The sequence below is a fragment of the Sciurus carolinensis genome, chromosome 17 (assembly GCF_902686445.1).
Source record: "Sciurus carolinensis chromosome 17, mSciCar1.2, whole genome shotgun sequence".
NCBI lineage: Eukaryota > Metazoa > Chordata > Mammalia > Rodentia > Sciuridae > Sciurus > Sciurus carolinensis.
This window is the reverse complement of record NC_062229.1, coordinates 46,278,295-46,350,383: the sequence shown is the minus strand read 5'-3', so window position 1 is coordinate 46,350,383 and position 72,089 is coordinate 46,278,295. Positions and strand designations below refer to the sequence as shown.

Genomic DNA, 72,089 nt, shown 5'->3' with positions numbered 1-72,089 from the left:
TGTGAGAGAGAGAGAGAGTGTGTGTGTGTGTGTGTGTGTGTGTGTGTGTTTATGAATCAGGGTTAAGAAAAGGCATCAAGGGGGAAAAAACAAAAACAAAGAATTTCTTTTTTACTTTATATGAATGAATGCATAAAAATTTCTTCAAAAGAACAGCACCATACACATTTTATTGAGTACCCATTATGTAACAGTGTATATACTGTGCTGCCAGAGACATAAACTTGAGTAAAGTATTATATCTACTCTTAAGAAACTTAGTTTTGAGGTTATCAGATCAAAAACCAGTTACACTGCTACATTATTCTCAGTGATATGAAGATTTTAATAAACCAGAATTCTGTGACATGAATTCATTCAATTAGTAGAGTATAACAATGAGGTAGTTAATTTCCTCATTGTTGTCAATTAGCTTAACTGCATCTTGTGACCAAAATGTACTTCTATAATTTAATATATTTTTATCTATGGAACAAGATGGAATATATGGCCCATGTGTGACCAAAATCATATATTCCTGTTTCCATTATGATAAAAGCAACTTAAAGTAAATATCACATAGCTGTGGTGTAATGGATGATGTTAATGGAATAGAAGCCATTTCTATGATTTGAATGCATACTCCAAAGTTCATCCCCAAGGCAAGTGTTGGGAGGTGGCCCCAAAGGATGATTAGGCCATTAGGGCATTAGTGGATTAATGTTGTTATTGCAGGAGTGGATTAATTATTTTAAGAGTGGTCTTGTTATGAGGCAAGTTTAGCTCTCTTGCATGCTCTTTCATCATGTGATGCCTTTTGAAATCTTATGATGCAGCAAAAAATTCCTCACCAGATGTGGCCCATGGATCTTAACTCCCCAACCTCTAGAATGGTAAGAAATACTATTTTTTTTTTATAAATTATCCAATCTATGGTATTCTTTTAGATCAATAGAAATTGTCTAACACAGTCATTCATTTATGGAATACTGTTTTATATGCTTTATGTATATTTCCTCTATTTATATTTCCTCTAATTCTTAAATAGCCTTTATGTAATTCAATGAAATAAGTCATATAATGTTGGGGATGATGTGATGCAGGCTGAATTTAAAACCAGGCAGTTAAGCTCTGGATGATACATTTTTAACCAATATAGTACATTAGCTCTCAAATTCAGAAAAGATAATATGTAATAAAATGTTATTGATAATAAAGAAGCACAGGTGAAGAACAAAAAAATAATGCTTAGAATTTCTTGACTGTCTTATTGAATGTGAAAATTATTCTGTGTGGTGGTGCAATTATTTCTTATTGCTTAGGTGGTCCTTCCAGCTCGGGTGGAAGAGAGTATGGTTGGAGTAAATATGCATGAGCTATTTTACTGTGAAATTCTAGAACTTCATAGATTCTTGTTTCAGTTTTAAGACCTCTTCGGGGACATTCCTGGGAGAAACAGAAGATAGACACTAGAAGGCTACATTTACTCAGAGGTAGACATGGTCTCTGCCAGTAGTTCTCAGACTTTATATGCACTAATAAGCACCTCAAGGGCCTATTAAAACTGCACTGGGCCTCATTCCAGACGTACTGGTCTGAATCTGAAACAGAATTTACATTTGAACTTCCAATTAATTCCCAGGTGATGCTGATGCTTCACCTGGTTCGGGGATCATACTTTAAGAATCAATGGTTTCTGCAATTCATTTGACCTTAGTTATGCTCACAAAAGTGAGCATGCTAGTCATCATCAAAGTTCCCATCTTGCAGCCTAGATCCGTTGACTGTTTGATCTACTGAATTCAAGAACAGGTTGGGTCATCCCAGTCCAAAGTGTTCAAGTAACTACTGCCCAAAGTGTGACTGAGACAGCAGCAGGCACATTGGTCTTCCAAGCAGGGGCAGCATCGCCAAGAGCCCTGCCCCCTCATTTCCTCCACCCCAGTGGAACTAGGAGATTTCTGTCAGATTCTGCTGTCTCACCACCGTGCACCATAGCAACACCTGTCAGCCTGAGGAAATGTTTTCTGCAGTCATTTCTGGCACCAGCAGGGATCAGTCAGGAATTCCAGTAACACCAGGAGAATGAAACAGACCAAAACAGCATTGCAAGGACTCTAAAATCTGAATTCTTGTTGAAACCAAAACCCACAAAAGGAAGTCAGAATCTACCCAGCTAAAATTAAACAAGGCAGCTTCCAGTGAAAACAGATTTAAGTAGGATTAAAAATCTCCTAATATAATAATTAAAATGTCCATAATATACCAAAGACCAGGAGAACCATTATCAAACCAGAAAACACAGTTAAGGGATGTCAATATTAAATTCAAAAGCTGTTGAATTTTCTGACAAGAATTTGAAATAACTGTCACCAAAACACTTCAGAAATCAACTACAGATAACAAAATAGAAAATACCAGCAATGAAACAAAAGTTATGACAAACCTGGAAATTATATAACTACAAAATATAGTAAGCAAGGATAAAAAATACTGCTGAATTTTTTCAGTATAGTAGAGAAAACAGTTAAAATCAGTGAGCTTAAAAAATTTATTCAATTTACTCACTCTGAACAATAATTATAAAATAGACTAAAAAATGAAGAGAGTCTTAGATTATGTGAAACAATAATAAATGATTTAACATTTATATCATCAGAGTCCCAGAAAAGATGAAAGGCTATGAAACTGAAAAAAATATTCAAAAAATTGCTAAATGAAACTTTTCCAAATCTTGCCAGACATAAACATACAGATATATAAAAAAAAAAAATCAAAACAAAAAAACAAACTAAACCAACTCCAGGTAGAATAGATCCAGGGAAATCTACGAAGGCCCATGATAATTAAATTTCTGAAACTAAAGACAAATATCCCTTTATCTTTGTTGCCTTTACAGTAAAATTGTGTTAAGTATTTCCTCAACATACGATGAGCATTGTATTAGATAGTTTTGTATCTTTTGTGTCTATCATAAATTTGATTCAAGAAAATCTGTAGGCTCTTTTTTCATTCTCTTGTTTCCTTTGCTGTGCAGAAGTTTATTAATTTAATGCCATCCTGCTTGTTGATTCTTGGTTTTATTTCTTTAGTGTCTGTCTTTTGAGGAAGTTGATGCCTGTACCAACGTGTTAGAGTGTTGATCCCAAGATTTCTCCTATGTTTTCTCCAAGGAGTTGTAGTATTTTGGGTCTATTTCCCAGGTCTTTGGCCCACATTGAGTAAATATGTGTGCATGGTGAGAGATCTAGACCTAGTTTCATTTTTCTATATATATATATTCAGTTTTCTCTGCACGGTTTAAAAGGTTATCTTTTTCCAGTGTATATATTTGGAATCTTTGTCAAAGATTCAATAACTGTATCTTTCTATGTAGATTTGTCTCTATGTCTTCTATTCCATTCGTCTTCATGTCTGTTTTTATGCCAATATTACACTGTTTTTTTTTTTTTTTTTTTTTTTTTTTTTTTTTAACCATAGCTCTCTAGTAAGTTTGAGATCAGGTATTGTGATGCCTCCAGTCTTGTTTTTCAAGTAGCAGGATACAAGATCAACATACAAAATGAACAGCTTTCCTTTACTCCAATAATGAATCTTCTGAGAAAGTAATCAGGGAAATAATTCATTCACAATAGCCTAAAAAAATATTTGGAATAAATTAAACCAAGGAGGTAAAAGATCTCTATAATGGAAATTATGGAACAATGAAGAAAGAAAGAAAAGATCTTAAAGATAGAAAGACCTACCATGTTCTTGGATAGGCAGAATTAATATTGTCAAACTGGTCATATTACCAAAAACAATCTACAGATTCAATACAATTCCCATCAAAATACCAATGACATTCTTCATAGAACTAGAAAAAGCAGTCCTATAATTCATATGGAAGAATAAAAGACCCAGAATATACAAAGAAATACTGAGCAAAAGTCTTAGGTATCAGGGGTGTTTTCCTTAACCTCATAAAGTGAAACCTACAGTTAACAGCATAATTAATGGCAAGAGACTAAATATTTTCCCTCTAACACAGGAATAAGGCAAGGATGTTTGCTGTCAATTCTCTTATTTGGCATAATACTGAAAGTTCTAACTACAGAAATAAGGCTAGAAAAAGAAATTAAAGGCATTAACATTGGAAAAGAAAAATTATTTTAGATTACATAACTATTTACTTAGAGGGCTGGAGAGATAGCTCAGTTGGTAAAGTGCTTGCCTTACAAGCACAGGGCCCTGGGTTCGATCCCCAAACAGCAAAAAAACAAAACAAAACTACTTAGAAAACTCCAAGAAGTCTACAAATTATATCCTAGAACTAATAAGTAAGTTCATTAAGGTTGCAGGATTCAAGATGAACACAGGAAAATTAATTACATTTATGTATACTGTATTAATTACATTTATATATGCTGATAATAAGTAGGCAGAAACCAAAATAAAAATACAATAATATCATATACAATTGTTCCCCCAAATTAAATCCTTAAGGTATAAAGTTAACAAAATGTGTATAGAATCTATATGATGAAAATTATCAAGTGGTGTTGAAAGAAATCAAACACCTTCCATCTTTGAGAGATATACTATATTTTCAGTTTGGAAGACTCAATATAATAAAAATTTAAAATCTCCTGAAATTGATCTATAGATTTGATACAATTTCTATAAAAAAGTCTCAGCAAGTTCCTTTGTAGACATAGACAAGCTTATTCTAAAATTTATATGAAAAAGAAATGTTCAAGAATAAGCAAAACAAATTTGGAAAAGAAAAAATAAATAATTCTCTTTCCAGTGTTAAGACTCATAATGTAGCTGAAGTAATTATAACAGTGCAGTATTGGAGGAGGGGTAGATACATAGATCAGTGAAAATTAAAGAACACAGAAATAGACCCTCACATAATTCTTTCACAAAGGAGCACAAGTTCATAAAAGGTGTTGGAACAATTGGATACTTTAGAAAAATGGATCTCCAGCTAGACCTCCTCTCATATGAAATGTAACTAAAGATGGATCATGTATGTACATGGAATGCGTAAGTCCAATAAGTACATAGAACAAATTTTAGGGATCTAGAAATAGGCAGAGGTTATAGATTTGAAAGTAACAACACAATCCATAAGAGAAAAAAATTTACTAAATTTGACTTCATCAAAATTTTAAAAATTTACTCTGTGAAAGACACTGTTAAAAGGACCCAAAAAACATGTAGACTGAGAAAAAACATTTGCAAATCATATATCTGACAAAAGGTCTTGTAACTAGACTCTGTAAAGAAATCTCAAAATGCAACAGTAAAAAAACTCAAAACAACAGCCAATCCCCCCCAATTGATATAGTTAGAAAATGCACCCCAAATATAGATATTTTACTGAGTATATACATACAACAAATGAACACATTAGAAGATTTTCAACATAATTAGCCAATAGAGAAATAAAAATTAAAACAACAGTGAGACATTACTATACACCTTTTGGAATAACTAAAATTAAGAAGAGACAACACCAAATATTGGCAAGGCTAGAGAAACTGGGTCACTCATGTATTGCTGGTTCAAATATCAGATTGCATGATCACTTTGGAAAGTAGTTTGTTCCTTTCATAACTAAAAATGAACTTACGGTACAAGCAAGCAATTGCTCACTTGGGATTTATCCAAAAGAAATGAAAACTTATTTTCTTATAAGAACTTTTATGAATGTTTCTAGCAACTTTATTTATAATAGCACAAAACTGGAAACTATCTAGATTGTACTTCTTAAAGTAAGTGGTCAAACACACTGTGGTATGTTCATATCATGAAATATTAATCAGTTATGAAAAAGTAATGAGATATTAATGCACCTTGAAGAAACCTCAAGGAAATGGTGTTAAGTGAAAAGGAGCAATCTTAAAAGGATATATAACTGCATTATTCCATTTATATAACATTTGTGAAATAACATAACTATAATTATGGAGAACAAATTAATGGTTGCCAGGGTTAGGTATGGTGAAGGAGAATAGTGTTGCTCTTCTCGTGGTGATAGTAGAGCTGAGCATCTTTATTGTGATGGTGATCATGCAAAAGTACACTTGTGACAGGGTTGTAGAGCTATTTACACACAGACACAAATGCATGCATATGTAACTGATAAATTTGAATCTGTTCTTTGGATGATGTAAATGTTAATTTCTTGGTTTTGATGTTGTGCTGTTTTGGGATGTTGTCAGAGGGAGTGGCTCAGGAAGGAGAATATGGGATTTGTGCATGCATTTCTTTGCAAACTCTGGTGTATCTATTTTATCTCAAAACAAATGTGTTTTCATTTTATTTGTTGTTCTTACATGTGTGACTGGAACTGATGGGTGATCACAAATTTCATCCTATTAATTTTTAACACAACCGTTGTTTTTTAATCCTGGGTCCTAAAGCACTCTTATAAAACATACAAAATCTTTATAGATCATAGTGAGGAGGTGACCAAAGACTTACATTAAAAAGAAATTCTGGGCTGGGGAGATAGCTCAGTCAGTAAAGTGCTTGCCTTGCAATCATAAGGCCCTGAGTTCGATCCCCAGCACCGCAAAAAAAAAAAAAAAAAAAAAAAAAAAAAAAAAAAATTCTTACCAGAATACTAATATACTATAATGTTTTATTTCCATTTTTCACCAAGACTAATTATAAGGTGGGAGGGGGCAGGCATTGATGTGGAAATGAAAGAGAAAAAAATGTAAAGGACAAGAAAAAAATAAGATGAACCTTTTTGAAATAATGTCCCAAATCTTTGGATGTGGGGAAATATTTCCTTTTTTTCTGAGTGAAGTAAAAGTTTATGTATCCACATGACCATTTTATTTTATTTTATTTTTTTTTATTTATTTATTTTTTTACGTTTACATAGGGTAATGATGTTTATTATATTTTTCCCCTCCCCCCCACCCCTCCCACCCCTCCCACCCCTCCCACCCCTCTTTTCCCTCTACACAGTCCTTCTTTCCTTCATTCTTACTGCTCTCCTTAGCCTAACTCTAAACCTAACCCTAAACCTAATGCTAGCCCGTCCCACCCCCCATTATATGTCCTCATCCGCTTATCAGCGAGATCATTCGTCCTTTAGTTTTTTGAGATTGGCTTATCTCACTTAGCATGATATTCTCCAATTTCGACCATTTGCCTACAAATGCCATAATTTTATCATTCTTCATTGCGGAGTAATATTCCATTGTATAAATATGCCACAGTTTCTTTATCCATTTATCAACTGAAGGGCATCTAGGTTGGTTCCACAATCTGGCTATGGTGAATTGAGCAGCAATGAACATTGATGTGGCTGTATCTCTGTAGTATGCTGATTTTAAGTCCTTTGGGTATAGGCCAAGGAGTGGGATAGCTGGGTCAAATGGTGTTTCCATTCCAAGCTTTCTGAGGAATCTCCACACTGCTTTCCAGAGTGGTTGCACTAATTTGCAACCCCACCAGCAATGTATGAGTGTTCCTTTTTCACCACATCCTCGCCAACACCTATTGTTGCTTGTATTCTTGATAATCGCCATTCTAATTGGGGTGAGATGAAATCTTAGGGTAGTTTTGATTTGCATTTCCCTTATTACTAGGGATGTTGAACATTTTTTCATATATCTGGTGATTACTTGTACATCTTCTTCTGTGAAGTGTCTGTTCATTTCCTTAGCCCATTTGTTGATTGGATTATTTGTATTCTTCGTGTAGAGTTTTTTGAGTTCTTTATAGATTCTGGAAATTAGCGCTCTATCTGAGGTATGGTTGGCAAAGATATTCTCCCACTCTGTAGGCTCTCTCTTCACATTTCTGATAGTTTCCTTTGCTGAGAGAAAGCTTTTTAGTTTGAATCTATCCCAGTTGTTTATTCTTGCTTTTATTTCTTGTGATGGGAGTCCTGTTAAGGAAATCTGATCCTGAGCCAACAAGTTGAAGATTTGTACCTACTTTTTCTTCTATAAGATGCAGGGTCTCTGGTCTGATTCCGAGGTCCTTGATCCATTTTGAGTTGAGTTTTGTGTAGGGTGAGAGATAGGGGTTTAGTTTCATTCTATTGCATATAGTTTTCCAGTTTTCCCAGCACCATTTGTTGAAGAGGCTATCTTTTCTCCATTGCATATTGTTGGAACCTTTGTCTAGTATGAGAAAATTGTATTTATTTGGGTTTGTGTCCATGTCCTCTATTCTGTACCATTGATCTACCTGTCTATTTTGGTACCAATACCATGCCGTTTTTGTTACTATTGCTTTGTAGTAGAGTTGAAGATCTGGTATTGCAATACCCCCTGCTTCGCTCTTGCTACTGAGGATTGCTTTAGCTATTCTAGGTTTTTTATTCTTCCAGATGAATTTCATAATTGCTTGCTCTATTTCTGCGAGGTACATCATTGGGATTTTAATTGGAATTGCATTGAATCTGTATAGAACTTTAGGTAGTATAGCCATTTTGACGATATTAATTCTGCCTATCCAGGAACATGGGAGATCTTTCCATCTTCTAAGGTTTTCTTGAATTTCTTTCTTTAGTGTTCTGTAGTTCTCATTGTAGAGGTCTTTCACCTCTTTTGTGAGATTGATTCCCAAGTATTTTATTTTTTTCGATGCTATTGTGAATGGGGTAGTTTTCCTAATTTCTCTTTCTGAAGATTCATCACTTATGTATAAAAATGCATTGGATTTATGGGCATTGATCTTGTAACCTGCTACTTTACTGAATTCACTTATGAGTTCTAAAAGTTTTCTGGTGGAATTTCCAGGTTCCTCTAAATATATAATCATGTCATCAGCGAACAGGGATAGTTTGAGTTCTTCTTTTCCTATTCGTATCCCTTTAATTTCTTTGGTTTGTCTGATTGCTCTGGCTAGAGTCTCAAGGACGATGTTGAATAGAAGCGGTGAAAGAGGGCATCCCTGCCTTGTTCCAGTTTTTAGGGGGAACGCTTTCAGTTTTTCACCATTTAGAATGATATTAGCCATGGGCTTAGCGTAGATGGCCTTTATAATGTTTAGGAATGTTCCCATTACCCCAATTTTTTCTAGTGTTTTGAGCATGAAGGGATGCTGTATTTATCAAATGCTTTTTCTGCATCTATTGAAATAATCATGTGATTCTTAACTTTAAGTCTGTTGATATGGTGAATGACATTTATTGATTTCCGAATGTTGAACCAACCTTGCATCCCTGGGATAAAACCCACTTGATCGTGGTGCACTATCTTTTTAATATATATTTGTATGCGATTTGCTAAAATTTTGTTGAGAATTTTTGCATCGATGTTCATTAAGGATATTGGTCTGAAATTTTCTTTCCTCGATGTGTCTCTGTCTGGTTTAGGTATCAGGGTGATATTGGCTTCATAGAACGAGTTTGGTAGGGTTCCCTCCTCTTCTATTTCATGGAATAGTTTGAGGAGTATTGGAATGAGCTCTTCTTTAAAGGTTTTGTAGAACTTGGCTGAGAACCCATCTGGTCCTGGACTTTTCTTTGTTGGTAGGCTTTTGATGACCTCTTCTATTTCATTGCTTGAAATTGGTTTATTTAAGTTGTGTATGTCCTCCTCGTTCAGTTTAGGTAGTTCATATGTCTCTAGAAATTTGTTGATGTCTTCAAGGTTTCCTGTTTTGTTGGAGTATAGATTTTCGAAATAGCTTCTAATTATGTTTTGTATTTCACTCGTGTCTGTTGTGATGTTTCCTTGTTCATTCCGAATTTTAGTAATTTGAGTTTTCTCCCTCTTTCTCTTTGTTAGTGTGGCTAAGGGTTTATCAATTTTATTTATTTTTTCAAAGAACCAACTATTTATTTTATTAATTTTTCCGATTGTTTCTTTTGTTTCGATTTCGTTGATTTCGGCTCTGATTTTAACTATTTCCTGTCTTCTACTACTTTTGGTATTGGTCTGCTCTTCTTTTTCTAGTGCTTTGAGCTGTAGTGTTAACTCTTTTATTTGTTGATTTCTACTTCTTTTTTTGAATGCACCCCATGAAATAAATCTTCCTCTAAGTACTGCTTTCATAGTGTCCCAGAGATTTTGATATGATGTGTCTTTGTTCTCGTTTACTTCTAAGAATTTTTTTATTTCCCTCCTGATGTCTTCTGTTATCCATTCATCATATAATAGTGTATTATTTAGTCTCCAGGTATTGGAGAAGTTTCTGTTTTTTATTCTGTCATTTATTTCTAATTTCAATCCATTATGATCTGATAGAGTACAAGGTAGTATCTCTATCTTCTTGTATTTACTAACAGTAGCTTTGTGGCATAAAATATGGTCTATTTTAGAGAAGGATCCATGTGCTGCTGAGAAGAAAGTGTATTCGTTCTTTGTTGGATGGTATATTCTATATATGTCTGTTAAGTCTAAATTGCTGATTGTGTTGTTGAGATCTATAGTTTCTTTATTCAATTTTTGTTTGGACGATCTATCCAGTGGTGAGAGAGGTGTGTTAAAATCGCCTAGTATTATTGTGTTGTGGTCTATTTGATTTCTGGAATTGAGAAGGATTTGTTTGACGTACGTGGATGAGCCAATGTTCGGGGCATAGATATTTATGATTGTTATGTCTTGCTGATTTATGCTTCCCTTAAGCAGCATGTAATGTCCTTCTTTATCCCTTCTGACTAGTTTTGGTTTGAAGTCCACATTATCTGAGATGAGGATGGATACTCCAGCTTTTTTGCTGTGTCCGTGTGCATGGTATGTTTGTCCCCATCCTTTCACCTTTAGTCTATGGGTGTCTCTTTCTATGAGATGAGTCTCTTGCAGGCAGCATATTGTTGGATTTTTCTTTTTAATCCAATCTGCCAGTCTGTGTCTTTTGATTGATGAATTCAGGCCATTAACATTCAGGGTTATTATTGTGATATGATTTGTATTCCCAGTCAATTGACTCATATTTGTTTTTGACATGATTGGTTTCTCCTTTATTTGGCTATTCCTTTAGGCTAGCGCCTCCTGTTGCTGATTTGCATCGTTGTTTTTCATCTCTTCCTCATGGAATATTTTGCTGAGAATGTTCTGTAATGCTGGCTTTCTTTTTGTAAATTCCTTTAGCTTTTGTTTATCATGGAAGGATCTTATTTCATCGTCAAATTTGAAGGTAAGTTTTGCTGGGTATAAGATTCTTGGTTGGCATCCATTTTCTTTCAGGGCTTGGTATATGTTGTTCCAGGCCCTTCTAGCTTTTAGGGTCTGGATTGAAAAATCTGCTGATATTCTTATTGGTTTCCCTCTGAATGTAATTTGATTCTTTTCTCTCACGGCCTTTAAAATTCTGTCTTTATTTTGTATGTTAGGTATTTTCATAATAATGTGCCTTGGTGTGGGTCTGTTGTAATTTTGTATGTTTGGAGTTCTATAAGCCTCTTGTACTTGGTTTTCCATTTCGTTCTTCAGATTTGGGAAATTTTCTGTTATTATTTCATTGAATAGATTGTTCATTCCTTTGGTTTGTTTCTCTAAGCCTTCCTCAATCCCAATAATTCTCAAATTTGGCCTTTTCATGATATCCCATAGTTCTTGGAGATTCTGTTCATGATTTCTTACCATCTTCTCTGTTTGTTCCACTTTGTTTTCAAGGTTAAATATTTTGTCTTCAATGTCTGAGGTTCTGTCTTCCAGGTGTTCTATCCTATTGGTTATGCTTTCTATGGAGTTTTTAACTTGGTTTATTGTTTCCTTCATTTCAAGGATTTCAGTTTGTTTTTTTTTCAGTATCTCTAACTCTTTATTGAAATGATCTCTTGCTTCCCGTATTTGGTCTTTTAACTGTTGATTGGTGCGATCATTTAATGCCTGCATTTGCTCTTTCATCTCCTCCTTCAATGCCTGCATTTGCTCTTTCATCTCCTCATTAGCTTCCCTGATCGTTTTAATTACGTACATTCTGAACTCCCTTTCTGACATTTCTTCTGCTCTGCTGTCATTGGGTTTTATTGATGTAGTATCTAGGTTTGTTTGGGACATTTTCTTCCCTTGTTTTCTCATAATGGTCAGTTGTCAGTGTGACCCTGAGATATTGAAGTTTTCCACTATTGGCTTATAGTGTCCCAGTAGATTTCCAGTGTATCACCTCCCAGCCTTCAGTAGCCTGATGTCTTGGAGGAATCTGATAAAGCAGCTCATTCGAAGAATACTGCCCCTAGCCCCCTACTGGTTCCACGTTTTGGAACTGGCTCTGTGCGGAGATGCTCTCACTGTGGGCCTGCACCGTGCTGCTGGCCGTGTGGGAAGAGCCCACTGCCGGAGTGTGGAAGACTACCTTGGGAAGACTCTAGCTGCCCTGCCCGGCTCCAATAAGCCACCTCTATCTGGGCCTGCCACCCGGGCCAAGCTTTACCCAGTGGGCAGACTCACCCGTGGCTCCACTTCAGTCCGAGTCTCTCAATGCCTCCCCTTCTTAACTCCTGGGTTCTGGAGCGACCGGGGGTGCAGTCTCCCTCTAGGCCGCCATCTTGGATCGCCCCGTGAAGAGAGCCCGCAGCCGGAGTGGGCAGAGCCGCCTGAAGAGGTCTCCGGCTGCCCTGCCCTTATCCCTGAGGCTGATTGCAGATCGAGGCTCTCCGCTGGTTCTTTGCAGGAGTACACTGCACTGCAGCGGCTCCGGGACTCGGAGCCTGCTCTGTTCAGACAGGCTCTCACTAGCGGGCCAGTTCCGTTCTGAGAACCTGGAGAAGCTGGCTGTGTGGGCGGGGCCCACCGCCGGAGTGCGCAGGACTGCCTGTGGATGACTCTAGCTGCCCTGCCCGGCTCCGATAAGCCACCTCTATCTGGGCCTGCCACCCGGGCCGAGCTTTACCCAGTGGGCAGACTCACCCGTGGCTCCACTTCAGTCCGAGTCTCTCAATGCCTCCCCTTCTTAACTCCTGGGTTCTGGAGCGACCGGGGGTGCAGTCTCCCTCTAGGCCGCCATCTTGGATCGCCCCCACCATTTTATTTTAAAATATATTTTAATTATTGTATTTTTATTGCTTATCCAAAAGTCTTTGGATTCTGTATTAATACATAGTAATAGTCAAATTTCTGAATGAAAATAAATGAAAAATTCTAAGAAAAAAATTGGAACCCAGAAAAAAATAAATACATTTTGAAGAGATAGGAGGTAAATATAGGTGGTAGTAATAGACCTGTATTAAACTTCCATAAGCTTTTCTCTGATTCTTAATTGAACATCTGCCTTTTGAATCTTAATATTCATTCTTTTCTCTCTTCTTAGAGGGAAGGGACTTAGACTAGAGGTCAAAAAAAAAAAAAAATACAACTCCAGCTCTGCATAGCTGTGTTATCATTGATTCATTAGCATCAGCTTCTTTATCAGTTTCAATTTGAAAGCAAAGATGGCCCAAGATAGCATTTTGTAACAGTGTAAAAACTTGGGAGCACTTTTAATAACAGAGTCTCTGCTTCTTCCAAATTGAGGAGTGTGAAGGTAAAAAGAAGTGACAACAGTGGACACGGACACATTCAGATGAAGTCAAAGAAAAGGATTTTAATAGGAGATCTCTGGGAACCCAAGGAGGAATCTGTTTGGCAGTGAAATTCTACTTATCTCTCATGGTAGGAATATATAGCAAAGGCATCCCAAAGCCTGCAATGTGACCTCTTCATAAATATTTTCTGAGACTTGCTGAGATAAGATACAAAAAAGGGGCACATTATTGAAAAGCACATTTAGAAAAAATAACATTTAAGATATGACTTTGAAAATATGATTAAGAAATAAAAATATGAAGAACTGAACATGAAATAAATGCACTGTATTGCATGTTCTGAACCTGAATCTTAATTGGTGTTGTGTATAGAGTACTTAAGTTGGACATCAGTTATCTATTCCTCTTGTAGCTCATTGCTTTTATTGGCTTTGAACTCTTTGGGATTTGAAGATTCTCCTTTAAGAAGTTACTAACTGCAGTGGGTAAGAAACCACCACATTTATAGATACACGTTAACCAGAAGTGGCAAAACACTAGACCAGACCTTAATGAATGGTAAATGATGAGCTATAAAATATGCTGTGGTAAACAATTTAGTGCAAGGAGCAGTTTCAGGGTAAGGCATAGAGATAATTTTGTGAGCCAAAGCCACCAACTAACAAAATAGCTCCTGTGTACTGCAGCTCTAGTGAGAGAATCAAGAATCTCCAGCCTCACAGATCAGCAGCACTATAAGGTAGGTGGTATATGGCCTGACAGGGCCAGGACCCAGAATTGGGCCAATGGTGCAGAATGGCTGACACAATTTGCTGGGTAGAAGAGATCACAGCCATCATCTCTGAAAACCCAGATAGTAATTTACTAAAATAGACCATTTAGAGAAATGGAACTAGGATAGGCCATTTCCCAGAAATGGATAGCATGGCCTTTCTCGGTGTGGTTTTGCACATGAATAGCCTGAAAAGTTAGAGGATGATGGAGGAAGAGCTCGAAAAAGCCAGAAGTTCATGGAAATTGAAAGACAGATGATGGGGAAAAGATTTGAGAATCTTAATGTTTAACAGAGGCAGCAAGGGCAGTTGAAGCAATCCCAAGGCTTGCGGGCATGTAGCATGTGGAATTTTTTTGTCTTAATTAGTAAGGAGTTTGAAAAATGAAATGAAATTAGTTACCTTATATAATTTTGCTGCATAGAAAGTCACTTAGAGGTGGTTAAATTATCCTGATGCCACATCCGGGATAGACAGTAGCCTCATCTGTGTCTTTGCGGACATCCTTCCTTGTGCCAGACCCTGCCCCATGGTCCTGTGACAAGTCTGAGGAAAAGAGATGATGCAAAATATTTCATCCACGTAATGTTTTTTCTTTCCTGGTAGATATGAGAGATTTTTGTTGGAAAACACTGTTCAGAGGTCCAAAGATTCAATATAGATTTCTCACTGGAGAATGAGAAAACTTATTGCTGATTTATCATACTTCCACATGGCCATCCCTAATCTTGTCCAATTTGTTCCTTCTGTATGGCATGACATTGTCTTCCTCCCCTTGTTCAAATTCTCCTTAGCCTTCAATGCCTCCTTCAATCATCTCTTTTCTCTTATGAAGCCAGCTTCAATTTTCATCCTTCCTCTATTCAAGAAATAAATTATACTTTCTCACACTCAATTAATACCTTATTAATTCAGGCATATATTTGCTTTTATTATTATATTTTACTTTTGCATGGTTATTTTCCCTTCAACACATAAAAATAAGCTCTGGCATTGAAACAGAGTTTAAAATCATGACATGGCTGTTTCTTAGGTACATCAGCTAAGACAAATCACTTACAAACATTTTTATGCCTCTGTATCTTTAAGTATTGTGCAGTAATAAATATTAAAATAATCATAATAATGAATACTACATATTGATTATTGGAAGTGATATTGCCATTTATCAGTGATGAGTTCTGCTTCCTCAAATGTTGAAATTTGAACATTAGAGAAGCACACCAAGGCAAGCATCTTAAGCAGGTTTTATTTAAAGGTAATACAGACTTCTCCTGGGAGTGAGAAGGGGGCCATGGTTGATGTTCTAGAGTCCCAAGAAGTGACCCTTTTATAGATTAGGGTCTTCTTTGGTCTGTTTTCTCCCTCCTTCTCTCTCCTTCCTGCCTACATGACTAGGCGCAGGAGTTGCCAGTGACATAGCAAAAAAGGTGAGCAGCAAATGGCAGGGGGAGGGCCAAATGGAGATTCAGGTAGGGGCCCAGGGGACATTAATTAGCAATTCCCTGCCTGAAGCATTTTGCGGGTTAGTTAGGCAGGTAACCTTGGTGATCAAAAGGGCTCTGGAGACACTGACATTCCAATCTCCCAGGGGCAGTCACCAATTTCCCAGACTTTGATGGCCTCCATTCCTCAATTTGACCAGATTTCTTATTCTGCGCTAACTGCCTGCCCTCAATTCTGGCTTCAGAAGGACAAAATAAACTAATCTAATTAAAATAGTCTCTAAAAACCTGGTATGTATTAAGTAGTCAATAAATGTCAGATAGTGCTACATTTTTTATTTCTGAATAACCAGAAAATCACTCAAGACGCGGGAACTCAAGCAAGAGATTTTATTAAGCAGACAGGCAGAGTGTCTGCCCGCAGGGTGAGAGAGAGAGAGAAAATGAGAGAGAGAGAAAATGAGTGAGTGAGAGAGAGCGTGCAAGAGCAAGAGGAAGGGAGAGAGAGAGAATGGCGGTGGAGCCATTCTTAAGTAGTCAAATTTCACGGACTAATAACAATGAACCAGTGACTGGCGAGGAGGTTTGCAGGCTAACAATCTGGACCAATTACTGGCTAGGAAGTTTGTGGGCTAACAATCTGGGTTGTAAAGTGGTATGGGGGAGGGAGAATAATGGCGGGCGCAACATAGCAGATCTGATGCCAATATTCCTCCCTTTTTGTTTTTATAGATATGGGGGTGGGACAATGGTCTTTCTTCTGTAGCTTCTTCCTGCTAGTTAGGGGCAAAGAGTCTCATTCCTGTAAAAGAAGAGGATCAGGGAGGTGGGAGCAGAGTTTTTGGAGCCAGAGGTGTCAATGGTGAATCTCCGGTCTCAACTTTGGGTGTCAGGGGCTGGTAGTCTTCAAGGAGAATAGGTTGATTGACCAATTGGTTGGTGAACTTGTGTGTGTCCACCAGCTCCAGAACTTGTGTATCTTGTAGGAACTTCTGTAGGCAATTTAGCAGGCATGGCCCTGTTTATGAAGATCTGCATACCTTAAAACGACCAAAAATTTCTGACTCTGGCAGTTTCTCTTGATGGTTATCAGGCACTCCTGCCTAAGAATCTCTTTAGTAGCCTCCAGTCTTACTTATTCTTGGGTCTAACATAAGTGTACATCTTCAACTTATATTTAACTATTTTTTCTACTTTTAAATGCCCAGGAATGGCTATGTTTTGTTTTTAACTGTTTTGCTAGGCATTCAAGACCAAGCTGTTGTTAAAGGTCAGTTGAATTCCCACAGGGATTACTCATGGAGAACTTGATAGCAACTTCTTAGCTCCTTTAGTGCCATTTGCTAGGTAGGGTCTTCTTGATGAGGTGATTTCCTTTGGAAGCGTCAGGGATGTCTCCCTTATTCAGTGACCCTCCTCTGCAGAAGGTGCACTGATTGACTTCTCATCCTCTAGTCATCTCAACAGTCTCCCTGATCAGGAGGTCCTGTGGCCCAGAGTTGCAAAACTCCTTAGAGAAGCTCTCCCATTTCCTGGGTTCAGGCTGACTCAGAAGGCAAGAGCCAAATACTGGTTTTCTTGACCCTTTTGTGTTAATCCTGATCTTAAACTTGATCTTAAACATCCAACAAGCCAGTCCCACCAGTCATAAAGTAAGAGGACTGGGCTTTAATGCTAATGTTTATGACTTTACAGTCATTTACCCCCTTTTATTTAATTGGAGTCTATATCATCTGTCCTATAGGTGATGGCTTATTATCTCAAATTAATTTAGGTTGTTTGTTCTTGAAGTAGTACTTCTGCAAAATATTAACCAGGCAACAGTTATAGTTTACAAGGAAAATACAAAATGTAATTAACAACAGTAAAACATTTAGTTCATGTAATAGCTATCTTTAATTTTGCTTGACCTATACATTATATCCCCTGTTTGAGGTCACAGTAATTTTATAACAAAAAAAAAAAAATCTTTTGAATATAAATTTAAATGAACTGAAGTCTGGCTTATTTTGGAGTCATTCTGCATGCAGCAGGGTAGGAGGCAGAGTCTTATCTCAGGTAAGGTGGGGCTCTTCACACATCTTAGGTAAAGTACTCTACTTCTGAAGCTGATCTTTGTCTCTTTCTTAAATGTCATTTTAACAAGCTTACATATATTGTTTTCTGAATCTATATGAACATTAGTTAACACAATGTAACATTATATCTAAAACATGAATCAAAGAGGGACTTAGAGAACTTTTAACTTTCCTTTTGTGTGGCAAAGTGGCAAAATGCTTTCATGTTTCAGGATATTAACCTTTAAACAAATCAGACTCTAAGGCTCCTGTTATAGAACATTAAATAATATAAATAAATTCCTAATACTATTCTTATTGTCACAAAGAGGGGTGAGAGGGAAGAGAAGGTTTGAACATAGGGAATCTCTACCCACTTGCTGCTACAGTGACAGAAGTTGTATAAGTCCCATTCTCTGGCCAAGAGGAGTCATTATCTAACTTATATTGGGATCAGACTGTGCTGCAATAGAAAATGAGCCTGCAAGGTTTGAGATATGGAGTCAAATGGAGAGGCTGAATGTTTCTGAGGAGACAGCCAAGGGTGTGCAGGTCACAGAGAATTTTAGATTGGGCAGAGCCCATGGCTAAGAGTTCTCAGGAGCTCAGAGAAGGGAAACATGAGAGGAAGCGGTGTCCCTACAACCTCTCAGATTTCCCATGTAGGAGCAGACCATCAGTGAGGGTCATCACCATCTCTGACAGGTCTGCAGCTGAAGCCAAGGGAGACCCTGACCTAGCACCGGGATTTTAGAGAGAGAGAGAGAGAGTGAGTTCAGGGCCACTATAGAAGAGCTCTTAGGAACTCACCACGAGTAGAGGGAAGACTCTCCAGAGTCGAATTCTGTGGTGAGTGAGGAGGTGGGCAACAGCAAGAGGCAGAAATACCCCATGGTGGATATTGGCCAGGGAGGAGGGGGCACAGTCAAGGAGGCTCAGATCCCCATGAGGGAAGAGCCAGCAGGCAATGACTGTGGATCCCATCCTGGGTTTCATCATGGAAAGACTTTCCTACCCAGAAACATTTTCCTGTCCCTTCTACTAAATATATTTCCATACCTAGACCCTCTTATTTTTCTTTCCTATTCATTGACCTCTTTTTGTTCACATTCTGAAACAACTCTTATGAAATTTCTGAATTTAGATAAATTACTACATTTTAATAAGATGAAATATTTTGTTATGTACAGTACTCTAATTGGAACAGTTGAAATTTTTGGATCCCTTCGTATATAGAATTGTACCTGTTAGGACTTAAGTCTTAGTAACCTTGTTTCTAGTGATGACACAAAGCAATTTTAAACCCTTTTTAGTTACCAATCTATGAAAACACCAATAATGTTTAAGTATGTTACCCCCATGGAATTTAAGGAGTTAGCATTTTAAGTTTGTAAATTAATCAGATGTCTCTAACAAACACATTTGCGTAATCCCACACATGCCAAATCTACTGATTTTACTGTAAAAACCAAGATATCAGATAAGTGAATTGAATAGTATCTGCCATCTCTTGCCTGTGGAAGAAAAGTCCTAGAAACAGTTGATATTAGACATTTTATAGATATCAACATTTTATTAATTTGACCACCTAGAGACTTGTGAGGTAATTTTAAAGACATTTTACCTTCATTTGTTTGCCCAATTTTAAATTGACCCTTTTTAAATCATGTGAATTAAAGGTATCTGGATTCATTTTTTAATTTTAATTCATGAGCACTATATTTGGATGCACATATATAGACAGACAACATGATATCAGACAACAGGCTATACACATAACACAAAAGCAAAGGCCTTGTAGCTTTTTATAGATGAATCTCCATTGCAATATAACAGATATTCAAAAATAACTCTGGAGTTGAATAAAAATAGAACTTATCAAAAAAAAATTAACCTAGGTTTGCAGGATAAATATTGTGAGCTCAAAAAACATAGCATTTAAGAAAAACAAAACAAGAGTCCTAGAAGAAAAATGATAATGGCCATTAATTATTTTAGTAAAATAGCATGAGAGTATGAGAGAAAGAGAGAGGGAGGGAGAAGAAGAGAGAGAGAAAGAGAAAATTTGAGTTTGCAGGAAGAGCAAAGATAATGTAGTGAAATCTCTTTCCATTTCCCTGAATGCTTTCAGAAATTAAAAAGATCCCTAAAAATGTTGGGATCTAAAGTGCTGTTTGGTTTGAGGTCCAGGGTGAGGCAACCCAGGGGAGGGTATGGGGTGGGATTGAGAGTGAGCTGCCCATTGGGAGAGAGGAATTGGTGAATATAGAGGCGAGGCATCTCTCAGCCCCCAGGGAATCACCTGAGCGAAGGATGAGTTATCCAGGAAGTCATCACTACCACTAGGTAAGCATTGAGGCTAAACCTGTAGGGGGTACCTGGGTGCCTGGTGCAGGGGCTTTCATAGAGACAAATGTCCTAGAGAGAACCCAGGACCAGAGTAGGTCTCGCAAGAGGCAGTCCTCTTTGGAAAGAATCCCCATCAGTCTGGAACTTTCCTGCCTCTCAGGAAAGAGTCCCCCATCAGCCCAGAGCTCTCCGCCAGCAGTCAGTATAGGGATTCAGCTGTGGCTTGGGGCTCCCCGACCCGCGGAGAGCCCTGGGGATGCCAGATGCTCAACAGTCACTTCCCAGGTAACCAAAAGCTGGGGGAGAAGTCACTTACCAAATGAGGCCAGTGTCTGGATGTGGAGGAGAGTGTCCAGGGGAATGGAAGGTGAGACTAGCATCTGTGGTGTGTGGGGGCAGGTGTCTGGGGCAACAGATGGGATTCCACTCACCTAAGTGGTGGTAGAAGAGCCCATCTGAGTCACGGCACCAATAAAAGCACCCAGAAAACTACTCCATACCTGGGAACTCAAGTAAGAGATTTTATTAAGCAGACAGGCAAAGTGTCTGCCCGCAGGGGGAGAGAGAGAGAGAGAGAGAGAGAGAGAGAGAGAGAGAGAGAGAAAATGAGTGAGCGAGAGAGCATGAGAAAGAGCAAGAGCAAGGGAGAAAGAGAGAATGGCAGTGGAGCCATTCTTAAGTAGTCAAATTTTGCGGGCTAATAACAAGTGACCAGTGGCTGGCAAGGAGGTTTGTGGGCTAACAATCTGGACCAGTTACTGGCTAGGAAGTTCTCGGGCTAACAATCTGGGTTGTAAAGTGGTGTAGGGGAGGGAGAATAATAGCAGCAGCAAAATAGCAGATCTGATGCCAATAATTTCCTTTACAGAACTGTAGATTTTTACAGTTACCAGCACATGACAGGTCCTCAATCACATTTGCTTTTGACTGAGCCACCTGAGTTTCTCCTACTGTATCCTGGGCACTTGATTGAGGCAGGTTCAGTGAGAACAAAAGGCTTCTCTGATTGGCCAGCACCATGTTGTGAATGTCTTTTGGCCTGACAAATTTGGAACATACATTTGAAAAAAAGTATAAGATGGACAGTGAAGTTTTGTGGGCAGTGAGAAATTACACCTGGTATTATTCTATGATGTGAGCATGCGGCTGCCATTAATCCGAGGAGAGAGCTAGGATCAGAGTTAGAGCATGATGTTAGACCCTCAGATATCACCAAAGTGTGGAACGGACCAATGTATTGACACTTGAATCCTGAAGGACAAGTTAGTATGGACCAAGCATGGGCCAGAGGCTGACATCCAAAAGGTGAAAGAATCAGACAAGTGTGGGTCGAAGCACATCTTGGCTGGAAAGCTCTGGTTGGGCACTGAGATAAAGAATAAGGGAATGAAATTTAGACCAAGCATCTAGGAATAGAGTCACAGTAGGCAGGAAACAGAATCTGGTTTGAATCTTTAAGCTTGGCAATGTTCACTGGCCTTCTCCCCTGGCTTTAAGTAGTCTCCCTGGTGTTTGCAGATAAGGAATGGCAGGTATAAGCTGCTTCCCTAGGTAAGGGAGGGTTTTATGGATGCCAATGCCTGCAGGGAAGGTGCTTCCCACCAGAGAACTAACACCTGATATTAAGTACCTAAAGCTAATAATGACGGATCCCTAAGGACAAAGACACACTGTGCTAAAATGTGTAGTCAAGGATTAAGTTCAAATATTCTAGGTAAATCCACCTTTAAAGACAAGATGTTTATATCAACTTGTTCACTCATGCCTCCATTTTCATGATTCTCTCTTAAGGCAATTTCTGCCAAAATTTATTCTATATTCAATTTATTCACTCAGGTTTCTATTCCTCACTGCCCTCATCTTTTCTACTGTTTCTTTTATATGACTAAGGTTATCTTGTTATAAATCTATTGGTCATGGCCTAATATAAAGAGGTGCCTATTTTCCCCCATCTCTTCACCTCTATTGTGGAAACTTCCCACCTTCTATTCTCAGTATCTTTCCCATGAGCCACACTGCTTAAGATATGGGCCACTTGAACCACCCACCTTGCAGTTCCTGGATCCAAGAAATAAGATGCTGTCTCCTGGGATACTGTGGTGGAGATGAGAGACTCTAATGACTTCTATCAGAACCCCCAAAAGAGGTTGCTGTAGACCTTTTCTGTCATGAGAACAAAGAAATAAATGACTTTTTAAAAGAACTTTTATTTGCAAGATGGAAATTTAACATATTAAAGTAAGTGTAACCAAAATCTCGGTCCTTGTTCCCAACGCCAATTCAATAACAAGGGCATGGTTTTGGGAAAAAGGAAAAAGAAGTTTTATTGCTTTGCTAGCAAAGGAGAAACACAGGGGACTCCTGTCCCAGAGGCTGTGACTCTGCCCATCAGGAGGAACAGGAGGATCTTAAAGGAGCTCTCCAAAGGCTACATTCCAGGTGTGCCCTGACAGGGGGTCCCAGGGTACACAGTGGCGTGTGCACATTCACTTGTTAACTTGGGAGATATTTACTTCCTAGATCCTCTGGCAGATATATCCTTCAGGTGGAGCACAAATAACTCAAGGTAATCTTGTTCCCTGCACCCAGATTAGGGAGGGGGAAGAGGAAAAGGAAAACATGTCCCTTTTAAAAATAAGCCTGAGAGCCATATTCAAAAGGTGAAGCGGACCACTGTTACCTAAGGAAAAGGACTCATCATTTCACTTAACTGAACAATCCAGCAGGCTAAAGGATGTTTGGATCAGGCTGTTCCTGCATAGTTCTAAAGAACTTCTGTCTTCTGCATCAATTTTTCTCAAGTTTGTTTTATTCCATTGTCAGAAAAGGGGCTGCAACTGTGATTGTATGTTATCCTTTAATCTTTTGATCAGAGAAACAAAGTGAGATCCTCTGTATCTAAAATATATAAGGCTTATTTACACCAACCTTCATAACCCAGTTTTCAAAAAGATAAAAATTTGAACATTTCACCAAAGAAAATATTTGGATTGCAAATGAACACATGAAAATATTTTTCAATGTATGTGGTCACTAAAACCCAGTAGTATAGCTATGGTTAAAAAGACTGATCATGCCAACTGCTGGGAAAAACATGGAAGAAGAGAAAATGTGGTACTTTGAAAAGTTAAGTGAAATAGAATAGCCCATTAATAAGATTCAGGAAAAAAAAAAAAAAAAAGAAAATCAGAAAAGAAAATCTGTCATGAATGTAAGAGGGGCAATCACAATGGATTTGACAGAGATTAAAAGTATAAAATGAGAAATACTCCGGAATCATTATTGTAAATAAGTTCACTAATTCTTGAATGAAGTGGTTATGTCTTACACAATTTATCAAAATTGAGTAAAGATGAAAATCTGAGTAACTGTGCATTTAAAAAAATAGGATTAATAATCAAAGTCCCTCTCACAAAAGAAACATCAGACTCAAATGGTTATAAATTATGTCAGAATTTTAAAGAAGAAATAGTACAAGTTTTATAAAACTATTTGAATCTCAGAAAAGTACAAATAGATGAAAGCTTCAGTTTGAAAAATAGGGTGCAATAAAAGCTCCATCTAGCAGCTTCGTTAATGACAAAGTGTTGAACACTTTGTCCCAAGGACTGGAAATAGTGCAAGGACATTATTTGTACTATTTTTACTCAACATCGTGCTAAAAGTCTCAGTTAGTGCAATATGACAAAGAAAAGAAATAAAAAACTTAAGATGAAACTTTTTACATTTCAGATGATAGGTTTTTGTTAATATTTTGAACACTCTAAGGTATGTACAACAAACATACTAGAAAAACGAAGTGACTATCACAGTTGTGTAAGATCAATATGCAATAATTAATTATATTTTCATATGTAGGCAGCAATAGGAAAATAAAGTTTAAAAAAGTTCCATTTATAATTGCATTGAGACTAAAATAAGTACAAATTTAATAAAATATATACAAGCATATAAACTGAAAACTTGCACATTGCCGAGATACATTAATATCCTATATCAATGAGAACACATTTTACGTGTGTTAAATCACTTAAGATTCATATGTCGATTCTCTTCAGATTTGGTGAATATAGTCTATGCAAACCCAATCAGAATTCCAAGGAATTACTACAGAACTTGAAAAACTGATTATAAAATTTTATTTGGAAAAAACAAAAGAAGAAAAACAAAGCAGGAAGGAAAAACAATACCTGATCTGAAAACATTGTGTAAAGCTATAGTAATCAACACAGTACACTATCTGCATAACAAATGATAAATATGTCAATGACCAAAAAGCCCCTACACAGACCTACACATGTATGGTAGTTACATGACAAAGGTAGTAGGGAATTTAAGGGGAAAAGAAAAATGTTTTCAAAAAATCATGCCAGGCCAGCTGTATATCCATATGGGAAAAAAAATGAACCTGTACTCTTTTCTTGTATCATTCATAAAAGTTAATTTGAGGTTCTTTACATACATTACTAGAGAGTAAATAAAATGGAATAGCACTTTGGGAAGTATTTATCAGTTTCTCATAAAACCACAATATAAAAACTAAAATCTCTAAAAGAAAATATTAGAAAATACATTTGCAGTTTGGGGGTATGCAAACCTTTCTTAGAGAAGATACTGAAAGCAATAACCAAAATGAAACAGTAAGTTTGACCTTATCAAATTTAAAAACACCTCTTCACCTTAAGCCGTTACTATAAAAACAAAAAGATATGTCACAACTGGGCACATTTTTCATTATAAATATTTCTGATAAATAATGTCCAGAGCATATAAAGCACTGTTGCCTGCAAATCAAAAAAGAGAAAAACAACTCAATATGAAATCAAGCACCAATGGGGTCCTACAATATGTACAATCAGAAAAATGAGAAATTATGCTCCATTTATGTATGATCTATCAAAATGCATAAATGAATTCTACTGACATGTACAACTAATTAGAGCAAATTTTAAAAAATTTAAAAAAAGAAAATGAACACAAGACTTTTAGAGACAAAAATCACAAAAATATAGAAATGTCCAATAATAACATATGTTTCTAGTTCCTAGTGAAGTATAAAAATGAACCCACAATGCAGTACCACCATGCATATGTTAAAAAGACTGATGCATTAATATTGGCAAGGGCATGGTGTGACTAAAACTATCAAATGCTTTTGGTATGAATGTTAAAGTCACACAACCATTTTGGAAAACTATATTGGCAATTTCCCACAAAACTAAAAATTCTTCTACTTAGGATCAAGCAATTCCCTCCTAGGCACATCTAAGAATATTGAAGACATCCTCGAAAAGACTTGTGCAAGAATATTAGATGTAGTTTTATTCATAATAAAAAATACTATAAACAATCCAGATTTTCATAAACATTTGAATGATAAATTGTGGAGTGGTCATTCAAATGGATGCTACCTAGCAATAAAAAGGGAATTTACTGACAACAGAGACATTGGTGTGTTTCAAAATAATTAAGCAAAAGAAGTCAAACAACAAAGAACTACTTGTCATCCTCCTGTTTACATAAAGTTCTGCAGGAAAAACTAGATTAGAGTTGTAGAAGTGAGAAAACTGTTACCTGTTAGTAAAACTGACAAGAAAGAGGTAGAAGGAAATTTCCTGGGGTGGTAAAAATGTCCCATGTGTTGTTTTAAGTGTGGTTATATATTTGTATGTACAACCAACAAGACTTGGGAAAGTAGACACATTTCATTGGTGGAAAATATCCTAAAAATTAAGAAAAAAGAGAATGAGATATATTTTAACAGCAGAATTAAGAGGAAAAAACAGCCTTTAGTTAAAGACAATTATTTTCCCTTATATTTTCAGTTCAAACTTTTGGCCAACTTGGAATAATTTGCCTCTACTGTAGACTGCTACCCACAAATCTCAATTCCTCTTCTTTTTTTTTTCTGGCTGTGTGATCATGAGCTAGTATCTTAACCTTTTTTTGGCTTAACCTGTTCAGTGAAGAAATTGAATTAAAAGTTCTTTAAATTTCCTTCAAATACACTTTAAGCATATATTGAATATTCAATCTTTTCCAGTAATATCAAGTTACAACAAAACAGAAATAATTCCTTAATTTTTATCAAGAAACATTTTATTTTGTTTTAGTTTTTTTAAAATCTTCGGTTCTTTCTTCTTTTGTTTTCTCTTGTTTTGATTGCTTATGTGCTGATTGGTTCATGGACACTTGAGCATATACATATGTATCTCACTTTTCTCATTTCAAGAATTTTGTGAGGGTACTTATTTTTTATCACTCTGTTTTGGAGGGCTAGGGTTATTGATTAGTATATCCTGGTGTTGTATTGTTTTTCATATATCTATTTTCTATTGATTCTCTTTCTCTCTTGCCTTTGGCTAACAACCAAATTCTGTTATTTGCTTTTTTACTTTTTCTTTAATTTTTTCTTCTACTTTCACTCCTACTCCCTCATAATTATCACATCATACATGTTCTCTGCATTCTCTGTTCATCTTTTGAAATAGCATACCTTTTTGCAAACATGCTGTTGGCAATCTTGGATCATACCATTCCCTCTTTATTGGACCAGTTAACAGTATAGATATCATAATAGAAATGAAGTATTTAGTTAAATGCTGTTAAATATTTTTTTACTGGGACATCACTTGTCACCCAGATATTTGTTATTTGAGCCCAGCACTGTATCTGTCCCAAACAAACACATGAAAATTGCAAACTGTTGACCCTTGTCATTGTCCTTGTCTTGAGAGAGATACAGGCGAACCAGCATATATCAACATAGGTGCTCTCATTCACATTTCTTCTCTGTGACAGGCCAGTCAAGAAACAGAAATAATAATGTGTTTCTAGGTGCAGAGTTGAGCACTTTGAACTCTGTGCCTAGAGACTCTTTCCAGGGGGGATATTTGGTCATAGGGAAAGGAAATTGTGTATGTAACTTGTTTTGATTTTTAAGCAGAAACCAGAGGTAGCTGTTTAGAGTTCCAGTCTAGTTCTGTAAGTTTGGATGAGCCACTTAAAAATAAGCCATGGGGCCTTTTTTTTAAAATAACTTTCAAAATAAAGAGGTTTCTTGGAAGATACACAAACTTTATTGCATCAATAACAAGTCCTCTCTCATTTAGAGTCTCTGCACAACCAATCTGTCTTTAACACTCTGGGATTATTTTTTTCCTAAAATGTCAAACTAATTTTCTTACTCCTCAGGTTAAATCTTTTACTGACTCCCCATCATACCAATGTATCATGCAGAGTTTTGCACCTGCACATATTGCCCATCTTATCTCCAATTACATACCCACCTGCAGTCTTTTTGAATCATTGAGCATTAGGAGCAGTTCCTCAAATGCACCAGAAGGTCAAAGTCCTGCCTAAATTTGCTCATCTGTTTCTCTACCTGAGAAACCCATCAATAACTTATTGAATTTGCCAATTTCCATCTTTAGGCTTCAGATCAAATTTTTCTTTTTGAAAAATAACTTGCTTCCCTTCTGCCTAGCCATCCTCTTACCCACCCTATAGTAAGTTAGAATTCTCTCCTCTTTCAGTGCTCTGTTTTCCACATTCACATAACTTTGCATGCCTTTTTTTGGAGAAAAAAACAAGTAGAATTTATTATCCTTTATGTAAGGGAGAACTGAACCCCTAAGATGTACCCTTTTAGACTTTAATTTCCTGCCTAAATCATAATACTTAATATTTTTACATTAATGAGTGATTCTTTTTCTATCTTCCCATTAGACTTAAACTTCTTGAAGGTAGAAATGCTGCAAAGTTCATCTTTATATCTAATAGGTGTTACAAAATAAATAAATAAATATTTAATAGTATGTTCTCTGAGAAATACAAAGTCTGGTGGTCCATTTTCAGAATACAGTATTTAACTTTAAATGTAAAATTACTGGGATGTAAGAAAAGCAGCCAGGCAGTGGGGAGCAAAATGGTTACCAGCAGTTAACACCTGAGTGTGGCAGATTTAAAGTCTACACAAATAAGAAGTCATGGAAGGAGCTGGCCTGACCAGTGGAGATAAGCTGTGTACATGCCAAATTGCACTCACCCCCGAAAGACCTTTCTGCCATAATATAATAAAGGAAGGTTAAGACAACTAAAGGTACATTTTTTTTTTAAATTACTCAATTGGAGACAGTAAAATCCAGTTGACATTCAGGAAAATTGTGTACCCCATAGTACTTAGTCAATGAGGAAGCTAACCTTGTGCACTAGGGGATAAATTGCTGATTATAACTGCCCTGGATGTGCCTGCTCACTCAGACACCAGATCGTGCAAGATCATTAATGAAAGCCTTGCTTTTGCAGTTGTACCTTGCGTCTCTTAGACCATTCTTTGGGTTTGGGCAGGTGAGCATGTTTCTCACATTTTATAATAAAAATAAAAATTTAAAAATTGTATGGTATATCCATATCTACCAAAGGAAACACATAAATCTGGTCCCTATCTGATTGTCTTAATTCAGCATATCCAAGTATTTGTGGTAGAGCTTTATCTATCAAAATGTATAAATACATTCTATTGTCATATACAACTAATTAAAGCAAATAAAATTTTAAAAATTAAAAAAAAATGATATGAAGAAGAACCCTAAAAATACAGCACTAGTTATAAATTTCTGATACTATTTGGAAGACTTTTCCTAATGCCTTCCTTGTTTAAAAAAACAAACAAACCATGTTGCTAAACTACACTGATCCTTGGTTGGTCGTTTATCTACTATCTGTTTCTTCCCTATTATTCATGCTGAGAATGTAACTGATGGAGAAACTGGTAAAAAATCCATAACTGAGACCTGGAATCCTGAGGATCAAAGTGTTGTTTCTTGCCTTTGTGTTTGGGAGTCTGGAATCAAGGGAGAGTAGTAAACCACCTGGAAGGGTATGCAAGTCACTTTGTGATCAGATAGTTTTCACATGTGAAGATATGGGAAAATGAAATTATTCTATTCTTGTCAGGGCCACAGGCTGCTTCTTGACACATCTTATTTGCACAGTCCAGTATTTTCTAGAACCACCTTCATAGGTGTTTTGAGGACTGCCTTTGGAAGGCAATTCACCTGCTGTCTCACATGTATAGAGCTCTAAGAATTGAGATTTTTCTGGAGAAAAAATTTTGCTTAGCAATGTATCAACCTATCAGCACAAAATCACTTAGAGAGTAAGTGCTATAACATTTTTTCCAACAAGAAAGACTATTTTTAAATATCAAATAATGACACTGGAGTGTAGAAAACTGGACAGCTCACATTAACATTCAACTTTACACTAGATTCTTTATTCTACTAACTTTTCTAAAGATATCACACTTATTCTCTCTCAATTTTATTCTACTTACCAAAATGGTAAATTTATACTTGGAATTTTGAAATTCTATGAAAGAGCTAGTTAGGAAATCAGCCATATTACTATGGCCAAATGGTTTTCTCAATTACATTATGAGACATGTGGCTGTGCCCCAAGCTACAAAGGAAATATTCCCTTAAGAGTTTTTGCTTTTCTTTTAAAGAACTTTGGAAAATATTTTAGTATAATGACATTGTCCCATTTTTTCCTCAGAATTTGTGAGTCTACCAAATGGTGCCAATAGGTGTTTTCTGATGTTAAGAGAGACCTGGATTCTGGTCATCATTTTTTGTACTAATGCATTTCCAGCAGACATGATCCTTGTTTTAGAATTCAAAATAGACTTGAACATAGATCTGGCTGTGTTATGGGGAACATTTGTGTGGCTGTTTTCAGCTTCAGAATAAGTCCAAATTTCTGTATCCTTGAGATTCTGGGATGATAATGGTGGGCTACCTTGTGTCCTATTTGAACTCCACTACATTTGCTTATTTGAAGTTGCAGGTATTATTCTAAGTTGGAATTATCATATTCAGGCTCAGAAACTTCCTCAAGAATATAACTAAGACCTAAAACACTACTCTTGAGAAACATACCTTGTCAAAGCTGCACTGCCCTCAACAAGGCCAGCTTCATGGGCTTTGAACCTGTGTAATCATAAGGGTCCCATCCCTGCACTTCATGTGATGCTCTCCCGTCTGTCTTGAATTTCTTTGAACACTTTTTAAGAAGGAACCCAACATTTTATCTTGACTGGTCCATGCCATGTGTCTTATTTCAGAATGAGAAAAGGATATGGGAGAGAAGCATTCATGGTCATACTAGATTTACTAATCTAACACAGTGAGAACTTGGTTTAATTCACTCAAAATTGCAAACTGCACAAAACCTTGCCAAACAAAGCAACCCTCTGGAGTTTTCAGCTTTGTGGATAGTGAAAAGAAAGAGTATTTTGGGCTGGCACTGAACTACCACAAGCTTGAAAATAGCCCTAGAGATGAGGTCTGCAGTATCTCTGGTCTCCAGAGAAACTGTTGTTTTGGACAACCAAACAATGAAATTAACTTGAACTATCCAGGACACATGGGAAAGCGATGACTGACATGATCTTCCTCCCAGATGTACACACTCTAATATGAATGGAGTGTATTGTGAGGACAGGAGGAAGGGGAGAGCCAAAGTTAGGAATTCTCAGTAGTGCTAGACTCTAGAAGAACAGGGGACAAAATCCAGATGGAGACTTTTCTTCTGCCAGGTGTGATCTTGGAAATAAATACGTGAGTTAAAATCTCTCTAAAAATAAAACCACTTAAGTCTTGAAGGAAGTCAAGGAACCACCCTCAGAGAAATATCAGAGGTCAGTTTTGCATTTCTATTCCATTTTGTGAAGACCAGGGGGAAAATATCTCTTCTGTACTTCTTGCTTTAATAAAAATGTGAGTATGTACAAGTTTGTATAAACAAGTTTTCATGAGAAAATTCTACAAAATTGGGAACATGTAGAGCCTAGAAGCATGGGTGTGGGATAGGTCTTCCATAAAGGGATAGCAGATTTTAAAAATATGGGTATAAAGCTGACTTGGACTCTGATGCAGAAACAGATGGTCTTGTAGACAATTTGGATTAGAGTGAAAAGAAATATTGCTGGCCATGAGATTTTGCCTAGCATTCAAATGAGAGCTGCACCTCAGTCTGAATGCAGGATTGAAACTTGACCACAGAAAGGCAGATGGGTACCCAACAACGGCCTTATTGTTACACTCAGATGGTAAACTACCCGAGGACAGGGCCAATGTCTATCATGGTGCTGGTGCTGTTGATAATGAAGACACATGGTTCATGGTGATGAGCAGACCTGTATCCATAAGCAGTAACCTCAAAGAACAGATAAAAAGCAGAATATTTAAGCAGTCATAGAAATTATTTTGGTATTTTGCTTGTGTGATAAAGACTGAAATTTTTAAGAGTCTAATTAATGGTTAGAAACCCTCAGTGCATTGTTCAGTGTCCAATTCGTGATGTTACTGAAACCTTTTGCTTTAGTTTGGTATCATGATACCTAATGAAGAATTTCTACCAGAGAAATTCTGTTCTGCCATCATAATTCAGACAAAAAAAAATAGATGACAGCAAATAGTGTATATTCTCCATCCAACTGCTTTGAAAATAACATGTCATGTAATACAGTTCCTCACTTATAAGAGATAGCTCTGGAATTCAGGATGTTTTTGGTTCACATGTATCTATTGTCTCTGACATTCAAAATTCAGAGACACTTCTTGACTTGCAAGGCAGCATGGTAGAGTAAAAGTAACATTAGGTTTTCATAAAATAAACTTGGGCTTGAATTATGGTCCCATCAATGGATATTAGTAATAATTTGTTCTGCCTCGGTCAATGGGACATCATGTTATTCAAAATAGGGCAGATTTTGTTGCTGTAAGAATTACCCTAAGATATCAGTGACTTTAGATAAAGGTTTTTATTTCTTGTGTATAGTACTGTTCAGTCTGGGTTGATCACGCTCTGCTGTAGGCCCCCAGACCCAGGCTTATAGCGCTTTCAATATGATAAGTTCCTCCACAGAACCATAGAAAAAGGAAAAAAAGCATGTGTATTTTGCACTGGATCTCACAACTTGCACCCAGAAGTGACACATGTCAGTTAGTCACTTTTTTTTTTTCATTAGTGAAGCAAGTCACATTGCTATGCCAGAACTCAAAGGGGCTGGAAGAGGGCTTTCACACCATGTACCCAGAAGGAGAGGAAAGTTTGAACATTTCTGAACACCACTAATTACTATTGCAAAATAATGATGCCTCATTCATAGGGTTGTTGTTTAATCATATCTGTAAAGCATCTAAATAGTAGTAGAGTTTCAATACATGGTAGTTATTATTGGATCTGAATAGTAGTAGAGTTTCAATAAATGGTAGTTATTATTGGAAGTAAGTTTGATTAAATTAAGTATTCATTACCAGGACTTTGAGGTAAATGTGGCAGATTAAACAGTTGTGATTAACTACAGACTTTCCCCAATCTAACCAAAATTGTAATGACTGGCCTTATAAAAATGTTTTAAACCCACAGTGATAAGGAAAATGGGAGAATAAATGAGAAGAAAAAGGTCAAGGACATTTTAAAGGTGGAAATGGTGAGATGGGCAGTGACTGACTCATCTGAGAAGATAAAACCAGAGTCTTCCTGCAGAATATGATTGAAATAGAAACAAGTAGACCAATCCTTAGAGCCTCGGAATAGTTCAGTGGACCCCAAAATTTCAAATGTAGCAAAAAGCTAAAAACAAATAAGGCAGTGAATGAAATAATCCAAATGCATGAGGCCGTGGATAAATTACTACAAACATAAATATATTTCTCAGTTTTTGAAAAATGATGGACATTCTCAAGGTACATATAAAAGAGAGCAATGAGTGAAAGTCAGGAAGCAAGTGTGTATGCAAAGTCTGCCCTGGAATTTTAGGAACCTAAAGTTTGGAAAGTCTTAAACACAAGGGAATTCGAAGACCAGAATTTAGAAACATACTGAGTGGAAAACTGGAATCTGAGATTCACACATCTCCCTGGACTGTTGAAGGGCTGAGAACTCTGAAATATGGGTTAGGGAAAAAAAAAAAAAAAAAAAAAACCTGTCAGCCAATAAAAAGCCCAAGGAAATCTATCAATTTCTGCATAGTACTGGATGGAAAAATAACTAATAGCAACAGTACTCTTCTATAGAATTTGTAACCCTGATTCATTCCCAAGCTGGTCTTGATGCTTAATTTATACTGTCTATGTAGGATGGAAAATTCAGAGCCAACACATTAAATTAAAGTCATTCTAGGTTGGTAACTCCCCTGGTTTTCAGGGGAATCAAATGTAAACATCCTCTAGAAGAAAGCTTATGATTATTACTATTCCAGGGGTTAAATTCTGGCAAATAACGAATTCACTATAAAAATTAACACACTCAGGGGAAAGTCACATGAACATCAGTAAAAGTAAGAAAAAAAAAAAAGAAAACAACAACAACAAAACACTCAAAGAATTTAGACCCGTGATTGGCAAATTGCTCATGGGTCAAATAAAACTTTCTGCTTGATTTTGTAAACAAAGTTTTATTGGAACATAGTGTTTCTAAGAGTTCTCTAGGAGGTATCATGGAGGAATAATGCTTAATTTGCTTAGGAGGACCCAAAATTTTTTTCTATATGTCCATATAGATATATATATGGAAAAAAAACATAGTAAATTATAACAGTAAAACTGCTTCAGCTTATACTTATTTGTGAAATATCTCTGAGTAGAATTTTGAAATGTGACTTGACAAGGGTAAAAGTTCTGGGTACAATGCAAAAAGGGAGGGTGCCTATGCTAATTAGAGCAGAAGAAGAGAAGTATTGTTCCACTGTTAGGTGAAAAAAGTAAATGGCTTACTAATAAATATGTGTACATGCATGTCAACATAACATGTATATCCAGTATATTATTCATACATATGTGCATAATGTGCTGTGCATGCACATATGCTCTTACATGTACTATATATTATACACATATGCACTGTTTACCCATTAGTAATTTGGCTTTCTCAATTATATTATATATTATATTGATAATATGTACTAATGATTGCATTATAAAATTAATAATAAAGAGTCTCTTATATTCAATAATCCCATCTTTGGGAAACCACAAAGGAACTTGTGATTTTATTTATATAAATCTAGATCTTTATAAGGAGGTTTTTATAAGAAGAAAGGGCTTGGTAGTCTTAGGTAGATATTTTTACTTTTTATGCATTATAATTTTTAAAATAAGATTATTCTAAAAGTGATTTTTGCATTATTTATATAAAAGCATAAGTTACTTGCATAGAGTATAATGAGGAATGCAGATCAGTACTAGCCTGTGTTGAAGACACAGGACTTTATTTGGGGGAGCAGGAATGTCAACTCATTGGATCACAGTGAAAAAGAATAGATAATGGTCAGGCAAAGGGCCCCAATTAAGGTCTTATTCAAAGGCAGAGACCACACCAGAAGGCTAACCTGTAGAAATACTCATGACCTTTTTCAGATGTGAAAGACCATGAGGCTTACCTGTGGGGTAGGAAATGGAATCCAGATGGGAGTTGCAGAAAGGATTAAAACTCAAGTTAAAGGGCACAATCAATAGCCTTGCTACTTTTTCAATGCCTGTTTAACATTGATTTTGATCAATGCTCATACCCCAAAACCATATAGCCCCTAAGCTAGCACACCAGAGTGAGGTTTTCTTTGCCATCAGGTCCCCTCCCACATTGCAAGACTTCTACCTCTTCTCAAATAAATCCTACTTCATTTACTCTTCCCTTCCATTACTGTCCATGGATTTTATTCTTCAAATCTGTGAGATAAGAACCCAGAAGGAAATTGGCTTAGTGAGGAATCTAGTCTCATCCAAAAGCTCTGGTTTCAAGGATGATTCCAAGTGGGGATTCAGTATGATTTGTTTTATTTCCTGGAAAAAAGAAAACTTTATACCCTGAAAGTAGGTCTAACTGATTTTTCTGTTTCACTGAATCTGCCTCAGAACTGAGATTTGGTTCTGGTCTTTCTCTCTATTTGTCTACCTGTCTATCCATCCATCCAGCCAGCATCCATCTCTCAGTAACCAAATGAGGTCAGAGCAGTCAGAAGCAGTTACTGGCCTAGCCCTTGAGTTACTTCTTCATAGTCAACCAACTCTTTTTCAGCACTTCCCATCTTTAAACACTGCAAGCACTTTAGGTGAAGCCAGTGTAACAAAAAGTAAAATAAAATACCCTAAAGGACATTGCCTAGTGTGATTTGTCTTTGTGTTTTTTTTCTTTGAGTTGACATATTGTGTCCCAGTATTTGCTTTTGTTCCCACTTCCATTTTTAATGGCAGCCATATACTGAACTCATAGCTTTAAGGATTTTTCTACAGCCCCCTTAAATCTCGTTTTAAGTCATTATCTTATATGACTCAATATACTACGTGTTCTCATTTCTGTTCCCTGCTCCTAGACTTATTGCTTTCCTGGGGTTTATGTTCTGCTTGGGCATATTTTCTCATCTGGGGATATATACAGTTGAGTTTCTGGGATTGCTGATTCTGATATTTTATATCTCCTGTTCTTTTTGAGTTATATATTTTTACAATGAAGAGGAGATATTTTTAAGTGACCCGTGAAAACATAATCTGTGCTAGCTAAGACTGCTCCATAAACCTATCTTCCAATATTAACCTACTCTTTCCTCTGTGCATTTCTTCTTTGAACATTTTAATGTTGCATTCCTTTGTGGTACTTATCTGATCATTTGCTTTAATGCAACAGCACCTACTACAGATCTTTTGTTGGTCATACAGTGAGATTTCACTGTAACTGTGTCTATCAGTGGATTTTCTCTTGCTAATAACACAATATCACAGAATGGGTAAGTTTCAACAAAAAGAGGCTTATTGGGACTCATGATTCTGGTCCAAGGTGGAGGGCCCACTTCCGATGATAGCCTTTGGCTGGCAGAGTCCCAACGCATCACAGGCCATCACACAGCTACACAGGAGTATGCATGCCTACGTGTGCATCTCTTTGTCCTTCTTCTTATAAAGCAATCAGGATTTAATCATGAGGGCTATACTTCAATAATCATATCTAATTCTAATCCTGTCCTAAAGGCCCCACCTCTCAACTCCATAGTCAGTTTAAATTTCTGCTGTCTTAGTATCTCACCATGTGGATTAAATTTTAACTCATGAACCCTTGGGCAACACAATCAAACCATTTCCAAACCATGGCACTGTGTAAGTCGACAGTGTGGTAGGTTAGGAGGAAATTCTAGTTATTTCTTGCTAGAAAATCCTTAATTCATTCCTTGGTGTGTGTGTGTGTGTGTGTGTGTGTGTGTGTGTGTGTGCAGGGGAGTATTTGGGGATTGAAAGCAGGGCTTCTGGCATGCTAGGCAAGTGGTTTTCCCCTGAGGTGCCTCCCCAGCCCTTGCCGTTTCCTGTTTAATTTCTGAATTAAGTATGTATAAAAGATGTGTTATACAAAGCCATGAAAGGGGAAAAAATTTAAGAAAGAAGATAAAGGGAGAAATAGTGAGAGAAAAGAAAGGAGAAACATTAGTTAAATACAAGGCTTCTTTAAGTTTTGCTTCACCATCATGCATAATGGACTTAGTTGGCTTTTATTTTTCTAACTGCCTAGGTATTATATAGACCACTTCTGGATTTCAAAAACAAACTAGATTGTATAAAAGGAAAGATTCCAAGAATGGTTCAGGAGTCAATTAACTGTTAAATTTATAAAGTGATTGACTTTGGGAGTCTTAGTTTCCTCATCTCTAAAATGAAGTTTTTCAAATTATATTAAAGAGATTTTGCTGCTTCTTGGAATTACTAGCGGACCCAACCACTATGAGATCCACCAGCGTGACTGTGTTTAGCTGTTTGTATCTATCATGAATCTGCTGAGAAATTGTTTTGAAGGAAAGGATGCACTAAAAATATTGAAAGCCAAACCTATAAGCAGTCTCTGACTTTTTTCCTTCTTCCCCTAACTTAGTCTGTGAATATTACCACCTCTTTGGTTCTCATTAAATGGGTTTTTGGCATCAAGTCACTGATTTTTAAGTTTGTCTACATATCAAAATCACTGTGGCGGTTATTTGCTTTTAATAGAGATCTCTGCCTTTCCTTTCAAATTAACACATCTGAATCGTTTTGCCAAGGACTGAGCAAATGTATTTTTCTTCAAACCCTTACCCAGGCCTGTCCCAAGTACAGCAGGTAATGTCGAAACCTCTGCTCTTAGGTCCAAAATGTGAGGCTGAACTCAGAAGTCAGGTAAGCCTCACCTGTAACATTGACAGCTCCTAAGTGCTTTACATATGTTAACTATTACTTGAAGACTCATTTAGGTCAGGCATGAGCCCTGGGGAAGTTTGAGCAATAAAACATTTAGAATGTAATTGGTTCAGCTCTTCTTTTTATAGTGGACTCTATTGTAAACACTATGTCTTTCCTTTGTTTTTCCTTTCTCATGTATTGAGGGTTGCTGGTGAACTAACTAAAAGTGCTTCTTGGGTCATGCAAATATAAGTTAGAAATAATTCCATTTGTATTAATACTGATAGCTTCAATTATTGTTTAATTATAAGTACAAAATAGATGGCATTTGTAATACAAAGCTGCTCCCCGCCCTTTCCTTTGCATCACAACCTAGCTTGTCAGTCTGAAAGCTGCTCTCCCCGCCCTATCCTGTGCAGCCATTTTCCCCGCCTCCTAACCACTTGTCAGTCTGTGAACATGCTACCTAGCTTTTGGTTCATCAGTCAGCTTGCAAGTGTCCTTCTCTGTTATTGGTTCCCTGTTAGCCTGGTGGAATTCAACTGCTTGAGGGCAGCTACCCCTCCATCTTTTCTCATTCTTTTCTCTCCCCCTACTTGCTTTCTTTCTCCTCCTTGCTTTCCACTCTCTCTAGCATGCGCCCTTTCTCTTTCTTTTCTCTTTTCCTCTCATTTTCTCTCTTACCCTGCAGGGAGACACTCTGTTTGCTTAATAAACCCTCTTATGTGATTTCCCGTGTCTGGCGTGGTTTTTGTGGGATTCCTTACAGCATTTACTGAATAACTGCTACAAACATACCATTGTTACAATTTTTTTTATGTATAACAATCCTGCATCTTATATAATTATCATGAGTTTTTTTTTGGGGGGGGGTACTGGGGAAGGAACCCAGGGGTACTTAACCACTGAGTCACATCCCCGGTTCTTTTTATGTTTTTTTTTTTGAGACAGGGTCTTGCTAAGTTGCTTAGGGCATGGCTAAGTTGTTGAGGCTGGCCTTACACCTGTGATCATCCTGCCTGTGCCTCCTGAGCAGCTGGGATTACAGGTATGTGCCACCGTGTCCTCTTCATGTGTATTTTATGTCCTCTTCATGCGTATTTTACAGACAAGGGAATGAAAGCACAGGATGTAAGCCCAAAATGTCAGATGCAGACCTCACCAGTTTCAGAGAAACCTTTTATTCATTCAAGGACTAGGGCACTGTTGGGGTGCATTTTCCAGATGTGAAAATGGCCATCGATTACAGAGGGAATTTTGGTTTTATAGGATACAACGGGGATGGTTTAATCATTGGAAACCATGAACATGCAGTTTGGACAGTCAGGGGCTAGTTGTAGAGGTTAAAACTTTAACTTAGGAGGATAGTTGTAAAAAGATTGAAATGCATTAAGTCCGGAGTCCCAGGGGGGAGTACTCAAATCTTGCCCATTGCTTTCCTTTCTCTGGGATCCATTGTTTCCCAGAGTTTCAATATTTGCTGTGCCTCCATTTAGAACAAATTTACAATGGGGAAAGGTCAAAGTCCAGGGCCCAGCAAGTCAGTATCTGCCCCTTTCCTTCAGGGCCCATTGTTATTAGGAAAGGATTTACAGGGAGGTTAATCCTTGGCTGGTTTCCCCTTCCTCCTCCTGAGCTGCACCTTTCTTGTAGGAATATTATTTTCCATAAGCCTTCACAGGGTGTACCATGCATACGTAGAAGGTGATGAGGCTGGTGTCAGAGCTGGGATTCAAACCCAAGCTGTTACTTATGAAATATTGATTTATGTGTTCTGCCACACTTCAGAGGGATGTGGAGAGGACACATCTCTGACAGCGCTACCATCCTTGGGCAAAGTGTCCTCTCCACAAGGGAATATAGGAGGTAAAGTGAGATTAGCAGCAATTGATTCATGACTATGTGCTACATGACTTATACACAGACCCCTGCACAGGTTGTTGGGGTGGAGAGTGGTAATGGAGCAGAGGACATTTGCTGCAACCTCTTCCCTATTTATTATTTCCACAGAAGCTTGGAAACAGGCTATGGTTGAAGAACATTTTAGCAGGAAGAAATGCAGACTTTGATCCAGGTTTTGCTTCAGGAAAGAATCTAGAAGAGATTCTTATATTCATATTATTCTAATGGAAAAATTTTTAACTTTTTCTAATTTAATAATTTACTAGAAACATCTGGTCTTGGAATTAGACAACATTGTGAAGCTTTGCAAAACCACATTATATGAATCTTTTCCCTAAAAAAATCCAAGCAGAAAATATTATTTATTTATAATATGGAAATTAAATTATGTTTATGTGGGAACCAATTATCTGGGTTTCTTTTGCTGATCTTACTTTTGGCTCCTTAGTTGAAAATTGTACAATTAAATGTTTTTTGAGAGCAGTTCTGTAGCTGGAAAATAGATTTGTCTTGGACTTCTTTCCATTAACTTCTTGCCTGTATATTAAATTGAATATCTTCAAGGTATTTAAGAAAAAAGTAAATCAAAGTTATGCCTAACTCTTGATGCTAATTGACATTATTGAGTGAGTTAAGCCTTGAGATCAAGAAAGGATCTGAGGTTCAATCTGATACCTAGGAAAGCCCACCTCTCTAGATTGGGGGACTTTATGGGCCTCTAGCTCTGCATTTGAGAAGATTGCTTTTAAAGTGAATGTCCCTTTCCTTTGGATAGAATTGAAAATTTCTTTTACTTGAATAGATATGATCAGATAGGTACCTGTACTCTCTTCTTGTCTTCTCAAAACCTGATTGTCTTTTTCTATAAATTAGTGGTTGAGCGTTTCCTAATGGTATAATGCCATGCTTTCAACTGCCCATTTCCCCCTACCCTTTCAGGAATGATTTTTTCCTTGGCATTTCTCTTGCAGTGGTCTGTGAGTTGGTGAACACTAAATGTCTAGACTAAATGTCTGGCAATCCCGCTAATACTTGAGCACAGAATACATGATGGCCCTGCAGCTCCACTCTGTTCAAGAGAATCAACTCTTGGGCTTTTTTCAGAATCTATCTGTGCAGGATTTATAATTCAGCTATTTTGACTCAAATCAGGCTGAAAAATTCCTGGCACTCCTGCAATTTTAACTCGATTAAAATTTGGCCTAAATCTGTCAGGCTGTTCTTTTGGCACAATACACTACCAAAGTAGTAAGGGAAGTAAAAGTACCTGAGATTTTTCTTGAGCTTATTGAAAGTGGGGTGTCTGATATTTATCTGTGTTTCGGTGTGTATGTATTTCCTTCCCGATTAGTCCATACAAATCTGATTGATTTACTCTGAAAATGCCATAGAACTGTTCTTTATGATAACCATTTATTTTGAATTATTTAATTCAATGAATATAAACATGTATAAAATGATTTATGTGGATGAAAGATAATTATGTGACTAAAGATCCTGATTAATTGCATTATTTGATTCACATCAATACTGAATCTAAAAATGTGGAACTACTTTTTTTTTCCAATTTAAATAGGAGGAAAATCAGCATCTTTTTTTTTTTTTTTTCAAATGAGAGTTGAAGATAGGGCCTTTGTTGCTATGATTATGTTTGTGATTTTAATTGCTGAGATATTCATGTTTGAAAAGTATCTGCTGTCAAAGCAGAGAAGCAGTAAATGTTCCTAACGCTTTTTGTACAATGGCAATTACATTGACAATCCATTTGGAGTATAACCATAATGGTTCCATTTAGTGTGTGTTCTATGAAGGAGCGTCAGGGTCAATACAATGCCTATGAAAACGTCAGATATAGCAGATCCTTCTATTATGTCATTTCCATTGATGTTAGAGAAATGATGTAGAGAAAATGGAGACTTGAACCCTGAAATAATGGAGAAGAAAAGAAGTCTTTTATTTTGCTACTATTATCACTTCTGAGAGATGCTCCCTTGGGAAGCCATGCAACAGATCTTCCATTTGAACATTTTAATGCTGTTTTTCTTTAGAAAATTGAAACGAAATAAAAAGAGAAACATTGATTTTAAAAATACACGCAGACAACTCTGGAAAATGTTGAGTTGTAAAGGCGAATTAGTGACCCACCTCTGTATTGTTTCTTAAATGAAGTACTGCTTGGAGACTAGAGGAAACATGAAATGAACTGTCTGACCCATGCTGATTCCCAAATGTATGACACCAAGAACCTTTTTGAAAACCTTGAGCAATTAACATCAGTCTTAAAAGAAAAAACTAAAGCTAAATGTTTTTTTTTTAAATACCCTAAACATTTCTTGTTTACTGAATTCCAAGATATCTAAAATATCTTTCCTATTTCATCTTGCTCCTTTTGAAAGCCCTGAAAGAGAGAGCTTTTGAATGAGGGTTAGAGGCAAGAGAGATTTCTTGATTTCTCCTCCCTTTTGGGTAGATAGAACGTACCCTCGGGGTAGAATGGCAAGTGCATGCTTGGTGTGCTGTAGCTGGCTCACACTGGCTCCACAAAGCCAATTATTCATTTTCAAAAAAATTTTGAGTCAGTTTGTTCAACATAACCATTACTTGAAAGTAAACTATATAAACATAGGATTAAATTATACTAAGAACAAAAGTAATAAATAATCAAATGCATGATTTTTAAAAATTGTTTTACTATATATTTTTATACTATCTATGCCCATATCTACTATGTCTTTCTGGGGAAATACTATATAATGGTGTGCTACTGAGTATTTCTTCCCAACATTGTATAATGATGGCTTGATAGCTCAAAATTAGCTAAATTGGGAATATTTACCATGGTGTTTGTATTTGCACCACAGATAACACATTTCATTAGTAAATGCTACAGATAAGACTCAATTGATTGTTTTATTGATGATCTAGACTTAAGTCAGTGATGGTGAATAGTAATAATTCATACTGAAGCTAAAACTGTGTGATATCTATGAGCTATAGTGTTTGCCCATGAGTCAGTCTGTGGGTTGACTGAAGGGCAGCTGCTCTTGGATGGACTCAGATGATCTTGATTGGCCTCTCCTGTGCCTGCAGACTAGTTGGAAACTTTGTTGTAGTCAGGGCTAAGCAGAGGCCGCAGCTCTGTTCACATATCAGGCATCCTCTGAAACCAACAGGAAAGCCCAGGCATGTCTTTTCTTAAGGCAACGTTTTAAGCCTGTGTTTATCAAACATTTGCTAAGGTCCCTGATAGCCAGAACAAGTTACACAATTTAACCCAGAATCATGCAGTTGGAAAATAAGTGGTACCCATAGGTATAGGAGAGGCAGGGAAGGTGAATGATTGAAATTATTAATGTCATCTACCTCAAACACTAAGGCTAAGTGACCAGTGACTTAGGATGAAAGCAGAGAAAGCATGTTGTCTTGAAGGTAAGTGAAGAATGTGTATTAAGATGAACATGATCTGTGACGGCTGATCGATCACATGAGACAAGGCCTGAGTATTGAATGCTGGAGGCCATTACTGACCCTTACAACAGCAATTTCAATACAGTGTCTATACAGCAATGGAGACAAAATTCTAATTTGCAAAGATTTAGGAGAACATGAAAGGAGAGAAATTGGAGAGAATGATTATAGGTAATACTTCCATGGATTTATCCTGCAAAAGATCACAGGGAGGTGAACTAGTACCTGACTGACAAATAGGGTCAAAAAGAGTTTTAAGTTATTTTATTTATTTTAATATGAGCTAAATTATAGCAGGATGATATGCTGATGTGAATTCGTAGAAGAGGAAAAAAATCAATGATGTAGTCAAAAGGATAGGAATTGGTATGATATCTTTAAACAGGCAGGAAGTGATAGGATCTGATAATAGAGTTGGATTGTTTTTAGATGAATCCTGGGGAATTTAGTTTTAATGATGGAAGAGACAGTAAAAGTATTTGTTCTTACTGAATAACTTGGTCATGGAACTCAGGATGCCACAGGCTTCTAAACTCTGGAAGGCTGTAGTATCAGAGAGAATACCAATGGCATAATCTTCTACAGCTGATAACTTTACTATTACCACTGAATCAGATCCCCTCCAAACATTTTAATTTACTGTGAAAATTCTGATCAGTGTCACATTTTGTTTTCAACTAACATATGTGTATACTGGAAACATTCCTCTCCCTACTTGATGTATGAGAGTGAGAAAAATCACTTGCAAGCACTCTCATTTCCCAATGTTGCTTTGGCTCTTAGAGTTTAAAAGTCTTTTTATCCCAACTGAAACCAACTTCTTGAATGGAATTACTCATGAAGTACCTCTTTAGGTTTAAACATCTGAATATTTAATGACAAGAATCAGCCAATGATTGGGTATTATGAGTTTACTTTTTGTGGTGACAAGAACTTAATGGACTCAATGGCCAAGAAGCCCCAAGTACACTTGTAGCACTAAAAGGAAAAGATACTAAATTAACAGAAAAATAAAAGCAAAGGATGAAGAAAATATTCCATAATAAAACACCTACATGGAATTTACCAAAGCATGCTATTTGTTCTCTTTATCACGAACTTTGTTTCCAGAAAGCAGGAACAAATGTGACCATTCTCAAGTACCTGCAATATTTAACGAAAGCTTCCCCATATTTAAGTTGCAAAATCTGTGTTCTGTTTTATATTTTATCCTGCCATAAATGAAAGTTGCTACTAGCACTATTCTGGAGTGACCTTCTTTTCACACCAGATTGCTTAGCCCAATGTTGGAATGAAAACAGATAATGCTACAATATAAATCTGTCCTTATAATAAAAAATTGGAAATAGTGAAGGGTGGCAGATGGATTCCAAACTAAAGGAATCCATCCTCCGTGAGTTTTGGCATTTAAAAACAAATTTCTGTGCCAGGGACAAGATGGACATTTGGGACACCTTTGGCCCAGGCTTTTCTCATTCTGGTCCTTGGGACTGTCCTTGTGACTACAGGCTTCCATACATATGCTGCATGGTATGACCTCAGCCTTCCTCCTCTGCCAGGTTGTACAGACTTCCTGGGGGGGTCTCAGGACACTTGGGTATTTGTTTGGGTGGAAACATTGCAATGTTTTCTAATTTGGTCCTGTGACCTGGTGTGAAGAAATCATTTTAAAAGACTGCTTTAAGTCAGAACTATCTTTGATAAAATTTTGAAATTTGTTTCCTCTACCAACAAAAAAGCATAAGCTATTTAAAATTAAAATCAGATTTACAAATGAGATAGAATGCTTTTCTATCCATTTCAACTAGAAAAGTCATGAGCTTTATACTTTTTCTTAAATCAGGTGTAAAGAAAATAAAATAAATACAGTTTCCTAGAAAAGAAACTGGGTATTTATATACCAAAATTGTTCATGACAATATCTGGAGACACTTTTGATTGTCACAGGGACCCCTCCTGGCCTCTGGTGGGAAGAATGAAAGAAGTCAGAAAGTCTACTAAACATTGAGACCCTCTCCTTATTCCACAGCATCACCAAGTAGGAAAAAAAAAAAAAAAATAACTTTGCCTACAATATCAATGGAATAGACCTATGGTTGAGAATCCCTCTGTAAGAAAGCCTGACAAATCTTCATACCATCTCCTAATGAATCCACATGAGTAAATTTTCCTTTGAGCACTGAAACAGATCCTCAGAGGATAGAATGTGAGATGATATGGAAGACTTTACTTATGGTGACACCAAGCAAAATATGGATAACAAAAACACCACATATATTTACAAAATGATTATAGAATTCTGGGTGGCAGAAAGCCTTGATGAACTAATTGCTGAGAACAGAGCCCTGCATAGTTGAGCAGCAAGCTGTACAAGCTTCTGGGGGTGGACTTGGTTGTAGGTACAGACAGATCATGGAGAAGGCCTGCTAAGGACCTAAAACTTCGAGGTTGAGGAGGCAGTGGTAGGAGTAAGTGGGATGGACTGGAAACTGGAAAACTTTCAAACACAATAAAAATCTGCTTATTAACAACAACAACAACAAAAAACCAACTTCATCTCCTTTCCTTCAATTTTTATTAGGGAAAAAGCAAAATAAACAAATGAACAAACAAACAAACAAAAAAATCAGAAATCAGGAAGATCCTGGGCAGTCTTGTACACTTTCTCACTGCTTGCTGTGACTAACCCAAATGACTTAGACTCAGCCTATCATTTCTTGGCTTCAGGCCTTAATACTGTTTAAAAGGATAAGCCCTTACATCATGTAGGGGAAATTATGGTACTGAGAACCCCAAGAGCACAAGGGGTAGGTGGTTGGGTTCAACTTTCTTAGAACTGTGACTCAGTCACGGATTCATGATGTTATTTTTTTACTTTAGCAAACATGTTTTCTCAGGGAATCATCATTTAAAAAACAGACAGACAAAAACTGACTGTATTCCTCAATCTTTATTATTCTACAAACCATGACCACTATGCAATAAAAAATGCAAAACATGCAAAGAAGCAAGTCAATGGAACTTGCACTGATAAAATAATTTTCGCATAAGTAACCTATAGAGGACCCAGATACTGAAAGTAGAAGAAAAGGATTTTAAACAGTTATTGTGAATTTGTTGAAAAAGTTATAGAAAGAGGGAACCCCACTGAAGAAATGGAAACTACCAAATTAAAAGAGAAAGCCTAGATATGAAAAGTATAATAACTGAAGTTTTAAAATGCATTAATTTAACATCAGAATACATACTGCAAAGTAATGAGTTAATGAATTTAAAGACAAGTCAGTAAAAATGATCCGAAATGAAGTATAAAGAATAAAAAGACTAAAAATGAGCTAAAGCATGCAAGTTAGCAGTGGGATAATCTCAAATAGTCAAACATGTACTAGGGTCACCAGGAGAAGACACAATTTGGACTAAAAAAGTGAAGGTAAAGGAGAACATATTTTATGTTTTCATATTTCTGAATTTCAAGATGGGTCAAAATTTGTGCTGACAGAAGTAAGAGTACTGTTTCTAGGAATGTACATGATGAAACTTTCCCTGATAATATTGTGGCTCTATATGTTGATTGGGGCATTGGATAAAGGTTGTATACTTTTGTTAAAACTCATTGTATGTCTTTAATATCTGAACATTCTACTTGTTGCAAATGTACCTAAAATTTAAAATGTGAATAATAATAATATGATAAACAACAAAAGAGTATTTTTAGAGACACATGGTGAATACAGACGAATGATAAGAATTTAGAATGTCTTTAAAATTAATGTAGGCTTTGGGTAGGGATATAGCTCAGTTGGTAGAGTGCTTACCTTGTATGCACAAGGACTTGGGTTTAATCCCCAGTACCACAAAAAAAAAAAAAAAAAAAGAACTCATATATAGACCAAGAGTGACCTTCAGGCAATAATTATAGAAACACAGTAATCATTGCATACAGATTCCTTCTGTAATTCTTGCTACTTATTAATGTTTTATATATTTTTAATAATGTTTTAAAAATCATTAATTTCTCTTAGCTTGAATACTAGTTGATATAGAAGTCTTTCAGTTAAAAATATATCTTCAAATACACAGCAACATGAAATAATGAACCCCTGAGGGCCTCGTGGGAACCTAGTCAGCTGTAGAAGTGGTATCTCTGCTCTGGACTTGTATCTCATGTTCACTTCAGGGTGTAAAATAATGTTTAGAGCACCTTTCCTATTTATGATAAATCAGTCCTTATCTATGATTTTAAAATAAAATAGTAGTGTCAGAACCTCATGCCACATACAACTTCCAATAACAGATTGCTGCTTGACCTAACATGTCAGGCAATTTCAAAACCACTCTCTGATATCTTCTCTTCCTAACATTATTCTCTGTGGCACCTGAAGAGCTATAAACACAGGGCTTTCCCACTACGAATGAAGATCTGAACACAAAGTCCACCTCCTTCTTCCTGACCCTAATCTGTTACACATGCTGAATAAAGTTCCTCTCTGCTCACATCCCTGGGAAAATTCAGAGTACGGTCACCTGTTTTCTGCTAGACTTACCCTAGTGTAACCAAGTAACAATTTGGAACTGATAAACCCTTTTAAAAATTTGTTATTCCTTGATGAAATGAGAAACTTTTGTGTCTTCTGGTTTGAGTACAATTTTCAATGTAAATTTTTCTTCTTATTTTTAACATTTTTGAAGTATTATATACAAATAGAAGAGTACACAAGTATAAAGCTTAATAAACTTTTGCACCGTGAACAGCATATTCAATTAACCCTCATTCAGATCAAGAAAGAGAACAATTTAGAAGCTCTCAAATTGCTCACACCTACTCTCTACCCTTCTCACAATAATTATAATCTTAACTAGTAAAAGTGTAATTTATTTTTACCCAGTTTAATACTTCATGGGTCTGTATACTATGTGTCATTCTGAGTGTGGCTTCTTTTGAGTGTCAGAAAGTCATGGATTAGGTGTATAGTTATAGATTACTCAATCTCATTGTATGATAGTATTCCATATTGGAAATATGTGACTATTTATTTTGAATTAAGAAATATTATGAATACTGTTGCAATATACGCTTTCAAACATGTCTTTTGGTAAAATATTTACATAAATTTGTATTGGATATATATACCTGAGTGAAATTGTTGAGTCAAAAATATGCATATACTTAGCCAGTTTTACAAAGTGATACTATAGAATTATATCCTCTTTAGTAATATACGAGAGTTCTGACTCTTCTACATTTGAACCAACAGTAGGTATGCTCTGATGTTCATTTCAACATATTTTTCCTATGTAGTGGTGTGACATTGTGTGTGTCTCTGAGGGTAATCAAGGCATAATTGACATACAATAATCTCCACGTAAAACATATCATTTGCTAAATATTGAGGTACATCATTTGCTAAATATTGAGGTACATACACTTTTTTTTTTTTTTTTGGTGGTACTGGGAATTGAACCCAGGACCTTGTGCATGCTAGGCGAGCACTCTGCCAACTGAGCTATATCCCCAGCCCTGTATACATTTTTGAAACAAGATAAGATTATGAATATATTGATTATTCCCTCTAATTTTCTCACAAGCCTTTGTAATCTCTCTCTTCCTCAATCTTCTGTTGTTTGGTTATTTCAGACAGGAGCGTAAATCTGATTCCAGTTGCTTTATCTTGGACAAAGTAAAAATTACCTTGTAGTTGCATTTCCCTGGTGATTAATAAAACCTATAGGTTTACTTTCCAATGTATTAGCTTTTAGCTTTGTTTTAACCATAAAGAAAATCACTGGTGGACTACTTGCCCCATGGCTGGAAAATTTATCATTTTGTACAATGAGACCATGACTCCAGCTGCCATCATTCATCTGTGTCAACTTTTAAAAATTTTATGCATAGTACTTATAATATCTTGAGCATCCAAATATGCCAATGCTCTCATAAACCTCCATGAGATCACAATATAGGAAAAATTTGATTTAATGATAAGGCAATGAGTTTCATAGTTTCTAACTTTTTGGGGTCTTTGAGATGACCACTTACTAACTAGAACAATTCTATCCTATTCTAGTTATGAAGCAATTGAGTAATAACAAAAGGAGTGAGGTCTACAAAAGTCAAAATATCAATGTTATTAAGCTGGTATTGGTAAATACAAATTGAATATGTGAACAAACTATCTTTGAAAGTGTACATCAGGACTTTAACAGATTTTCCCACTCAATCTCAATGTAGGGATCACTGAGCCGAAGAAGTCTTTCCTCCACATGTAGGCAGGGAAGATCTGGGACACACACAGACTTTCCCTCTAAACACAAGAATTTTCATGGCCAGGTGGGAGCGCTGTGAGTGATAGGGTGAGAGAGAATTGCCATTGCCAGCAGAAACTCAATGAATGGATAAAAACTTTGAGGATTCCAGCAAATTTTTATTCTTTGAATCCACTGATTTAAGCACTACATATTTGGTTATCCGAGAATGAGGCTGACTCAGGAGGAAAAATCAGAAACTAAGAGCACAGTCCATTTCTCATCTTCATGAGACTAAGTTCCCCAGGCAAAGTACTACTGTGTTAGATGTCCTCCTGGGACAAATGTTAGGTCACAAAAATTTTCCCCAGAGGGTTTTAAAATAGGTCAGATCTATGAATTCACTGAATGAATTTCTAGGTTCCTAAGAAGACTGAAAATCTAAAACTTACTATTGTATTTGGGATTTCCATCTCAAATTATCTCTAATTTTGCTGAACTAGCCTAGCAGAGACTTTGCAACAAGATATAATACATTCCAGAAACTACTGCAATAATTAAATACCAATTGATTAATGTTTCAGATTTTAAATAAATAAATAAATCCCTACTGCTGTAGACTTCAAGAGGAGAAATTAGTCTTCAAGTTAATATTTTTGCAAGTGGGTGTCAAGGAATTTAAATTTGAAGTCAAATTATCCAACCCTTGAAATTTTAGATTCTAAAGAATGTGAATCAAAATTAATACTCTAATTGTAGAGTAGTAGTTGCAAATAAACCTGGTCCTCTGTTAATTGTATATGGTTCTTGAGTTTTGTTGTGTTGACACCAAATCTCTAATTTGTCTCATGTTTTAAATAGCTCAGAAGCAATTCTTCAAAAGATACACTGCTTTGTCCCCACTGTCACAACTTTCAGAAAACATGAGTTCCTAACTCAAGAGTAGTTATCCCAGTCAAAATTAAATTTCTAAAATCCAGCACTTAGTGTTGTCAAGGACCTTAGCAGAAATTGAGTGGCATTTCAGTAAGTGAGGGTAGATGAAGAGAATCTTGCTATTTGTTTTGGATGCTAGCTCATTCCAGTGAATTTAAACTCAATTGGGAGGACTCAATGAGACCATAGTTTTGGCCCTTTGTATCGGAAGAGCCCCTATACACTCATTCTTTTGTTTCAGGGAGTGGTGTTTAAGACCCACAACCTTCTTACAAAGCTTAGAAATTTCCTTTAATCACTAGACTTTTTAAACAGTCCTTTCATTTCTGATCCTTTATATTCAAAATCCCTTATCTGCCAATTCACCTTGGCTCACATTTTCTGGCATCCAGTGCTGTACTGAGGTTGACTTCCAGCTAGTTATATGCCACACGGCTTCTGCTACAGTATTTCTCAATTTTGGCAGTATGTTTTAACCACCTGGGAACTTTAAACTACTGATGAGTATCTCTTCCCTGGAAAGGGTCTGCAGGATGATATGGGAATTGGAATTCTTAATAACTACCTAGGTGATTCTAACATTGAGCCAAGACTGAGAACGCTGCTGTACTCTGATGAGCAGAGAGATTCATGTTGGACTCCCCTGGCAGCTTCTATCACTTCTTGCTTTGAAATTGATAAGGTGATAAGGGTGAATTCTGTCTCTTATTAATGTTTTCTCCCTCCAACTTACATTTATTCTGGTGGGAGAATCATGTTCTCTAAGATGCCTGAATTGTAGTTGCTGTTAATGTTAATGAAATTTGTGGTTACAGGGGCCAATGAGGACCAATAATTCTGCTCAAGATGTTATCACTCTTGAAATGTGGATGTCTTTTTTTGCCATCAAGATCAATGTGATTTCATTTCTATTTGTTGTTCTTCTATCTGTCCTCTGGGACTCAGTTGAGCTTCTAAAAGTTTATAATGTTTTATACTGGGCCATTTTCTTTTTTTACATATGTGAATATAGCACTGCTTGATGAATTTAAATGTAATATTTTAAAATTTTCCCTTTAATTTTTGGTTCAGACATTCATCTTTCTAACTACTTTTTTAGATTTTGCTTCGAAAACATATTCTGTGTCCTCTTGTGGTGAGAAAGTTCTGAGAATACTAACAGCATCAGAGTTAGATACTTCTACCCAGAAGTATGTATTTCACTATGAGATCAACATCCAACTCGGTCTTGAACCGACTCTGTCATTGCTTTGCCTGATTTCCAGGAAAAGATACATGATATTATTGCAGTTTCTCTTATGGTCATAATTTCATTGTTTTCACAGGCACACATTACTCTAAGACACAGGAAATATTGTAGCTAACTATTCAGACAATGGAGAAAACCCTCTTGTAGTTTTAAATATTCTACAATAATCTTCCATATGGAATTTCTGTAACCATTGGTGTTACTGTCCAAATCTTCAAGGAATATTTCTCTAATTATTCTATAGCCCACCCTGTGTTATTAAAACATTGCTTCTCAGTAAATTCTGGTCTTGGATGCATTTGGTGGAGAAATACTAGATTGTTATATGAGACTATGTCTTTCTTCCTTTGTTTTATTGCTGTAGACCCTGGTCAAGTAATACTGAAATTTCCTTTCTTCATTTCTTTTTGTGATGCTCTCAATTTTCCATTTCATTTATGTCTAGCCAACTGTTAAAATTGTAGTCATTCTTCTAAGAAAAAGATTTCTCTTTTCCTCTAGTTTAATCAGTCTTTTGCTTTTTATTTTCCTTTGCTCATCACTCCTTTTATAATGGTGAGATTGAAGCAAGTTTTTCAAAACATTCCAGTTACCTCTGGCTTTCCTGTGCAAATACAAATCTTAGAGACATAATATTCCATTTTGGGGACTTTTAAGTTGCCCATTTGCCTTTTGTGTTAGTGAGCTTTTCATCACTGAAACAAATACCTGAGAAAAACAACTTACAGGAGGAAATATATCTTTCAACTCATGGTTTCAGAAGTTTTAGTCCGTGGTTGGCTGGCTCTGTTGCTGTGGGCCTGTGGTAAACCAGAGCGTCATGGCAGAGAAGGGTGGTGAAGCAGAGGTACTTTCATTGTGACTGAGAAGCAGAGAGAAAAGGAAGGGGTCAGGGATAAAATATGGTCCCCAAGGACCTAATCCTTCAAGTAGGTCCTATCTCCTACCATTTTACCACTTCCTTATAAGGCTACCAAATTATTAATCCACTGATGAGGTTGGAAAATCCATGATTCAATCACCTACTCAAAACCCGCCTCTGACTATTGCTGCCCTGAGGATCAAGCCTTCAACACATGAGACTCAGGGGGACATTCCAGACAAAACCATAGCACCCTTGGAATCATGATCATTTTACTGAGTTGTGTCTCTACCTTAACCTGAAAAGGTGGAATATTCTCCTTAAAGTTCTTAAAGTTCTGCTTTATTTGCTTACAAATAAATTATTTTGTCTACTATGAGTAAAGCTATGTTCATGGCTTTGGAAACACAAATTCACAGATGATATTTATGTAATTAACAACCCGAGAGCCAAGTTGAGATCCTAGAATTTCAGGTATATATAAATCCCACAAATCCCTGGTTATTCCCTCAGGCAAGAAAATAGTTCAAAACAAACAAACAAATAAACAACAAAAACAAAACCATAAAACAAGAGCTTAATCTTGTGTCGTCAATGTGTACTGCATGTCTGAACTTGCCGTTAAAATTTCCTTTCAAGTCTAATTTTCTTTTCTGTTGCTTCATATGTGCTGCTTAGGAAAAGATGTACTTGTTACAATTCAAAGATAAACTGTAGCAAGTACATCATAATCAAATAAAAGTGCCTTCTGTTTAGTGAAAAGTTCCTTTTTTCCAGCTATTGGCACCATTTAGGCAAAGTAATCCTCCTTAATATCTTATATAGCAGGTATCATTGTCCCTATTTGGCAGACATTGAAATAGACTTACAAATGTTAACAAACTTGTACAAATACCTGAAGCCAGGAATTGAAGAAACTAGGATCCAACTTTAAGAATGTAAAAGATCCTAATCTAATCAGTACACAGAAGAAATACAGAAGAAACTGCTTTGGAGGGCTGGAGTATTGCATTGTCCATAAGAACTGACAAAGAGGAAAACATTTCTAGATCTAAGGTATCAGATCCCTGAATGGAGTAGACCTTAGGAACTTGGAGAGTGACAACAATAGGGGTATCTGGAAACAAAAAGAGCATCAGTCTTCTTAATACAAACTGACCAACTTAGAAATTGTTCCAAAATATTTAATAAAATACTGCTGTATGATTCTGAGTTTCCAACAATTTGGAGTTCCATTGCAAAGGACAAGTCCTAGAATTAATGGTTTTCTCTTTCCGTCCTCCCCCTCCTACGGTTAATTAAGTCCTAGAAGAAATCAGAGTCTCAGAGGAATATTTGGTTTCTGCAAGTTATCTTTTAAAACATGTATTTTGAATTTGCGATCCTTCTGCCTCAACCACCAGACCTGTGGAGATTACAGGCTTCTGCCAGCACACCTGGCTCTTTGTTTTAAATTGGAACAGATTATCATTTTTATCAATGAAGAAAAGATGTGATTCCATAAAAACTGGTTATTTTAACCTTTTCAATATTAAAATTTTTATTTCAAAATCATTTTAGATTTACAGAAAAGTTGCAAAAATATTCCAGAGTTTCACTACAGGAAGTTTCAATATACTCTTCAGTAACAGGCTGAATCATGTTTCCCCAAACTGACATGTTGAAGTCTTCATCCCAGCACCTTAGAATGTGACTGTGCTTAGAGATAGGACCTATCAAAGAGGTAGTTACAAAAAATGAGATTATATGGGTGGTCCCTAAACCACTGTGACTGTTGTTTTTATAAGAAGAGGAGATTAGGGCACCAATACACAAACAGAGGGTGACCTCATGAGAACACAGTTAAGAAGCCAGCCATCTGCACACCAAAGAGTGAGGCCTCAGGATAAGACCAGTCTGCTGACACCTTGATCTTGGACTTCAGCCATTCAGAATTGAAAGAGAGTGAATTTCTATTGGATAAGCCACTTAGTCTGAAGCATTTTTTCATGGCAGCCCTACTAAATTCATGCACCCAGTATTCCCCATTGCTAACACACCTTGTATTGTTATAGTAAAGTTTAGAAACTGACTAAACCGTTTCTGTAGTTTGTAGTCAACGTCTTCTTCCTCTTTGTGGAATGCTACCAGAGTTTGTGCTTTTGACACCAGATCATACTCCATTTTGAAGGGCATTACAGGAAAGGGGCTCACTCACCATAGTAGGATGGCTATCATATATAAAAATATGATAAATGAGCTGGACATGGTGGTACCCTGGGAGACTGAGGCAGGAGGATCTCAAGTCCGAACCCAGCCTCACCAACTTATCCGGGACCTGAGTACTTAGCAAGACCCTGTATGAAAAATTTTTAAAAAGTGTGCTGGAGATGCAACTCAGTGGTAAAGGGTCCCAGGGTTCAATCCCTAGTACCAAAAATAAATGAATGAATGAATAAATAGATGGAAGGTGATAAGGACACAGGGAACTCTCATCCACAGTTGGCAGGAATGTAAATTAGGACAGACATTATGGAAAATGAAATGAAGATTCTTAAAAAAACAAAACAAAACACTAAAAACAGAACTGCTCTATGACACAGCTATCACACTACTGAGTATACCGGCAAAGGAAATGAAATCAACATACCAAAGAGACACTTGGACTCCCATGTTTGTTGCAGCTCTACTCACAATAACTGGGGAATCAACCTATGTGTGCATTAGTGGATGAACAAATACAGAAAGTATGATATGCATGCGCAATGAAATATTATTCAGTTGTACAAAGAAAGAAACCATGTCATTTGCAGCAACATAGATGGAACTGGAGGACATTAAGTGAAATAAGTCAGAAACAGAATGACAAATATTCACTTATATGCAATGCTAAAAAGTTGATCTCAAAGAAGTAGAGAGAACAGTGGTTACCAGAGTCTAGGAAGGGGAAGTGGATATAGAGAGGATGATAAATAGGCCCAGGGGTGCAGTTGACTAGCAGAAATAACTTCTAGTGTTTTGTAGCACATTAGGATAACTATTATTGACTACAATTAATTATGCAATTAATTGTATATTTCCAAATAGCCAGTAGAGAGGATTTTAAATGTTCCCAGAACAAAGAAATAATATTTGAATTACTAGATATTGCCAATTACTCCGATGTGATCATTGCACATGGCATACACATTGAGATGTCACACTGTGCCCCATAAATATGTACAATACTTTATGTCAATTAAGAATAAAAAAATAAAAATATTTACCCCTATATAAAATAAAAAGTGAGGGACTCAGCAGGAACAAAATACCATGACAGAATAGAACAGTGCATGAGTGTGTGTGTGTGTGTGTGCGTGCATGTGCACGTGTACGTGTGTGGTAGGGGTACATATGCAATATAAAGGATTCATATATATATATATACATACACGTATATATATGTAGAGAGAGCATGCAATAAAAATGCCTATACTTATATTTAGAAAAATAATTCTAGGGATATGAATGCAATTATCAGAATGCAATTAGATCTGGGATTCAACAAAGACTAGACCTAGACTAGGGTGATGTCGGTTAAAAGGATGTATCAATTCAAGAAATATTGTAGGGAAGAAAATTAAAAGGACTGGATGAATGAATAACTATATTCCAAGTAAAGTAAAGATAAGTAAAATAAAATGAGTCATTCTTCTAAACTAGAGAGGCTAGGAGAATTATGGTAAAATATACAGATGGAATAATGGGAGTGATAAACTGGTTTGGTGAAGGAAATATTGATATCCAACTGGTACTTTCCTGTAACCATCTGGCAATGCAGAATGAGGGTTTAACACAGTTTGTTTTCAACCTTGTAGACTGACTTGCCTCAGAAGAGTCTCAGCTTAAGTCTGTTGTCCAGGCAGAATTAGTAACATTGCCTCTTTCACTTATAAAAACAACCCATTTGGACAATAAATAATTCCCTTACCCTAACTGTACTCTAATAAGATGTGTAATCCTGGAACCCTCTGGAATTTCCAGATGATGCCAAGTTTGAGGTACAATGCTAGAGAATTTGGATGAATGCCAACAGTACACATCGGTATGTTTTGATTTATCCATAGTCAAATTTTTATCTCAGAATGTGGAACATCATTTTAAGGGTCACAGTGAGATGAAAATAGATCTGAAGCTAAATTCTTGCTTTCTTTTCACAGAGACATAAAAAGACCATTTGATTCTTAACATATAATTAAGTTGAAGGAGGAAACAAAAGAAGATAATACTGGAAATAAAACCTCTGTGATAGATCACTTTTGGAGGAGTTCCTTTAACCACAGAGAGACAGTGACTAGCAACAAGAGGGCTGAGAATTACTTTATATTATTTTTAACATTGAAATGTAACATCTGTACTCCACCTGAATGGAAAGCTAGTTCTTACCTGGACTTGGGGAGACTTGATTGCCTTGACACAATTTAAACTTTATTTGAACCTATGTTATTTAAAGTGTTTTTAAAACATAGAAATAGATATATCTCCCACCTGGTTACTGTCAGATTTAACCAATGAGCTTGAAGCATTTTAGGTCAGGCAAAATATTGGAAGCAGAAGGAAACTAATTTTAGCTTGATTGATTATAATACCATATCCTCAAATCTTTCTTTTTCTCACGTACTTTACATATTGCGTCTGTTAAGGAATCTTTCTCAGTGGAGCAGTATGTAAAAGAGATACAGATGCAGACTCCAAAAGATATCAGGAACACAAGAAGGTCATATGGTCTGCGTTCAGTTGAATGCAAAATGCAACATCTGGAGGAGTTGAATTTTGATTCCCAGGGCTGTTGTTGCCTTACAGTATCATTCATGGAAAATCCCTCATTTCCTCTGAGTTCCAAAAACCTGTTCTTAAGAATGTGGAACGTCCTGACATCTATTGTATGGGTCGAATATACAATTAAAACAGCTCATCTCAAAATGAGTTGGGAAACCTTACAAAGACAATGTAAACTATTGTTAGATTTACATCAAGACACAAATATATCTTTAGAAGTGCATTGGTGTAATGCTCTGCTTGGTACTCTAAATCTCCATATTCTGCTCCAGGTGTTTGTTCAGACTCTTTGGAGAGTAAGTTGGAAAGCTGTTCTTTCTACAAAATCCCCTCCTCTGATTATTCCTGTCTGTAGGACTTAGTGAAATTCTTGGTTCTAACTCATAAATTAGTACTGTCCCATAACAACAAAACCTGGCCTCAATCTACTAATAAAAGTCATACATTTTAATATTAGAAAAAAAAATAAAATTAGGAAAACTATATTACCTGTTAGTTTCTCAAATATAAACTCTTTTAACCCTTTCCTATACATACTTTGTGTTACTCTTTAGTAGATCTGTATATTTAACTAACATGTGAATGTATATGTAACTGTGTGTGTGTGTATCCTACATTTTTCCGGATAATGTGCTCTTTCAATTTTCACTAACTACATTCAAATCTCTTCCATACTTTAAAAATTTCTAATGTTGTGCCACCCCTTTACTTTCAGCAAATTGTCTCATTTCTAATAAAGAGAAATAAGAGGTCATTATTTGGAATTTTCTTAAATTCTTCCCATCAGACCTACAAATGAGGTGACATCGGCAGTCATCTTCTCCTTTTTGCCATCCAGTTATGTTCTCCTTTCCACAGACAGTAGATCAAGTATACATATTCTCAGGAATCTTATCATATCAATTTTTCTTCCAGATTCTTCCTCTTTAATTGGTTCACTCACATGGACACCTAACATTTTTTTTGTGTGTAAAGAGTTGTTTCTAGAGGTTTCAGTTGCATATTTGAGTTACTCCTGTGCCTCAATTCATGGTTGACATTCAGTAATTTTCTTTATTCCACCCTGATCCACTTACCAGCCAACCAGTGGTCCTGATACAATCAGTTTATCTACACATACATTCGTATCTTTGTATACTTGTAAAATGTATGCACTTGTCCCCCTTATCCACAGGGTATACAATCCATCACTTCTAGTACGTGCCTGAAACTGCAGATATTGACTGAGCATCCCTAATCTGAGTGTCATGTCATTACTCAAAAGTTTTGGATTCTGGAGTATTTCAGAGTTTGGATTTTTGATTAGGGATGTTTGGTTTGTAAAATATTTCTGGTCTCAAGCATTTCAGGTAAGGAATACTCAATCTGTGGTAGTAAATCCTATATATGTAGTATGGCCTTTTTTCCCTGCTATACATATATACCTATGATAAAGTTTAATTAATAATTTAGGTATAGTAAGAGATTTAAAATAATTTATAAAATAAAACAATTATAACAATACACTGTAATAGAAGTTATGTGAATCAGGTCTCTCTGTTTTAAAATATCTGTATTCACCCTTCCTGTTATGGTAATGTTACAGTTCCTAAGTGATGAAATGAAATGAAGTGAACAACTTTATCACTGTGGCCATAAGTCTTGCAATTTGAGACATGACAGCAAAATAAGCATAAATTTATTTTTTCTTCTTCAGAGTTTCACAAATAGAAGATTTTTTTTTTTCCTGCTAAGAACTTTTACCATTTCACTTAAAGGAAGCATGCATGACTTCTCTTTGGCATATCCAAATTGCCAGTGTCACTGTCCTTATACTTTGGGGCCACTTTTAAGTAAAATAAAGGTTACTTGACATAGCACTATGATGGTTCCACAGTCAGTCTGATAACTGAGTCATTTACCCGGTGACCAATTGGCAGGCAGTATACACAGCAGGAGTATGCTGGGCAAAAGGGAGAGTCACATTCTGGCACAATGGGGTGGGGTAGTATGAGATTTCACCACACTGCTCAGAACTGTGTGCAATTTAAAATTCTTGAATTGTTTATTTCCGGAATTTTCCATTTACTATTTTCAGTCTGCAGATGACTGTGAATAACCAAAACCATGGAAAGTGAAACCATGGATAAGGGGTGACTGCTGTGAAGTATTCATGTTGTTGGAATTTTCTACCTAAGATCAGAATCATAAAAGATACTGTCAGTGACATAAAAGAATATTGGTTTTTATGACTAGTGAGCACAACAAGGTGAGATTTGGTTGTATTGTATGGTCAAATGGACTTGCTGACAATTTTGTCTACATATACCCTGTATTTCTTTTTATTTTCTTGTCTTACTGTATAGGCTGGTATCTCTGATAAAAATATGAATCCAACTTATGACATTAAACATCCTTGTACTATTTCAAATCTTAGAAAAAGATTATTTACTCTCTCACCATATCTCATAGTATTGGCTGGACCTTTCTTTGTAGGTGTCCTTCCCTTTTCCTCTAGGTTGAGTATGTCCCCTGTCTTTCCTTATTTACTGAGGACTTGAATCCGGAATTTTATAGATTTTGTCAATTTACTTTTCTTCATTAAGATGATCATAATTTTCTTTAATTTCATAGTATGATGAACTGCACTGATTCATTTTCTTATATTAAATCTACCTTGTATCAGAAATAAGTCAAATTTGGAAATGATCCACTTACTTTTTGTGGAGGAGTGATAGATTCAATATCTAATGCTTTGACAAATAATCTCTTGCCTATGTTTTTAAGGGATGATATGTAATTTTTTTTCAATGTTTTAAGTTTCATACAGAGTATGTGTGGTATATTAAAATAAATGAAAACTTGTCACCATATTTTTAATTTTCTTCGTACAAGGGAGTTGTTTAGAATTAGTATTTTGTCTTTAAATGTTTGTTAGAGGTCACCATTTGAAACATCTGGGCTTAGAATTTACCTTGTGCATTTTGTACATCCTTTAACATCTATGGGATCTGGAAAAAATGGGCTTTCACTTTACCCCGAAATTCTTCTTTTCTAGATTCTTAAGTTAGAAACTCAGATTGTTAAATTTGAGATCTTTCTCACATAACTATTTAATCATATCATTTTCTTGCTAAAAACTTTAGCTGTAATTCACACATTTTGATTTGCTGTGATTTTTATTTAGTTACATTTTTTCCTAATTTTCTTTATGATTTTCTTTTATCTATGAACTAATTTATCCATGGACTGTTTAATTTCAAACTGTTTGGCAATATTTCAGATATCTTTCTTATATTAATTTCTAGTTTAATTCCACTTTGGTCATAAAACACACTTTTAATTATTTTAGTCCTCTTAAATTAATCGGCTTGTTTTATAACCCTGAACTCTCTATGATCTATTTATGCTCTATCTGGGTGACTGTTCTTGTATTTTGTTGTTGGGAAAGTGTTCTGTACAGTTCAATTAGATCATTTGTTGTTATTAATGTCCAATTCTCCTGCCTCATTTCTGAATTTCTACATATATTTTTCTATTAATTACTGAAAGAAGAGAGCAGATATTTTCATGTCTATTTATGAATTTCTCTATTTCTCCTTTCAGTTTTTATTAGTTTTGCTTTCTTTGTCTTGAATGTCTGTTATAAAATACATGTATATTTACGGATTATTACATTATTTTGATGAATAAATTATCATTATAAAATTTTCCTCTTTAACCCCAGTAAAATACCTTTCCAGATGCCCTTTGGTTAATATTTGTGCCAATACTCTTTCTTTTGATTATATTTTCATGATCTATCTTCTCCATTATTTTACTTCAAATATATATATATATATATATATATTTGTATTTAGAGGGAACTTTGTCAGAAAGGAATCAGAGGAAGGAAAGGGGAGGGTAACAAGGGTAAAAAATGATTAAAATATATTTTATACAGGTATGAATATACCACAGTGCAAACCATTTTTCTATATAAATTATAGGCACTAATAAAAAAAAAAGTAGTATTCTTACAAACTACAAATGGTTTGATATTTTGTTTTAGTCCTATGTGACAATCTCTAATTTTTCATAGGAATTTTTAATTATTAATAATGAACATAATTATTGACAATTGTGTGTTAATATTTTATTATCTGTCCCTTTTTCCTACATTATTTTTCATTCTATTTATCTACTTTAGTGGCTTAGCAGGTAATATACCTTTGCTTCATGTTTAGCAATCTTTCTAGGTTCACCTACATATCTTTAAACTAGGCAATCTAAATTCTTCTACTATATTCCAGTGTATACATATATATGAATATCTTTTGAAAATATATTTCTATTCCCTTGTTCTTTTTGTTATCATTAAATATTTTACTCATATAAATGTTGCATCTAATAATATTTTATTCTTGTTCCTTTAAACAGTCAAGTGTATTTTTAAAATACTAAAAATAAGAAAAATATATTTTTCTACATTTTAACCATTCACTCTTCATTTCTTTGAGTAGATCCAAATTTCTTTGAGATATTGTCCTTAAAAAAGTTTTAAGATTTCTTATAAAAATCTTCTGTTGATAAGTTCCTTCAACATAGGTTTGCCTGAAAAAGTTGTTATTTTGCCTTCAAACTTGAAAAATATTTTCACTTACAAAAAGATTCTCAGCTGTGTTTTAAAATTCTTTTACTTATGCAAAAATGTTTTCCCATTGTCTTTTGGCTTGCATACTGATAAGAAATGTGTTTTCACTCTTGCTTTTTCCTTTTGTATTCAATATGCTTTTCTATGTCTGGTTTTAAGATTTTTCTCTACTTTATTGATTTTAGAAATCTGATTATGATTTACTGTGATGTAATTTTCTTTATATTTCCTCTCAGCAAAGCTTATTGGGTTTTCTATACCTGTGTGCTTGTAGTTTATACTAGTTTTGAAAAAATTTTTACTCCTTAACATATCATTTCAGTTACTTCATTTTTATCTTCTCCTGCTGGAATTCCAATTACAGGTTATATCTTTCTGTATTGTATTATTGGTTGCTGGCATTGTTTTTCAATCTGCTTCATTCTTTCTAAATTTTGCATAATTTATACTGCTCTTTCAAGTTCAGTAATCATTAATCTTTTGTTTTGCACTTTTAACCTTTTAACTTTATCCACCTGTATTTTTAACTTCACAACTTGCTTTTTTTGTCTCTAGAAATGTTATTTTATATTTATATTTATTATTATTATTATTATTATTATTACCATCTCCTACCACCTTCTTATTCTATTTTTCTTCTTATTATTATCTTTTCTACCACTATAACATATTTATAGTACCTATTTTAATATTTTTACATTCTAGTTCCATTATACCTCATTCTTTTTACAGTTTGTATTGTTGGTTTAGATTTTGAGGTTACATTTGCCTTCTCATTTGCATACCTGATAATTTTTTATTGGATGTGAGATGTGGATTTTTCTTTTTTTATATTATTTTATTCCTTTAAATAATACCGGAATTTGTCCCAACATTTTTGGAATTTGCTGGATCCTTTGGAATTAATTGGATCATTTCAAGTCTTGCTTTTAAGCTTTGGTATGAATGTTTGGAGTAGCCTTAATCTAAAATTAAATTAATCCTACTTTCTAAGGCAATATTTTCCTAAGGTTTCTATTCTATACCCCTATGAATTAAAATTATTCCCAACTCTTTGCAGTTGTTGGAATTTTTAGATCTACTTCACTTTATCCCTACTCCTCTCTGAGGATTGCTTTATTAGCTGTTTTAGTCAGCTTTTTCACCCTGTGACTAAAAGATCTGACCAGAACAATTTTAGGGAAGGAAAAGTTTGTTAGAAGACTCACAGTTTCAGAAGTCTTAGTCCACAGAAGGCTGGCACTATTCCTCAAGCATCAAGGTGAGGCAGAACATCATGGTGGAATTGTGTGGCAGACGGAACCAGCTCACCCAGTGATCAGGAAGCAGAGAGAGGTCTCTACTTGCCAGACACAAATATGTATTTCAAAGCCACGCCTCAATTCCCACCTCCTCCAGCCACACCCTACCACTTCAGCTGCCACTCAGTTAATCCCTATCAGGGGATTAATTTGCTGATTGGGTTAAGATTCTTACAACCCAGTCACTTCTCCTCTGAACCTTCTTGCATTGTCTCACACGTGAGCTATTTGTGGACACCTACCTCACATCCAAACCATAACACCAACCATAGCTATTTTCTTCTTTTACTGCACAGATCCATGTTGGGCTAAGTACTCCCAGGGTTTCTCAGTAATAGAAGTAGTATTAGTAGTAGTTCTTATTTTGTTGTTATTGTTGTTGATCCTCTTCCTCTTTTTCTCCTCCTTTTCCTTCTTTTTTCTTCCTCCTCTTCCTCCTTCTCTTCCTTTTCCTCTTCCTCTCCTCCTTTAACCCCTCCCCTTCTCTCTGAGTATGTATCTCTCTCTTCCTGTCTGATTTGCCTGTCTTTCTACATCTTTCTCTGTGTGTGTCTCTCTCTCCCTTTCCCTCCAGCTCCCTCCTGCCCAGTACTCTGTCCTATAAGTTCTAGGTCACTTAGCCTCCTCAAACTCTGAAATACATCCCCTCAATTCAGTGAGATTACCAGACTTTGTTTTGGTGCCCTTTTCTCCGGTGTGCCTTGGACACTGCCTCCGGGTAGTGAGCCTATGCAATTAAAGGCTCACACTATTTATCTTCTCTCAGTTCACAGTCCTGCATTGCCTGCAATCTAATGTCCGAAATCACTATGTCCCGTATTTTTTTGTTTAACTCAGAAGGGTAAGTCTGGTTCCATTTTTTTTTCCATGTTGACTAGAGTCAGAAGTCTCACCCTACTGTTTTATCAGAACTCATTTCTGCTACCACATTTTGTAATTTCCATTGACATGCTTTCTTTTTTCTCCTTTCTTCTCTATCCTTCAGTAGTTAATATTCTTCAGTGTTTTGAAAATTCAGTGTATTTAATCTACTTTTTTTCCTTGTAATGAATATTCATAATTAACCCATTGAATCCTATTATTCAAGGCATAGGGCACTTATAAAAACTTAATGGAGCAACATATATACCACTTATGGTAACTTTTGAAATAAGTATTTTGTTTTTAGAGCTTTATTCTTTTGTGAAAAGTAATAGGTGACTGATTAGAGCATTTGAAAAAATATATGTGTTTGCAAATGTATATTATATATCATATATGAATATATGTAATCTCTAGATTATAATTTTCAACCTATTTTATTGTAATTGTCTTGATTTCACTTCAATATTTATAGAATTGAAAATTTGAGACTTAATGGAATAATTATGGTCCATATTTTGGTTTATTTTACCCATATTGGTTTGTTAAATTTGCCAATATGTCTACATTTACCTCACACTAGGTAATTACCCAGGCTAGATATTTACCCTAGCAAGTTATCTGTTTCGTCTGGTATTTCCACCCACTTATCCCTCTCCCCTAGGATTCTATTTTTATCTAGAATTTCAGGTCTGGATCATTGTTTGCATGTGTTTTTAATCTTGTTTATTTAGATAGAGTAATATAGTGAATATATTTACTTGCCCTTATATCAGATCATCCTCTTATTTGTTTCTTTCCTTACTGATATACTTCCTCCAGAAGTACTTTCAAACAGGATTGTTGTGTGGTGAAATTTCTGAAGCCTTGTATAACTGAAGACATTATTTTTCTTTTGCTAGTAATTGATTACTTTTCTGGATCTAAACTTATCTGTAAATTTCATTTATTTCATTATTGTGGACAGATTTACTCCATATTTTTTATCTAGTATTTTTTTGCCAGTTGGTTTCTTATCATGTGGTCAGAGTTGGACTGTTACTTTACAGACGTGTATGGAAGTTTCTCTTTTTGTTTGGCATTTTTATATTGCCCAGGAATGACCTTTAGATATCTGTTTAGTGTAGACTTTCATTAATTCTTCTGTTCTACAGTTGAACATAACCATATGAAAATGTTAGTTGCAATAATAATTATTTTTTTTGAATAAAATTACAGAAGTGGAAATACTGAGTCAAAACGTATGTTCTGAAGTATTGATGAGAAAAATAACCACTAATACCATTATGACTATTTTATGGAGGCTAAGTGAGAAGGACACAGCCTTGGCCCCACTCAAAGCCATACCGATGTGGGAAACCTCCTATTAGGCTCGTGCTGTTGAGTTTGGTTGGTGGACTTTTCTTACAGCATTTTCCTGTACATATTTCTGTAATTAGGCCTAAGGGTTTTATCCTAACTTTTCTTAAAGAAAAGAAATCCCATCTGTGATCTGGAAGCTTATTGACTAATTTGCCTATTGCTCTTTAAACTTTTCTTTTGGAACTTTTTGTGAGTAATTTGATAGGAATATGGGAAAGAGCAGGCAGGCACTCCTACTATTTTTACCATAAAAGTCCAGAACACTTAAAATATCTTTACCTCAGACTTAAGATTCATTCCATTCTAGATTCCTTTTGAGCCCTGTGCTGGACAGTTGTTGTTTTTGCTTTTTCATCTTCCTTCAACCCTCTTCTTTGGAGATGACTGTTTCCTTAGTCCCTGTGGAGTGGTAGTCAATCCTGACTGCACTCATCATGTCTCAGGTAGGGGTTGAACACTGTCTCTGACAACATTTAGGATAATGAGATTCTCCCCTGGGAAGCTGAGTATGTACACACTGTTGAAATAATGGAAGGAGCCGAAGAACTTTAGAAAGACCCTTGTTTTGTCTTTTCTAAGCCCTGTTTGTAAAATGTCTTTAGTCTATGAGCTACCTAATAAATTCCTTTTTTCCTTTATGCAAGCCAAAATTTATTATTGCTTTTTGTAGAGAAAGAATTGTGGCTGATAACGAGATTTGTAACAGAGTTGGCTGCAGGAAACAAATCCTCTGAGACATGGCGATATTTGGAATTGGTTGTTGGATACAGATAAAATGAAAAACATGAGGACATTTTTCATTTTTATGGAAGTGAATGAGCATCCCATGGTATACTATTCAGAAACAGCTAATTATCTTATGGTCTGTAATCATTTGAAATCATGTATGTAGCTCTAGGATACCAGGCAGATAGATACTGCCATAACACAATTTAATAGGGGACAATTAAGGAAAAGAAAAAAAAAAACCCACCATGCTGAATAATTATTTCTGACAGAATTGGGTAATTTAAAGCAGTACATTGATAAGAAATGATGTCGAAATTCTTGCCTCAATGCAGAGGATGACATTGAGATGTGAAAATATCACATACCCTTACATGTTCAGATCTGTAAGTTTGCAATTACAAACTTACTTAACTGTAAGTTATTAACATAGAGCTGCTGAGTTATAAAAGTGGACTTTATAGCCTCATAAGATTCTTGAGTGAAAGATCCGACATTGGCCGGGAACATATTGAACCCTAACAGTTGGAATAAAGTTAGTAATTGCAATATTCTGAAATTGAGTGCTCTAGTTAGTAATTGCAATATTCTGAAAAAGTTTAACTCTATATTCCAAATCTGAGGATAAATATTAGAGCTAAATTTGTCCCAATTCTGTACCCTCAGTGGTTCTCTATACTAAAACTTGAATTCAACATGCCCAATACTTGGAATGAGAGTTTAGAGGGTGAAATATAGAGAAGGGATACAGGGAGGTGAAAATGCTGTTACTTCTTATTTACATCACCAAAATCTAGGTGTTACCATTTTGATTACTATACTATGGCTATATAAGATATTGACTTCAGGCGAAGCTGGGTATAGGTGCTAGGGCTGTCTTAACAAAATTCCACAAACTCCATGATATAAACAGCACAAATTTACTTTTCAAAGTTTTTGGAGACTGGAAGTCCAAGGCAAGGGGCAGATATGGTTTCTTCTGAGACTTCTCACCTTAGCCTGAGGATGTCTGCCTTTGTGCTTTGTCCTCACATAACCTCCCTGTGTGTCCCTGGTATCTGCCCAAATTTCCCTTTCTTACAAGTCCACTACTCAGAGTGGATTGGGGCCTACCCTAATGGCCTCATGTTAACCTCATCATCTCATGAAAAAGGACCTTTTTCCAAATACGGTCATGTTATGAGGTACCAGCGGTAAGAGCTTCAACATAAAACTTTTGGGAGGACACAATTCAGCCCATAAAGTTATTTCTAAATAAAAAGCATTTAAAAATCTAGGTATTATTTATGAGAGTAGATATTCAGGTTGTTCCACCAATAAAACAAATTGCCCATGGGTAGATTTATTGATGTAAGTGAATTAGCCAAAGTCTGAATCCAAAGCTCCAACGGGGGCTACACACTACAGTTTAATGGTTTGCTGAATTGGATGATGTCAAGGTGGATCCAGCATTAACCTATTCCAAATGACTTTTGAAAGCCAGGCACCATTTTTGGTATAATTATAAAAAAAAAAGTATTTAAAAAAATTCCACAGAAAGACATATTTGTGATCTTTGTCCATCTACTATGAACCACATCTGAGCCCCAAAATCTCTAATGTAGTTTACTTTAGTTTTAGCTTTGTCTCAAGACTAGATTGAGGAGAGAGAGGCAAGAATATTATCCACATGCTTTAGAGCCAATTCTCTAAATGCTTTAAACTCTGGTGGAAAGAACTGTTACAGAGAGGACTTCCCACTGTCAGGTACCTGGCAGTCATGCATGAGGGACAGCCTAGGTCAAAACAGCTGCAGACTCAGAGAAGGCAGTTTTTCACAGTAAGCTGCCAGGCAGTGTAGGCTGTGACCTGATGCTTGTCTGTCATCCCTTTTTTCACATATCCTCCGTTTACTGATTTAGAAAAGTGCAGACACATTGAAGTTTCTCAAAGTTTGTTGACTAAATGTATCAACTAAAATGATACCTATGTGCCAAACCTTTTCTAAATCTCTTACAAGTTGAACTTGTTTAATAATTAAAACATCTCTGATGGTTTTGGCACTGTTATTTACTCCATAGTCCAGATGAGGAAGTGCTATTTGCCCATTATCACCTATCTGATGACTGTCACATATCACCTGCCCATTATCACCTATCTGATTTGACCCTTGATTAAGATGGACTCCAGGACCCATCTTGATCCAATTAACATTACTTCTAGAATTTCCAAATCTATAAACTTTTATCTAGATGACCATATTCTGACCATTTGGTCTGCAAAGTGAGGTCAGGAGCTGTAATATTTCCTTTTAGGTTAAGTTGGAAAGTTTGGGATCTAGACAGAAAAATATTGATAGACTAGTGATAAGGAAGATTTTTGGAAAATGTATGCCTATGGACCTTTTAGAATGAACCCCAAATCTAGAAAGTATCTATGCCCCATGTGAATGCTCAATTAAAAGTCTCCACTACAATAGAAACTACTAATAACCCAGTATGTAAGAAAATCCATATTTTAATGAGATTTAACCTCTGCAGTCATCACCGTACTTGCTTGATGCCCTCGTAAATGCTTCATACAGTGTGGCAGCAATAAAAAAACAGCACAAAGATCTCAAGAAAAACTTTCAGGTACCAAGCTTAGCATAGTTAATTGCCATTATTAAGCTCCTAAATTGTCAGAAACAACGACCATATCTAAAGTTGTGGCATGGTATAATACACCTGAAAGGGACCAGCCCAGACTCCAGTGGAGGGTTCATGACAAAGGATCCCCTTTAATCACATGAAGGGCAATACAGATTTTTCCTGATTAGAATACCCACTTTTCATTTGATTTTTTTTCCTCTCTCTCATTTTCCTTTATTTAGTTCTTAATACATCAATATGAAAACCCATTCGGTATACCTTCTAGAACACTCTTATCAAAGAGAAGTTATGTAAGGCAAAAAGAAGATGCCTCTGAGTTCCAGTACTCAGATCATATACACTATCATTCACCAACAGCTGGCTTATGCACTAGTGAAATGGTCCAGTGAGGCCTTAGTTCCAGTGCCAGCTGGGAAAGATTACTCTGCCAAATTAGAGAGGTCATCTGTGTCCTGAAATAGCAAAAGAAAATATTTGGTGCTTTTTTCCGCTCCCCACCAAACCCCAAATACATAGATCTAGTAGTCAAGGATTGGAAATGGGGTAATGCCTTTTATGTTTATGCAAAACAATTCATATTTTAAATGTTTAATCCTGTTCTTAAGAGTCTGGTGCCTGCTCAGTTAGAGATTTTAGTGACAAGCTGGAGTAGTTCTGTCAAAAGATAACAACTCTTGTGACCATTAGATTGGAAGCTGAGGCTGCCCTTTGGTTATTGTATTTTTCTTAGGAAAGGGGGCTGTGCCCTTGAGAGTGGTGACTGATCTCTACCTTCAAGGGAAGCAGTTGCTTCTAGATACTGGTAGTAAAAGAGTGTGACTGGAATCCTGATATTCTATGTGCCCACAGATATGCTGTATTGGGTAGGATTCTTATTATCAGTAGAGGTAATTCGCAGATGATTTTTCTTGCCTTCCACGGGTAGTATCACAGGCCTTGTGCCTGTTGAACCTGAATGTCTGGGTCACATCTATGTGCAAAAAATACCTCACCAAGGGAACTGGCTGAAGAATAGAGAAATATGGACTATGCTTCAATGAAAAAAAATTAAAAATACTAGCTACAGCCTATAGGCAGTTGACTAAATAAAGTTCATAATATTTATGGTGTTTTCTTACTTGCTATATGGTTCCTTTCTCTTCTTTTTGACAACTCTCTATCCCAAGTTTGTGGATGGTGGTTACATTTATCATGTATTTTTTAGATTGCAGAAGAACAAAAAGACAGAATAATATGGAAACTAGAAGAGGGACAGACATCAATCATAGGCCCAGTGTCAAAATCAGTTATTTTCTAGCACTGGAAATGTGGTTACTATCTTTTTCATGTTAGTCTTATGGTAGGGATAGAGTGGCTCTCACTGAGGCTTTAATTTGCATTTCTGGTAACGTTTAACATTTATGTATATAAATGGGTGTCCTCTTTTGTGTTTGTGATGTGCCTGTTCATGTCCTGGGTCCGTTATCTATTGTATTGTTAGACTTACTGATTTTTAAGAGTTCATTATTCTGAATATATATATATGTATTTTAAATATAACTGTAGTAAATATCTTCTCCCAATTTACATGTTAATTTCCCCCTTAGTTTAACCCTTTGCCCACACTAAGAGAATAAAGATTTATTTTCCTGTTTTTCTTCAAGTATTTTATTGTTTCACATGCTACATTTAACATTTCATCCATTTGGAACTGAATATTTGTTTATAATATGAGATGAGGGTCAGATACATATTTCCATAGAGCAGTCCACTGCATTACAGTGTTACCTTTGTAAATCATCAGTTGGCTACATATGCATGGGTCTATTTGTATGCCCTCTATTCTGTTTCTTGGATAAATCTATGCATTCTTTCTCCCATACCATACTTTCTTAATTACTGTCTCTTTATACTAGTTCCCAATATCTTACAGCGTGTATTCTTTTAAATACATCTTCAAAATTATCTTGGACAAGAACAATTTTTATTAAGCCAGTCTGACTCATGAGGAATGATAATGTATTATTTTCACTTTTATTTTTCTGATTACTTTGATTTTAAGTTCTTTTTTATGTTATGGAAACTCATTTAATCTGATTCTTACTTATGCAGATTTAAATTTTTCTTTTATTCAACATACCGACACAAAGTAACCCTGGATAATAACCCCTTTGTAGTTTTTTGTGTTGTATATGCTTTTTCTAGTCTGTACCTTGACTATTTTCAATCTTCAGTTTGTTGACCTGTGGATGTAGAACCCATGGATATGGAAGACTGACTGCATCCAATTTTATCAGAGTGACCCACTAATTGGAAAAACTCAGTCTCACACTAAATAACTAAGTGGTTTTATCTCAGTTATATTGCAGAATTGATAAGATTTAGGTTTGTTTCTGAAAGAATAGATCCAACAGAACCAAAACATTTTTAGAGCCAAAGAATCATTTTTAAACATTGATCTGTACAAAATAATCATGATGACTTGTGAGTTATAATCCAAAAAACAAAAGTAATAAGAGATCAGCTTTAGGTATTTGAAAGACATTTTTCAGGTTTAGGAATTCTCTAGTTCATTTTAAAATTATATAACCAGGAATGCTGATGTTATACTTCAGAGTGTTAAAATCCCAGGAAAAATGGTAATGAAATCCACAGAAAACATGTGCACCAATATTGAATGCAAAAATATCTCCATGAGACTTTAAATATGAATGAAGACAAATCTGTAATGGCTAAACAAGTACTATCATGTGAGGTGGAACAAAGAATGAGTATGCTATCTGAAGAGTCTAAGAATAATAGGATCCAAAGAGCTATTAGGTATTCACTGGCAAGTTTGAGGTGGCATTTGAATGTAGTAGCTGAAGTTAAAAAGCCATGACAATAAGCAAAATGGTAATGGCAAGGTATGAAGGAGCTAAAGTCACCTATGCCCTTCCTATGAAGATGGAAAACCAAGGAGACAAGGCTGTTTGACCAGACAAGGACAAACACTGAGGAAAGACTACTGAGATTTTGATCTCATCTAACAGGACAGAATAGAGGAAGGAAAAGGCCCTGACAAGAACAAGGAAGGGAATCAATGCTTAGAGATCTCTGCAAGTATGAGACCATATGTTTGACCACTTCACAAAAGTCAGAGAAGATGTGAAGTGTGAAGAAGGGTGAAGCTAGGAAGTTCTCCTGACCCAGCCCTCCCTGTTAGCAGTCAGCAAAATTAAAATAACAAAAATTTAGGAATAAAAAAAATACTGTATTTGATTGTATATATGGGTATTACAAGATAAGGTTGGAGGAGAAAGAAGAAACTGCAGAACGAACCTATAGATGGTGTATTCATTATATATGTCATGGCAAACAGATGAAACTATAATGTACAATTTCAAAATGGCTTAAAATAGACTACAAAAATAGAAGACATGAAAAAACAACTCAATTACAGTCAGAAAAAAAATCCATAAATGAAATCACAGAAGTCAAGGATTAATTATAATAAAATAAAAATATTTCAGAAATTACTATTATACTTGCAAAAGCAAAAAGGGAACTAGGACAGATCATTCTTCAGTATAAATAAAAAAATGGAGAGGAATAATATTGAAAGAAAAAAGGAAGTGATATTTTACGTTTGAAAGATAGTAACAAATATAGAAAATTTTCAAAGATCTAACATCTGTATAATAGGAATTCCCAAAGGGGGGAAAAATCAAAGGAAACAAATATTAATAATAAAAACTTAAGAAACTGAAGTCACTAGAATGAGAAATAGCATAGGAACATGCACTAACAAAAGTAATAAAATTATTTTTAAAATAAGTGAATAGGCAGAGTATGTGAAAATATACAGTAGCCATTATTATCTGGAGGTGGAATTGCGTTACTCTTATTTGCTGTGATTCAGGTTGGAACAGGGGAAGAAAAGTTT

General features: G+C 35.9%; 1 long non-coding RNA gene across 1 annotated transcript; it reads right to left on the bottom strand.

Moving 5' to 3' along the window:
- Window positions 1–14,596: 14,596 nt before the first annotated feature.
- LOC124967846 (uncharacterized) lies at window positions 14,597–62,622 on the bottom strand. Its single transcript, XR_007105618.1, has 4 exons — window positions 62,514–62,622; window positions 51,761–51,896; window positions 22,081–22,195; window positions 14,597–14,727 (listed from the first exon to the last, which is right to left on the bottom strand). It is a non-coding gene; the product is annotated as an uncharacterized LOC124967846 (long non-coding RNA).
- Between the last annotated feature and the right edge of the window lie 9,467 nt (window positions 62,623–72,089).